The sequence below is a fragment of the Pinus tabuliformis genome, chromosome Q (genome assembly GCF_031772625.1).
Source record: "Pinus tabuliformis cultivar Carrire ecotype Pingquan chromosome Q, CPIR1, whole genome shotgun sequence".
NCBI lineage: Eukaryota > Viridiplantae > Streptophyta > Pinopsida > Pinales > Pinaceae > Pinus > Pinus tabuliformis.
The window spans coordinates 1,050,273,736-1,050,345,824 of record NC_142296.1 but is presented as its reverse complement, the minus strand read 5'-3'; the positions used below and the strand labels follow the sequence as shown (position 1 = coordinate 1,050,345,824).

The following is a 72,089-nucleotide window of genomic DNA, read 5'->3' as shown; positions in this document are numbered from 1 at the left end:
GTCACTGGTGGTCAAGCTAAAGGCTTCTGAATCCGATGTATGTTCCGACTTTGAGTCAGATCTGATAAGGGGAATGACAAAGGGAAGAAAATTATCAATGTAGAGCCTAATGCCACTATTACCACCACTAAGATCGAGAAGATTGAGCCTAAAGATCCTTAGGAGGGGGATGATCTATTCCACTCGTAGATGTTAGTGAAGGGTTCTCCACTACGGTTCATTGTCAATAGTGGAAGCCAAAAGAACCTTTTTTCAGCAGAGGCCTTGAAGCATTTGGGCCTACCGACCACACCACACCTGCACCCATACACCATCAGCTAGCTTCACCAAGGACAAGATCTCCATGTCAACTAGAAGTGTCACCTTTCGTACAACATCAAGCACTTTATAGATGAGGTATTTTGTGATGTTGCTCCTCTTGAAATTTGGGATGTATTATTATTCCAACAATACTTGTGGAAGTGTCATGTTATGTATGAGTCTAGGCCTCGCACTGTCATTATTACTTTAAGCAATAAGTTATATAGGATACCATAAGTAGCACTACCTATTGCCATCTATTTGATACCTATGAAGAAATGCAGTAAGATCATTTCCCAGACCCAGAAATTTGTCTTCCTTATGATTTCACCCTCAGGGAAATAATAAGATTGTGGCCACATCCGTGTCCTCTAGACAGGGTTCATTAGCATAAAAAAAGTAGATGGACAAGGTCGTGGAGGAGTACAAGGACATATTCACCTCAGCCACAGGGGTACTTGGCCCTGTCAGGTCAAGTAATCCATCGATATGACCTTGGAAACACCATTACGCAACATACCAATCTATTGATGCTATGTTATGGAGAACGATTAAATCAAGAGGCAGATTCAAGAGTTGTTGCAGAAAGGGCACATCAAGCTAAGTTCATCACCATGTGGGAGTCTGATTATGTTGGTACAGAAGAAGGATGAGACTTGGAGACTATGTATTGACTATTGGGCGTTGAATAACATCACTGTTAGGAATAGGTATCCAATCACATGGATTGATGACCTTCTAGAATAGCTCAAGGGGCCCAAATATTTTAGCAAGATTGACTTGAAGTCTAGCTATCACCAAGTACCAATCAAACCCTCTAATGTGTAGAAGACTACCTTCAAATCCAAGGAGGGCCTTTTCAAATGGTTAGTCATGCCTTTCAAGTTGACGAATGCCCCCGCAACCTTCATGAGGCTGATGGATGACATTTTGTAGTCCTTCACCAACTCATTCATGGTATTGTATTTGGTTAACATCCTGATATTCAACCAGAGTTGGGAAGAGCACCTTCACCATATTTGACAGGTCCTCCAAACCCTACTTCAACACAAATTTTGTGCCAATTTGGAGAAATTCACTTTTGGTATGACCTAGGTTAAATATATGGGGTACATCATTGATGAGTAGGGTGTGCATGTGAACCCATCCAAGATACAAGTTATTCGGGATTGGCCAACCCCAACTAGTCTAACAAACCTCTGCATTTTTCTAGGTCTTTCTAATTTCTACCACAGGTTCATGTTGGGTTTCTCTCATATCACTTGGCCTATGAGTTAAGTCACCAAGGGTAGAGCAAAAGAAAAGTTATTTTGGTCTGAATCCCAACAAAAGGAATTTTCTGAGTTGAAGCATCACCTCTACTCTACACCAGGGCTCACATTTCCATACCTACAACAACCATTTTAGATTGAGATAAATTCCTCCAATTATGATATTGGTTCAGTTCTTACTCAATAGGGGCATCCAATGGCATATCACAGTGAGACACTTTCAAACACAGTCCGAAAGTATCCCATCTATGAAAAGGATATGTATTCCATTTTGTAAGCCTATCGATAATGGAAGCATTAAATATGGGGAAGAAAATTATCATCCACATAGACCATCAACCCCTACATTTCATAGAGATGCAAGGAAATTTGTAGCATGATCACCATAAGAAGTGGTCAATATACCTACAAAAATTATATGTAAACAATAAGTATAAGAAGGGAACCACCAATAATGTTGCAAACTACCTCAACCAACTGTCAGTCATGGCACTGACCACTATGCTTGACTCTTGTTGACACGAGACTTCGAAATGCCCAAATATTTACAAGAGTGGTCCAAAATTTGACACCACATACTAGATGCTCCTATAAGGTAAGAAAGTTCCATATTTTCACCTCTAGAATGTGTTAGTATACCACTTGGGACACCTCTATGTACCTTCAAGTGAGCATGCCAAGATGATTTGGGAGGCGCACTACAGCCGAGTCTCTTTTAATTTTGGGGTAGAAAAGATAGTGGCAATATTGTAGAAGTATTTTTATTGACCAAACCTTCAATAGGATGTTGGGAAGTACATCAAATCTTGCACTTCCTGCACCATTTCCAAACCTAAAATCAAGAAGCAAGGCATGTATACTCCTCTGCCTACTCCTAACTAGCCTTGGGAATCCATCTCCATGGATTACATGTCAGGCCTTCCTTCTACCAAGTATGGAAATGAATTTGTTTTCTTGGTCGACAATAGATTCTCTAAGATAGCCATTCTGGCAGCCTGTAAGAAGAGTATGACAGCAGAGGCCACTGACAAAATATTCTTTGAACGAGTATGGATACACTTTGGGATCCCACATTCCATTTTCTCAAATTGGGAAAACCAGTTCCTAAGTGCATTATAGTCAAGTCTCTAGTCATTGTTGGATACCAATCTCACTAAGTCCACTTCCTTTCACCCCCAAACTGATGGCCAAACAGAGGTTGTCAACAGGATGATCGTGCACATCTTGTGCATGTACAACTTGAAGCACCAACACAGATGGGATGGGAGCCTCCCCTATGTCCAACACAAATACAACAGGGTTCTCCATAGCTCAACTGGCCACAACCCCTTTGAGGTGGGACCAAGATTCCAGCCACTATGTCCCATTGACGTTTCCATACCATTTGCAGCTACTCAGGTAGATTTGTCTCATGTCCAGTTTGAAGATGGGAGGGCTAACAACTTCATTAAGCACATTCAACACATCTACTAGTAAGTCCATGACATATTGGACAGAGAAAATGAAAAATACAAGTAGCATTATGATCAACATTGGGTGCCACACAAGTTCCAAGTGGGCAACAAAGTTTAGTTACATTTGCAGAAGGAGTGCCTCACTGGGCCCCACCGCAAAATTTTCCCGCTCCAATATGGGCCTTACACCATCACTAAAGTTGTAAGGGACAATGATTTCAAGCTCAATATTCCACCATTCCTTGGCCTACACTCAGTATTCAATGTGGACCGGTTTCGGCCATACTTTCCCTCATTATTGGACACATCTAATCAATGAACCTAAAAGAATAAAAGTAAAGGTGTGTTGATCCTAACATGATTAATAATATGAATAAATCCTATATAATTTAATTAGTATCACATATAATTGAATTGTAATAAAGTTAAAAAGGAGAAAAGGGTATGATTCTTTTCAATATATATATGTTTTTAAGGTATTTACAATTTAAAATGGTTAATAATTTCGATACGTCTTATTTTTAATATGATGTTATATGTTTAAGTTTTTTAGATCCCTTAAAATTTTAAAGATTCGTACTAATTTCATAAGTGTACAAATCCTATTAATTTTAATTATAAAATTTGGGTGTTATTTTTATGAGCTTATTAAGCTTTTAAGGATATTATATGATTTTTTTAAGTTGGCGAGTTTAATAAAAATATTGAATTTTTTTAATCATTTAAAAAAAAATTATGAATCAGTTTTTTTAAAACAATGAAATTTAACATTTAAATTTTTCCATAAATATATTACAATTCGTAAATATTATTACAATTCATAATATGCAATAAATTTCAAAGTAGAAATGAAAAAGGTATACTAATTCTTCACTATCTATGCTTCTAGTATCTACAAGAACTACAAGAAAAAGGTGAAGGATCAACCAAAAAATTTCCACTTACTTCCCCTAAAAGAATTTAGTCTTCCCTTTATTTTCATTAAATAAATAATTAGGAGAAGGACCCTCGTCCATACAATTTCTTCCGAGAAAAATAAAGAAGGATTCCCTTTATCTTCATTAAACAAATAGTTAGGAGAAGGACCCTCATCCATACAATTTCTTCAATGAAAAATATAGAAGGATGAGTTAACCATTCTCCATCTACATTTTTAATAGATGTTCTCTTACATAGGATATTTTTTCATAGAGATCATAAATAGAAAGAGTTTGTAATGTACCTCATTTACCCACCAAAACAAAAATCTTAATGTCATAAATATAGTCCCAACAGTAAAGTATTTTCTTGGAAAAGTATATTTCATGATGAAATTGGAATCTGACTTTATCCCTTTTTCCAACTCTCTAATGTGACTGTCACACATAGCATTTTGACAAGGAGTCCTATTAATACATGGATTCCTACTATTTTATATTTATTCATTGCATATTTATATCTACCTTCTTGGTTTGAGACACCACCACAGATAAATTCTATAATTCATTCCTCAATTTCTTTATGTTTTCTTATTCATGTGGCATTAGTCTTCACCTTGATGCATTTTGTATTTTGTACACGAGACCATGAAATATATCCTATACATTTATGCTACTCCCCATTACACTTGTTACAAGGCTTGGAATATGTGTGCACCCCTTCCAGGGTTGTAGTAGGTAATACTTATTTTATGTGATCATTAACTTGTAAGTATGTCAACTATGAATCCTTTTAACAAATGTGGATAAACCCCTAGTCTTATAAAACTTATTATTAACCCCTTCCATACATTACTAGGGTCCTAAAGTACTTAAAGTCTGGATAGCCATATGCTTCCTTCCACATGTTGACCAAACTATGTGCCAAAGCACACTCTTCACCTTGGAGTCATATTTGATAGTAATAATGCTTTGAGGTGATCCAATGGATGTGGTTTTGAGTTGACCTAACAACTAGGGTTTTGGGGTATTTTCCTCTAATCATTTGCATTTGACCTATTTCTCTTTGTCATCATGCAGGTTTATCTCTATAGATCTTTTAGACCATAATGATGTCAAGATGCAAATGTCCACTCCACTCTAAGAAATTGGGATATTTTTTTCTTACATTGCTAGGAGTGTTTCTCTGTCATGTGTCCCATCATACTAGATTTAAGAGGTAAAACCTTGCCCCATTCAGTGCTTCTTGGGATTTTGATTTTCATAATGTTTTTTTTCATTTCTCGTGGTACTACTTCTTAGCCATTTTTTCTTCTTTTCTCTGGTGCACAATTGTTATGGGTTAGTGTCATTAAAGCCTTTGGGTTCAACCCTTTCCACACTAGATTTGGAGTTCTGGTTTTAATGTTTGTATCTTCCTTATTTATGTTAAATTTTCTCATTCCATTGCTCTCCCCTTACAGGTATGGACTTGTATTTCCTCTTGTGGTTTTGGTATGATTCTTATAGGTAAATTTATTTTTCTCCGTATACCTTTACTTTCCTCGTAATTTAATTGCTTCCAGATTTTCCTCTTTCTGAAATAAAGGAATTTTCTTATTTACCCACTATTGGGACTTCACCCTCTTTAGGGTTTTCTCTGCATAATTACAATTTTTTGTTCTTCCTCTTGAAATTATGGATATAACTGGGTATCTACCATGTGGATATTGTCTTCACTAAAATATGCGTCACTATATATAATACTCTGGTTAATTTTCTCCTTTATATTGCCCATTTTTAATATAGAATCACCTATTGTTTAGTTTGGTACTTCCCTGCATTAGATGTATTATTTCTGGATGACATATCGGTATATATAATAATTGCTATAATTATTTCTCCTTACATGTTCTATAAAATATTTAGGAACTAAATCCCTCAGGAGTTTCAACCCATAATCCATAAGTAATATCTATTACATTGTTCATTAAATCCTCTTAATTTCCTACTAGGAATCTTTAATTAAAATTTCTCCTTTAATTTTCATAATTTAAAACTCAAACACTTATGGATTTTTCTAGATAAATTTGTATTTATATTTTAAAGGTCGGGACTTAATACCTAGCCTAGATGAGGATTATTCATAATTTGTCAAACTAGAGCTCTAAACCTTGTTAGGGTATTTTAGTCACTTAATCCAAGTTCTAGGCTTGCAAAGCCTTTTTATTTAGCCCTTACACATTTTTAATGGCAAAGGGTTTATCTCTTTTAATTATTTTTTATCTTTTCATTTCGAGACTCTGAAATTGTTTAAGAATTTAACCCTTTTCATGTCATTCTTTACAAGTGTTATCTTTGGATTCTTTAGCATTCATTTCACATGAGGTACCTCTTATTTACATAATAGTTTTATAAATAGTAACCATACTGTCTGGTTGTCATATTTCAAAAAATTTAAATAACCATTTTACTTTATTTCAATTATAGGTAAAACCTAATTTCAACAACTATTGTTGCTATCACTATTGGTCATAAGGATGACATCAAGTTTGACCTTTAGAACTCCTTTACATAGGTTGGATTTTCACACTAGATGATCTATTATTTAGTATTGTTTATAGTCTTCTTTATAAGATGGTCATTGGTGGTTTTGGACCACACTTACCAACTTTTGCATGAATTTTTGTATATTATACTTAAGATGCTTCCTCCCCCACCTCCTTTTGTGAGTGATGTTTTACTATTTGAGCATGGTTTTGAGTAGGATTAAAAGTCCTATAATGACATTCCTTCCTTCTACTATAACACTTTTGGGATGTAAATAAAAATAAAAAAAACTTCCATCAATTTTAATGGTTTGCAAGAAGAGGTGATTTATAGAATTCATTGGTTGTTAATGAGAGAATAAATACAAGATTGGTGTTGAAATGCCTTGGCTTTATCATAAATCCATTGGAATATTTCATTCAAAACTATAACTGGCTAACTTGCAAGATTAAAAACCAATTGTATTTTTGGTGTCTTTAGTGGATATCTGATGGTGGTCATTTAACACTTGCCATTTAGTATTTTAGAGGAAATTTCTATTTATTGACTACTCTTGGTGCATCGTGTTAAAGTTTTTCTTATACTTTAACATCATGTGAATAGGTAACTAGGGTGAGATTGGATTTCATTTAGTTCAGTGGGATATTCTTTCCAAACCCAAAGGAAGCAAAGGCTGGTGTTTAAAACAAGGAAGTTTTTGTTGGGTAGTTGTCAGTTCCCAGATGACTATTGAAATCATGTTGGGAGATATGTTGGGAAGTTGGCATTATCTGACAATTTTCAAGGGTGTTGCCATTAATATCAACTAGACTAGCATGGATGTTTGTGGTAGTAGATGTTGGCTTTGATGTCCACTAGCCTAGCTGCAGCTATGATGGTAACTAGAATAGCATTGATGTGCTTGACGTGTCAAGCTCAAGGGGAGTCCCCATGGTTTTTTAGGTCTCTTTTAGAGAATCATCATAGTAGCAGGCTTATTGGAGAAGCCATAATATGATCACTATGATTGTCGAGATACTCAAGATTTGGAGGCATTTCTGCATCAGGAGATTTACTCAGATAGTCCTGAAAATTGCATAGTTGGCTATGGCTTGGAAAAATATTTCCAAGGACATGTGGAAGTTTTCAAATGACACTCTGGATAGAAAGTTATGGTCAAAGAAATTTAGGACCTGAAGTCCTTAGGAGCACTCCCCAGAAACCCAAAATCCCAGAAGGTTGGAATCTCAAAAGGTTGGAGCCCGAAGGTTTATTTAAAAGGTGTTATGGGAATATATTGAGTTGGGGTCGTGAGAACAAATCCCAGAAAGTCAGAATCCTAGAGGGTTGGAATCCTTGAGGGGGGTCGGAAGGTCAGAACCCCATAACCTTTTATTAAATGAATTTCTTAAAAGTGTCAGGATTGAATGCTTCAAGCATTAGTTTGTAAGTAGGTCACTTTGGGCATAGAACCATTTACAAAGGAAATCACTTACAAAGCCAAGGTTCAAGGGACCCTTTCTTTCTCCTCTCATGGGATAGGTGGCAGCATATTATTGGTTGAAGATGACATCAACATGACATAATGCTAGACACATGCATGGGGGTTTCACTCAATGAACTTTTAACATAGGACGTGCATTCGTGGAATACTAAACAATACCCTTAATTTGAATACATGTTGGAAAATACCTCTAAAAATCACTTTATTTAACCCCCAACCAATATGACCCCAAAACACCTTCCCAATTAAAAAACCCTACTTTCACTAGATATTGTAGGTACCCATTTTTTCATTAACATTTTTTATACCCCTTTATATTTATATCCCTAGTATAGTAACATGGTTCCTCTCTTATGGCCCCACATGCATTCTAAAATGCACCTTTATTCTTTTGATATACATTGTAGATGCATATTAGTTCTCCCATAATGAAAAATTACTCAACCCACACTCAAGCACATCTCAATAATGATTTGTGGCATTTAATGGTCTAAGGCACACAAATATAAAAAATGTTTTAGGAATATTTTTTAGGTACATGTATAAAATGACATAAAAGTTTATCTATATGATGATGAAAAATCAATTGATGAATCTTTATGAATATATTTGCACCATATAAGGTGTTCGAGAACAACTCAAGATGTTTTTTGTGGATTATAAAGGCAATATGTCTAAGGCTCATGTTCCGACTAGTGCTTTGGGCTAGGAATGAAACTCATGAACTAGAATTATGAGATGGATAGGTCATGAATTCAGGCTATCGATAATCATGAATTCTAGTTCATGTGTTCATTTTATGTATGATTCCTTGAAAGGTGTGAATATACATTTCTTCTATGAGAAAAATCAAAATGTTGCAAGGTAACCATTTTCTTAACCAAGCAACTTAACCAAAAATGTGTGTGAAGGAGAAAAAGCTTTTCCACAAGTAACCTCCAAAATGGTTGCATGTGCAAAACAATCGATAGATTTTACCACCAAGTGATGGAGTTGTGATATGTATAGCATGATCATGGAAAGAAGCCTTATGGAGGAAGAAGAAAGGTTAGGTTTAGTTGTAGTATTTCAATGATATACAATACTTTAGATTAGAACATGGATCACAATTTCATAATCCAAACCATCTCTTTATGATAAACTATTTTGAAAACAAATAACTATTAGTTCACATCAATTAGAATGAAATAAATGGAGGTGCCAATGACTACATAGAGAAGCATCAAATATGCATTCATAGTCTATGTGTTTAGAATAGGGTGAAAAAGGGAGTTTGTGATGACAAACTACAAAGGTCTTAAAACAACTGTCAATATGGTCCCATATTTTAGTTTTGGTAGTAGACATAAACATTTATAATGACATGGTTATTATCTAATTGGTACATGTGAATATATATATATATATATATATATATATATATATATATATATATATATATATATATATATATATATATATATATATATGGGCTTTTTTTGATGGCGCTGCCAACACAAACAGCTGTGGTGGAGGATTTATCCTCCACATAAACGAACATCATCAGTTCAGAATCAAAGTCGGCCTAGGAGCTGGGACAAACAACTTCGCTGAGCTCATCACCCTTCGCCACCTTCTCCATTTTGCCCTGAGACACCATTGTGCTAATATCAACATATATGGGGATTCACAGCTCATCATTAGTTGGATAAATGGCAATGCATTTTGTCACATGCACTCACTCAGCACTATCTTACATGATGCACTTGATCTTAAATCAGCATTTAACCATATATCCATCTCTCACATTTACAGGGAGCATAATAGGAGTGCCGACAAGCTTTCGAAGGAGGCAGCGTTGATGGACAGAGGCACATGGGAAATCAAGGAAATCAACAATCTACAGGAGCAGATTTTTTACCACCGGCCTTATATAGATCGAGAGTACCCAACTCTGGATCAGCGTGCAGCATCTTAGCTGATATTTTATATTTAGTAGACAGCAATACAGACATAGACTGAAATTTTTTGTAATTATTTTGAAATTTTTGATGACAAAAACTCACTGATAGTACACTGACAGCATACCCTGCGTGGTAGTGCAATTTAAGAAGGAACTGAACATCATGTCAAAACTGACTCTCATGTAAAACTGATTATCAATGAAATATACTGATTTTTCCAGGGGAAAATATATATATATATATATATATATATATATATATATATATATATATATATATATATATATATATATATATATATATATATATATATATATATATATTTGGATTTTTCATGTAATTCACTTACCATGCTTGCTTTTATCTCTGACACACATATCAAGAAAAGTATGGTTTACAATCTATATTAGGTTTCTTATATGAACATAGAAAGAGATGGAGGTGAAAGAACAAATGCATACAACATCTAATGTAGGGAACAAGAAGTTTCTAAAGAATCTGTTATTAAATGGGCATATGTACAAAGAGTGGTTTTGGACATGTATATTCATAACCTAGAGAACAAGCCAAAAACTAGAAGTTTGTGATTACAAACTGCAAAAGTATTGAAATTGTTGTCAATCTAGTCCCACATTTTATTTTTGGCATTGGACAAATATAAACTTATTTAGTGACTTATCTATTGTCTAATTGGTTCTTATGAGAAAATCTTTTTGTTTGTCTTTTTCATGTCATTCACTTATTATGCATCAGTTACATAGACCATATTTATTGCAAAGGTAATTATGGTTTATAAGTTGTATTGCATACCTTATACATAAATGGAAGGAAAAATAGATGCAAGACCAAATGTGCACGACTTCTCATGTAGGAAACATGAAGCTTATGAAGAATTTGTTGTTGAATGGACATTTGTACAAAAAATGGTTTTGAACATTATTTTTATTGTTGCTCAGATAATATAAGTCAATGGGTTTATGTACTTACGCATAAAACTTTTTAATATTCGGCTCTCTTCAAATGTAGTTAAGAAATATTTGTTCTACATGCATACTTAGGGGCAAAGCATCTAAGTTATTAAACAAAATAGATAGATCATACACGTTATTGCACAATAACTAGCATGTTGGTGAAGCCTGTTTTAATTATTTATTGAATTAAAGGAAGTTTATGATCACCTGTTGAATTCCCTATGATTAAACTGAAGATTCTTCTTGCAATATCAATCATAGGATATTGTTGTATTCTCCTCTTTCTCCAAGATTTCTTACCCTAATACCATTCCATTCTCTTCTCTCTGAAATATGAAACAATAAGCCTAACAATGATAATGTTGTCTGCAATATTTTTCCTTTTTAAAGAGCTTGCAAGTTCTAAGAGAAAAGTGGGCTCTCAACTATTTAAACATAATACCATTTCCTTGCTAGGTGACTCTACTAATTATCATAATTTATATGGATGAGTACTTTTCTCTTAGGTTTACTAGTATGGAGATAATAAAACCGGCTTATATCTATCTTAACTCAGGATATACTAAGCACAAAGAGGGATCAAATCTCATTTCACTATAAAAAAGGGTTTTCATCTCAAGAGATTTGATCCCTCTCAACACTTGGTAGATCGAGAGTTAAAATGGATCTAGGCTAGTTTAATTATTAATTATAAATATAGTTATTAATTTTTTGTCTTATTTTATATATTTTTTTTAATTTAATTTAATTTTAGTTTTGTTTTATTTTGACTGAGTCAAAATGTTAAACATGACATTACATTACATCTATACCATACTCAACTAGAGAGAATATATCAACACAAAGAAAACATCACTTTCTAAATAAAGGGTTTTTCCTCTTAGTATTTTATCCCACTTAAATAATTAATATGGTGTTTCCAGGTAAGTCTTTAAGTAGCATCTGAGAAGTAAACTCTGAGTTTAGGAAGGATTTCTTTAATGTGTTGACTATAACGAGAAACAATAACTCCATAGTAAACAAAGTATCTCTTATAGAAAAAGTAAAGTAATGACTCATATCAGTGATTTTGGTTATAGTGGGTCCATCTAATGCTCTTTCACGTGTACCAATAGTGCTTACAGAGACAAAAACTATTTGTTGCACCACATAATATCACTAATGTTCATGTCATCATATTCCTTATGTTGTTGCCATGTTGGTTCACCATCACTAGTGTCACATGTATCCTTTAATCCTCAAACATCTTTTGGACATAAATAATGGTGACTCTCAATGAAAATGCAAGGAGATGACAGAAGTAAATGGACACAAATTCTAGCAGACTAGAGCAAATTGTCTTTTGAGACACTAGCAAAAGTGTGGATGCAGAAAGAGCATTACAAGAAGACTAAAAGCAACACATTCTTACTCAAAGATAATAATAGAGGAAATTGAGGGAAGCAAAGAGAACTACAAGGAGATAGAGACCATTGGTGGGAAATAGACCCATTTCGTTCCATTCAAAGAACCATGAGCAGCATAACCACAATTCAGTGATATGTTAGAGAACATTTATGAGTATAACAATTCCATATACATTGCATCATAGTAAAAACATGAAAATAAATGTACATTATGTACAGTATGATCAACTAGATGTACAATATTTTTTGGTGTCTTTCTAAAAATTACTAGATGTATGATCAATAACTAGATGTATGTACAATATTTTTTTGGGAAATAGACCCATTTCGTTCCATTCAAAGAACCATGAGCAACATAACCATAATTCAGTGATATGTTAGAGCACATTTATGAGTAGAACAATGCCATATACATTGCATCACAACAAAAACATGAAGAGAAATGCACATTATGTACAATATGATCAATTAGATATACAATATTTTTTCCCTCACTATTTTTGGGTGTCTTTCTAAAAATTATTGTGTGAAAAATTTAGAATATGCTTGCTTCTTGATGTCAACATTGATTTCAAAGCAAGTTTCACGTGAGAAAGCATAGTGAGAAAAATAAAATAGTGAGTAAAACATACACCTTATCGTGAACATAAACAAGCAGATGTATGGTTTGCTGAAATCCAAGTTTCAAGTTGATCTGTCTGCAAATCAAGATCGTGAAGCTAATTAAGCATTTGCATGATAATATTTATGAATATGTTTGCAGAAAATAAGAAAAGAAACCCATGAATCAGAATTCATGATTATCTACAATCTGGATTTGTATATATTTCTCTGAATGCTTGTTCACATTCTAACATGGCTTCACTAATCTCACTCTTCTAAGAGGTATAGCCACCTATAATATCCAATCCAATAAATCAAATATTAGTTATAGATCTTTGATTATTGAAGGAATTTATGTTTAAAAAAAATACTCAAGAAATGCAAGCTTCATAAAAAATATTTTTTGGAAACATGTAAAATATTTCTTTTGGAAACCTAGGAAAGGGCCACTGTAATACACCCAATAAAAAGAAAACATTAAAATAAAGTTGAATTCACAAACATTAGTCTGGAATTAATGTGATAATGTATGTATTACCTTGTAGTAGCTACAGGCATTCCTTCCTTGAGAAGATGTGAAGGAGAGTGGACAGTCACTGCAAAAGGTTACCTTTTCTATTGATATGAATAGTAGCCCTGCCATAGGGCCACTGCTGGTTGACAAGTAACAAGATGAAGTTTTCAAGAGCTTCTATGTTGGACCAACATTGAAGCTCAACTTAAACATTTTGTCAACTCCACCTTGAGCTACTATTTTGGTCCCCAAGCTCAAATTTCCCCATATTGTTTTAGACATGCTTCCCCCAAGCTTCATTGAACACAATGAAAAAGAAGATGCATTCTATGAGCAGTTTATATTGAAATTATATGAAATATCATTTTTTTTCCATATCAAAAGATTATGCAAAAAGAAAGGTTTAGAGACTTACTATGAACCCAAAAATTGTCAACTAGGACATTAGCATTTCTGCACCATCTATGCAAGCACTTTAAGAATGCATCGACCTTAGTTGTACACAACACAAACAAAGCCATAACTCAGTGAAGATCATTATCTCATAACCCTCCATACTAAAATTCTATAAATTCAATACACAATAAAAAATGATAACTGCTAGTGAAAAATGTTAATGCATATAAATAACATGTATATTTACCCCAGATAAAAAATGGGAATGTGAGCATCATGGTGATATTATGCTTGAGTTGCCTCTGATTCTTGCTACTTTGAAAATAGCTTTTCAAGCACATCATATAAATCATCCACCTCCCAGTTTACACAAGCTCGATCCTTGTTGGCATTATCTCCAACATATGTAGTACTGACATCTTCATAATCATGACCCTTTTTGTTTCCTACAACTCACAAATCCATGATGGAAGAAAACCCCAAAAAAGAGATGCTTACATAGAGGCATAGTAGAAGTAGAGAAGCAACAAATTCTACCTATTAGCATTAGTTTACAAGAAATAAATTTTAAGAAAACATGGCTTAGAACATAATCTGGTTTATATTATACAAATTAGAATTAAAACATATTCTATCAAATTTCGAAATGTTTCAATGTCTAGATTCAAGCAAAATATTTCCAAGTAAATTTTAACTGTATATATTAATCTTTCTTGTACTTAAAAATATTTCAATAGTATTTATAGAGACTAAGCTTCGCTATACAAGAGAATATATATCAACAAAGGGCACTGAAAGAAATAATTCTTGAAGTAAGATGTGTGGTTCCATCCTACATTTCACATGAGAGAAAGTAATAAAAATATTGCAATATCACACCATATAAGATGATATTCCTATCTTCAAACAAATTTAGTAAATCCCACTCTAAAGTTTCCATAATCAAACATTGTGTGGTACATGCCCATGAAAATATCCCCAAGAATCCTGCAACGTGATAAATAAACTAAGAAACATACTTTTGAAAAGTTTGAATTGAAATTGGAACCATGTTCTAAAAATGTCCTTGACATATCATAAACAATATAGAACCAGTTGTGTAACATACCATATAGGACTCAACGGTAGATGGACATCCAAAACCATAAAACTACTTACACACTGTGCTATAGAACCTTCACCAACTTTAAGAATGTATTGCAACCAAAATAAGAATAGCATAAAAACCAATTATTTTCCAACACTACCACTAGAGTAGCATCAAAGCCATTAGTTATAAATATATTCTCCTTTTTGAATGGAAAGGAGAAATTACATATTTACTTATGATATTCAAGAGAAATCTAGCTTTACATTCAAGATTCAAGGGTGCAGAAAATATCCAAAATAGCACATAGTATTTATGTATATACATCAATCACACCAAGGAAAAGGTTTTGTTATTGTTTATTAAAGGAAATAGTGGTCTTGAGATGAGACAACTCCAAAGCTATACTATAAAGTGAAGAAAAATGACATGGAAAATATAGAAGTGCATGGTAATTCAATTGGTCAGATAACCCAAATCTTTCCAGATGGGAACAACAAAAAAGAAAAGGTTTAATATTCTTTGACATGGTTATCATTTCAAAAGGCAAGGCTCATTTTTTTATTCCTAAGTTAGTGAATGGATTTCTAAGTTTGAATTATAGTAGGAAGTCATTCTAGTCACAAATGAAAATACAAATGGCCCCTTAGGCAATATATTTTGCTTTAGAGGGAGAGATGGAGCAGGTGGTCGAAGATTATTATTTTACCAACTTACAATCACAAAAAGAGAGAATTGACATTTGAAATTATAAACTTATGTGTTCATCTCAAAAGAATGTATCAAATGAACAATATCACAATATTCAAAATTCGAAAGATGAGCTATAATATATATACAAAATCACAACTAGTGGAAACTTTTGCAGTTGTTGGTAGTTGTGAAAAAGAGACATGTCATATTATGATAATACCCATAAAACACAACCCAAAAAATGTGAAGCTTGGTATTTCATTGGAAGATTTCAATTGTTTACCATGATTTTTGGATACGCTTATTTATAATTCAAGAAAGTTCAATGTGAATTTAGGAATCAAAGTATAAAACCAAAAACAAAAGCTAAAATTAAGCTCTCTTAAAAAAGAATGCCATAATTATAACTTTTTTTACTACAAGATTTAGATGCACAATTCTAACATAGATGCATTTCTTCAACATTTTCCTACAATGCATGAGTCCTAACGAACTACTTTTTTACAATGACAAACTATAGATGATAGAAAATACCTGAATACTGCAGAGTGAGTCATTCATACAACAAAAAGGATTTTTCTATTTGGGAATGAACTGAACCTTATCTAGTGTGAGACTACACGTTTTATTTCTAATTGAAAATGAAACAATTGGCATGCTTGATATTTGATCAAAATCAACAATTGATTCTCCATTAGGACTCGACAATTGTTCATAGAGCTAAACATTACATTCAAGAATCATAAGCACTGGTATAAAATGACATCTACTAAAACAAATCTCAACATCCGTGCAAAATAAAAATATTCATCACAAAGGATGAGTAACTCTCATTACTTGATTTAAATAGGCCATAATTTGCTTCTTAGTCTAGTTCCGAGTAGTTTGGTTATGCACCCACACAAATTCCATCTGTCAAGAAGTGCACATACCATCACTAATTCTAGAGAATGTATCTTTTTCATGGGTTTCTTCTAAGACACTAGATATTCTTGTGTTGCAGAGAACAACAATTTTCAACTTCATAAATAAATCTTAATAAGGGGGATTTAAATGCACATAATTCCAAAAAATTATTGATGACTACATAGTTGGACTGTATACAATAATTTCAACAAAAACAAAATAAAAAGAATCTCACCTAACATCTCTTGCACCATCATAAGAGCACAAGCCAATCTATGAGCAAATATTTTGAGGATTTTTCTGTAAACAATGCAATTCATTTTAGGTGATGGCAGGAGAAATTCTTTAGTTAGCTGAGGTCTCCAAAATAAATCCATAAATTCTTTACTCAGCCGAGGTCTCCAAAAGAAATCCAACCTACCTAATGGCATATATCCACTTGCCTTCAGGCCAAAAGCATTTATATTTAAAGTGAAATCTTACATGTGACATTTTCTTAGAATAATTCTTGTATCCTTTGATAAATCAAAGATGGATCTGTGCCATCAAGAACTCCATAATCACATCCCCATATTTTGATACTATTATTTTCATTCATGGGTGAAAATACTCGAGGCACCGATAACATTATTGATTTGTGTTATAATGACCTGCATGTGAGACAATTTACAAAAACTCTTCTCAACCAAATTTTCAAAGATTATAGAAAAATATAATCAACAATGTTAATGAAATAATATTCACGAACATGAACACCCAGACTACTTTCACATCACAGTTATAGAATATTAGGAAGTTAAGTACAAATCAAAACACAATCCATAAACCATAGAATATGGGGCAAAATTTTATCAAAACAACACATAAGAGAAACAAATGATGTAAAGAGCCTACCTTGTATATAAAATTACAAAAATAGATAGAAATACTTGGCTTAAATAATGTAATAATCATATATAAAAATTCCTGGAACTCAAACATGAGAAAATTCTTGAAATCAGTTTTAACTATTTATCTTTCATACTACAAAGATACTACATCAACTAAGCATTATTAAGCATTAACTTGTCACTTATGAATGCACAAGCAACATAAAATGTGCCACAACTCTGTGAATTTTATAATATTTTTGGTGCACACACATAGATGAGCCCACTAACTTGTATATAACAACTTAAAAAGATCAAATTTTTGTAGGATTTACCAATAGCCAACTAGCAAAGAAGTTCCAAAATTTGTAATTGCAACACAGCGTCTAACACAAAAACCTGTAGTTATATGTTCATAAAATTCCATCAATATTTTCATAAGTTTCCATAAGAAGTGATCATTTAATCTATTGAATAAGATGAAGCACTTCATGCACACTTGTTGATTGATTTCCAATGACGATGTCTCCCATATAAAACTAAAATAAATAACAACATCAAGTTAGAAGAGTAGAATAACCCCATAATGTACCTACCAGTAATTACAATGCATACCAAGAAGATGACATGCATGTAGTTAACCTTAACTATAGTCAATATTAAACATGGAAGAATTACATGATTCTATAACATACATGTCAGTAAACCTTTCAAGTAACTAGTGAACATTGATGTTCACCCTTGAAGTGTTTAGGATCTACACCGCCAAAGGCTATCTCTCCTCCAACGACCTCATCCACATTCTTGTTCATCCAAAATGAAAAGACTGGTTCTTTGACAAGGCCTTGGTTGTTATACCCGTTCCAAGAAGAAAGAGTGTTTCATCTAATATCTATATATATATATATATATATATATATATATATATATATATATATCTATATATATATATATATATATATATATATATATATATATATATATATATATATATATATATATATATTGCAGAGTAAATTTCCCTAGATTGTTAGAGAAACAAATGCTATCCTTCAGAAGCCAACAAAAGGACTCAATATTGACTAATTATATAAGATATGCCTGGTACTTGTGAAATGTTAGCTTTATAAAAATAATAGTATATTCCATAGATAAGGCTTCTTTGTGCTATCTACTAGTTCAACTTTGATTGTCTCTATATATATAGCCAACATGGGAGGGCCTTGAAAATATTAATGAAGAAAGCAATCTAGGATAAAAAATTCCACTTTGGTGTTGAAGACAATTGGAGATCTGAACCCTTTTGGGGAGGATCTCGAAAGGTTTAAGTGGAACCATCCCAAATGATCCAAAACCTGGTCAGTGAGGAAATAAGCCACATATTACAACGAAGAAAAATAATCATCAGTGGTTCTCTCTGGTTGAGAAACAAAGAACAAGATTGGGACCTCAAAAATAAGTAAGGAAATATAGGATGGTAGAGGGGCTACACAGAGGACACATCACAATGCACCACTTCGCTACATATCTCAATAGATATTAATCATGATGCAACAAAGTGGAGTTCCAGTCATGACAAAAGAGGATCCAATTGGTGTAAGAAGTAGCTCAATTGTGGGGGTTCAAATCCAATGCGAGGGATTTGTCAAGACATCATGATTCAAGGGAATGGGGCTTCTCATGACAAATGTGGACATGTAATGGGTTGTATAAGATATAATGACTGGAATTGCAAAAGAAAATATTCATAACACAAAGAGATAGGAGAAATATATTGATTATGTCTCGACCCCCAAGCAGGAAATTTTGTTTGATACTTGGAATTGGGACACTGTTTGGAGATGATAACTAATGTCAAAAATTACATGCAATGTGGCTTTCGTTCCCAATACAATAGACTGCGGAAAGTTTCCATGGTGGAAAGGAGTCATAAACCCTTATTCTCCCACACACTTCATCAAAGTGATGTCTGTAGATTCACTTCATGACTAAGTACATACTTTTCTAATATTAGCATCAACGATCTTAACAGCGATGGGAAACAAATCATTCCTCCAACATAGATTTAAAGTCAATTTCAGAGAGTTCCATGTCACCGATTGGAAAATTAGGCCCATAAATGACCATTTATTTTTTAATTTTCTTTTTGTTCCTACTGTCAAATTCATAGCACAAAGCGACTACTGATATTTGAGCTTTAGATTTATATTTTACATGGACAACAGGAATCTAGCTCCTACTAATTTTCACACAAAAAAAGTTGCTAGAACTTGTTTACTCAGAGAAAAATCCAATACATTTGAAAGCCTTAGTTAGGTTTTGAAATTGTGAAGTTATGGACAGTTTTAAAAATGGGAAGCTTCTTCAGTTCCATTTGAGTCAGGTCATATGAAGTAGTTTAAAGTCCCCATTGTACATCTGTCCAAACTATTCCTATATAGTAATGAAAGTTTCCTTCATTTTAAAAAAATTCCAAGCAAAGGAAAAGAAAAAAATTACACATTTTGGAAGGTGAACCTAAGCTAGTTCATGATTTCACTTAAAGAAGATACTCACTTGACTGGAAAACTTTTTCAACTGCAATTTCTTGAAATCCAAGCACAAGGAAACCATTAAAATTGGGTAGTAAGAATGTTAGACTTGGATCACATGTTGTCTCAGTAAAAACCTATGCTAGAAAATGACAATATAACTTTCAAAATACTCTGGTGACAAAAAAACAAAGCTTAAATTGTTGGATATTTTTGAAATAAGAAAATTTCCAACCTAGTATTTCACAATAAGGTCCCCTACTATGACATCATCTTGAGACAAATATCCAGAGATTGCACCACTTCCATACTGAATATCATAGGATTTTCCTTCACAACCAATAAAAAACTCGGATCAATTACAATCTAAAATGACAATCTGAGATGACAATCCCCCTCGAAATGCATTATGCAAAAGAAAAATGAGAAAGATAAAGTCTTAAAAAGTTCACATGATCTTAACATCTCTTAGTCGTAAAAGGAAAATGCACCACAACAAAACTCATAAAGTTTGGATTTTAGTTAAAAAGTGTGAAAGGGTTCAAAAAGATGGGAAGTGGCATGAACAGAGTAGCTACAGCATATTACACTAGAGAAAGGATGTGTTAATGGATAAAACTAAGTGTATGACTAGCAGGTCAATCGGAAAACACACTACAGTTTCGTACAAAGAAGGACAAGCAACTTAATGATTGGATCTTAAAGAGAAATATTTGTGGCAAGGTCAGAGAGTTTCAATAAAAGAAGACTAAGTGGGAAAATAGTAGAATATAATCATTAAGCATGCATCCACAAGAAGTCAATAAATGGAATATACAACAACATATAATTATGAAAATGAAAACTTTAACATATTAATGCATGCAGGAATAAAGATGACAATGAAGAGTAAGAACATACAATCAAAAAGGGGTTTTTCCCACACTAGTCTCCTTAAGGATATTTTCAAAACACCAAACCAGATGATTATAAATGAGGGATAGGTTACTACTTCTTGACTCATCTACATGTAAATGATAAACTTCTAGATGATTGTTAACTTCTCAACTCTCCCACAAAATATGACATAAATATCAAGATGACTCGATTAAAAAATTTATTTCAAAATGTGGGGAAGTGGTATTCATTACAATGGGTAACCTCATAATGCATAACATATTAAAACACATTACAGTCTAAACTGCAATGAAACTTAGTAGTGAAGCCCAACATTAGGAAATGTCTCTAACAATGGGATGTAAGATAAGTCATAAATGTTTGTTGCAAACACACCTTAGAATTCTCTCGTTGCCACAAATCCACATAGAGGTGATATGATGCCTAGATCATGCCCCAGTCTCAAGATTCTTCCACAGAACTCCTTTGAGAAGGTTACATAGGTTATGACACTACTCTTTAATCATCCCATGTTGCCCCAAACAGATCCTAGCTACCCATACCGGACCTCAGGAGGGTTTAGCGACCATAAAAGACAAACTAGTTTCTCTCAACATAACTCTAATTTGACCCTTAGTGTGAGATTTTACCATCAAATGTCCCTATGAGGTAGCTATTTCCATAATATGACTAATTCTAGCCATTCGCTATCATAGAAGGATGAATTAACCTCAGACCAAACCTCAAGAGAGTACATTGTTGAGGATTTAACCCTACAGAAATTGAGTTTATTTAACCCTACAACAATTGAGTTGCCACAAGAAGGTTCTCAAGATGGGCCGCTACATCAAATATGAGCACAAAAACCCTTGCCTAGTCTCCCTGAATCTCAGCCCAATCTTGTTGTCCCAGAAGACATTTGGATGATAATTTGATGCCAAACAGAAGCCAAATACTCTTGCTTCCACACCACAAATAGATGAATGCTTCCTCACTGATTGTCTCAGGAAGTAACAAATATTTTAGAGATATTACCTCCAAGAAGAATGCAAGACCAACAAGAAAAAGGAAGATACCCATTCCCCCAGCTGAGATCTGTAGAATTGAAACAATCTCATGTGAATTACTATGACTGAATTCAAGTCATACAAAAAATGTCATGGTGGCCAAAGAAATACATCCTTGGCAGCAGCAGATAACGTACCATGAGGAGGAGCCGTCTTCCAGCTTTGTCCATCAACCATGCAGTGAAAGCAGTCATGACAACCTGTATAACAACCATCAAGTTAAAACCTAAAGGCTTATCACAAAAATGTTGATTAGATACTGAAAAAATTATATTTGAAATCATGTAAGTAACAAATCAGCAAACAAGAACACCTGAATAGCACCAAGTCCAAGATTAGCAACTTTGCTTGATGAAACTCCTACGAGATTTAAGACAAATGTTGAAATCATTACCCATTGGAATAGGGGATTTCTGTTCCATGTCTTTTCTCCTCTGTATAAATACATATCTCAAATCTGCAAACCCTATTAAACACCATAATATTGAAAAATCCATCTGAACTCTTATAGATGGGGATCTGTTTCATGAGAAAAGTTGGTGATTTTCTCCAATATACTAACATTATTTTGCATTGATTGGGGTACATCTTCAGTTTGCATTGGAAACTTCTTTGAGACTTTTTTAATGTCCAAATTGAAAATATTAGGCCCTAAGATTAATAGTTCCTTAAGTAAAATATTAGACCCTAAGAGTTGATTTATTGACTCAAACATTGACAAAATTATAGGAAATTTTAGCCAAAATTGTTATAGGTTCCTTTTGCACAAGTAATTCTATTCTAGGAGGAGGAGCATATCTCAAGGAGAGGCACTCGAATTTATTCTAGGTCTTACTAATTTCACCATGTATTGTAGAACTGAATTTCGCCTTTTGCTACAAAACCTAATTTCATTGTTTGTTGCAAAACCTGATTTCATTTTTTTCTGCAGAACCTAATTTCACCCTTTTATTACAAAATTGAATTTCACTATTTGCTGCAGAACCATATTTCACCAATTACCATACAACTAGATTTCACCATTATTGCAAAATCAGGTGAAGTCCACTTCATTGATTGCTATAGATCTAGTTTCATAATTTGTTGTAAACCATTCTTGCTATGGATCCTATTTGATATGGCTAATCAGTTCATGTTTTAGTAGCTACAAATCCAATTTTTTAGTAGCTATGGATCCAATTTTTCCCTTGTATTTCTAATTTGGAAGGCCAAATGGTGTCATCCTTACCAATTGAACATTGTGTACATGGTTGATGTTATTATTTTGAGACATTGTTCACTTGCTACTTCCCCGAGACAATGCTTGTTATTACTCACTATTACTCTAGGATAGTGATTTCTATTACTCTTATTTTTTTGCTACTAAACGTTACTACTCTTCATGATGGGAGGCATTGTAGTGAGGTATCAACCCATAATCCTAGCCCAATTGCAAAACAATTTGGAGGTATACCAATTTTTTTCAATGCAAGCTAGATAACATATTTTAAGTAGTTGCAAGGGTTTGATTCCTCTATTACTCTTGATATTTCACAAAGTTTCTATTTTTTCTTAGTCATTACGCACAAGATTCATGTGAAAGTGATTGAAGAACTCGTTTCTAGATTAACTGGTTTACCATAAACATGGAAAGGTAGTTCCATAGAAAGGTTACATTGTATGATGGTTGGATTAACTTCTTGGTGGGTTATGAAATAGTTGAGAATGGGAAAAAAGGTGTGAAGCATATTTCCCTATGCCACCTGTTGTCGCTTTTTCTAGCACCTGTAGCATAAGTGCTTCAGGAGATATGAAAGCTTCCTAGAGATAGCCTCTAGGTTGATTGTAGAATAGTGCATAGGACATCATAAAGAGAGGAGTGTTTTGTAATATTATCAATGGGGCTTTATGTTGCACTCCAATTGTCACGTAGTTTGAAAATATAACAAAGGGGGGTTGGTTCAATAGGCCTTCATCAAGGTAAACTCAAGCCAATACATGGATCCCAATGCTTAGGGGGTAAATCGGGCCAATATCAAAGAGAAATGTCTCGTTATGGTGGCCGACACACAACAGGTAGTTTTAATATTGGTCGTAGTAATATGAAGAGGAGGAAAGAAAGGAGAGAATTCAGTGCATATGGTTGGTTACAATACAAAATCCTAAGCAATAATGTTCTAATAGAAATATGGAGAGGGAGGAGATGAAAGAGCAGAAAGCGTGGAGCACAAATTAATGTCTTATGCTCTATGCCTCATGGATACATTTATCACTAAACAACATAAGCAAATATATGCTCATACAGGTACTGCATATTATAAACTAATACAAGTAATTTTTTCTTATACACAAGTATTATTCACTATTTAGTAGCCTAGATACATCCATGAATCAGAGAGAAACCAATAGCTTCATTACACTATTTTGAAGAAAGAAAAGCATACATGAAGTTCGATATACGAAGAAGGAAACATACTGCGCGTTGTCATGATTGGAATCGCCAAAGAGTTTCATTAATACTCAAAATGAGTCCCATCCACTAGTCTATTACATTTAGCAATATACATCTCAAGTCCCTCATGAACACGAAAATAGAACCAAAAGTGGAATCACATAATTTGGACCCCTCGGGTGCAGAATTCTGTAACCTATTCCAAGTGTTTCTTCCTCCATTTTATAAGGAGAGGGAGAGCTTTTTAAAATGGTTACAAAATATCTGGGCCTAAGCTCCGGCTGTCTATTACACTAGTTGTCTCGGTGTGTGATATCTTTTCCATCAAAATGATTCTAAAGGATTTGATTCATTTCTTGAAAATACATAGAAATACAGAATAAAAAAAAAAGGAAATATGAATGATGGTGAGGAAAATATCTCCCTGTCGTCCCTGTTACAACCTCTACTTAGGTTATGTCTCTGATTCAATGTGCCTCTCTTGTTTCTTGGCTAGTTTCGTTCATTTGCACCTTAAGTGTCTGATTTCCCCCACTCTATGGAGCTAGAAGAGATTAATTGTGGTTACCTACCATAGAAAGGAAGTGGAGGTTGACCTAGCTATCCTTCCTTAATATGACTGAGTGGAGCTCCATGCTGAGCCATTAAGACTTCCTGAGTTCCCATATATCCATTAGATATCTCGGATTCCTACCCATTACATATTTAAAGGTCCTGTACTACGCTATCGGAATGTAACATGCCTCATAAAACAACCACAATTTAATATCAAGGATTATGACTGTCACAATATTTACACACAATAATCTCTATGAAACAATGAACTCTGATCCCTTTAGGTCCCTTTCTCTTTGATCCCTCTTAGTACTTCTTCATCATATGCTTGGGGTCTATGACCGGGTGCTTATCCCTAAGGTACTAGGGCCCTTTTTTCTATCGAGGGGGACTTTTTCCTTTGTAAATATATTAATGCCCAATTCCTTTGAGTTTCTCTAGCGACCTTGCAATAGCCCAATATATCAAAGGTTTCTAGTTAGGCCTTTTACATTGGAGCTGCGATGTGCTTGCAATATCCAATTGCGATAGCCCTTTAGTGCTCGGTCTCCAACTCTGCCTTATGCCACCTATCCTCACCGCTTTGGGCCCATGGTATCAGGATATCGCAATTGGCGATTTCCTAACATTGCGTAATGTTGCACCATCTAGAACTTGCGATCACCGATATGCGGGATCACCCTCGGTTCTTAGCCCCTTGCCTTTCCTCCTTTAATATTTTTACAATTGTGAGCAAACCCCCATATTGGAGCTCCCTTATTGGCCAATTCCACTTGAGGATCTAAATTTTGTACACAAAACTTCACTTCACCAATCGTCGAACACATATCACATTTTTTGCTTAACCCTTGGTTCTATGGTTCTTTATATGACTGTGGGCCAGCCCTTGTGTAAAAGCCCCTTTATCAGTGAATTGAAATCGAAGGTTTCACTAGGAGAAACAATTCTCATCATTCGATCACCAATCGTCGATGTGACATCTTCGTATGCCACATGTCACCTTGTGAGTGGTTACACGTGTTTCCCTATTTTGGCCCCTTATGATCCCTCAAAACATTGAATTTTCCTGCCATGTTTCTACCATACGACCACACCATGCTAATGTCAGTTGCCCCATGTCCCTTATCAAAACCAACCATGTGGTGCCAAGTGTCATGTATCAGATCCAATGATGTTCAGCCACGTGGCCCCCTCGAGGAGAGAGAAAAGGTCAACCCTCTTCTTGTTTTGTGACTGATTTCCTTTGTTAAATATTTCAAGGCATTCTTAGCACTTTAACATTATTAGCGTTTTCCATATTTTAACTTTCTCTGATTTGCAGCAATTTCATGTCATAACATTCTCCGATATGTGATTTCCGATATACTATGTGCCATATGCCCCGAACACCAATATGACCATGTAGCTCTAATCGCCGATCTCCGGTATCACTGATATTCTATGATAATGCGATAAACCCAAGGCCTTGGACCTCTAATATCCGATTTTTGATGTCAATGATCAGAGATCCCTGATATTCTTTGATCTCCACTAGCACTGCTTAAAAAAAATCTGATATGTAGGATCCGAGGTTTTCTCCTTGTCTTTTGGTTTTTCAAGGGTAACTTCAATTTGCTCTAACTTTTGATTCCGGAGTCGATTTGAGGAGTTCAATATACCATTGTAAAGCTAATTCTGATCACTATCCATTGGAGGAGTTTCGATTTAGCTTTGAGGTATTTTGTGGCTTGGAATATGGCTGAAATCTCTTCTGTTCTTTTATACTTTAGATAGCTGAAAACAAATTTTCCAGTGAGTGACAACACCAACCATGGCCAATTGTAGCATATTTTGCGAAAAAATATTTAACCTATGAAGAATGACATAGGTTGTTGTTAGCTATCATTTTAAATTTTCTCACACCTACATCTCCAACAGCTAATCGATATTCCCTACTTTTTGTTGAAGATTCCATAGTTGGCAACACAAAACATCAGAGATATGAGAAATATTGACTTAAGTGTCGCTCTTCACAAGACGGTTAAACTATTGATTTTGGATGCCTCAACCAAGAAAAATAAGTCATGGGAAGCTTTCTTATAAAGAGCTTCTCAAATTCAAAGAGCATATATGGTTGAAGTAAAGGAACAAAAAGAAGAAGTAGTAGATGAACAACAACAAGAAGAGGCACAAGAACAATAAGAGGAAGAAGGTGTTGAGAAACATCAGCATATTTTTGATCAACCTAAGAAAGAAGTACAACCCTCAAATTCTATTTATATTAAAAAGGATGTTAAACCACTAGTGAATTCCCTCCAAGAGAAGAAATTCAACCATGCTCTATTGTTGAAGAAGTCCCTATTGATATAGGAGTGATTTCATCCACAAGAAAAAGAGAAAGATCCACAAAAGTTGGGATTTTAGTTAAAATTCCAAAGAAAAAGATGACAAGATTCAATGGTGTAGCAAATGTGGCAGGTCCTTAGGACAATATTGCTATGCTACAAAAAATCTAGCACTAGTAAGTTGTATTGCTACTACACAAGAATCGTTCACAAGGGTTTCTTCTATTCAATCCAACAATATGGTCTACAAGGGAGAAGAAATGAATGTTGTTAAACAAGAACCAACATAAGAAAATCTTACTATTGTTAAACAAAAAATAATAGTAGGGGAAATTGTTATAGAAACTTCTCATGAGACATCGAGTACTACCCCACAAGAAGTTTTTGTAAAACAAGTTGATATGAAAGTAGTAGTTGTTTTAAAATTAGTTTCACCTATTAAAGAATAAGTTGTTTTAGAATCAGTTTCACCTATTGAAGAATAAGTTGCTACAAATGCATCAAGAATATTCAAAGACTGACTACTGAAATTCCTTTACAAAACTTTACAAAAAAAAGAATTTTTTTCCATAGAAACTTTTGAAGACATTGCTATGGAACTAGTAAAAAAAGTAAAGAAAAGGATGTTGATACTCTTACAAGGTAAATATTTATGAAACCTTCCTATTATAATTTTGAAAGGCAAAATTATATGTTGAGGAAGGAAAATAAGGAGTCAAGACAAAAATTGAAGGTCCTTAGGAAAAAATTAAAGGAGAAAAATATCATAAAGGGATGTTCATTCTTGCCTAAGTTCTTGATAAATATTCTTGGTCACCTTTCGTGACCCATAAAAGTGACCCTATAAGAGGAAGGATTGATACAAAGGAAATACCCAAACCTATTTCTATGGAATCAATATCTAAACATGTTTCCATGGTGTCACCTCTACAACTTGCAATTGATGAGTTCATTACTGATACTCCTAAAATATTCATACAAATCAATGGATCTACCAAAAAACTTATTGGATCTACTATATAGCTTATTAGATCTCATATTTAATGTATTGTTACAACCGATACTAAATTGATAGATGATATTACTATTAGTATATAATTATACTATTGGGTCCGCTATTATAGAAGAAATAATTTATTGTTGAATAGGAGTTACTCATAGAATCAACTATTGATGATTAGGTAGAACATGTCATAGAAGATAATAAGATTTCTATTAGGGTTCAAGTAGAAGAACAATGATATATCCATCTCCCTAATTAATATAGGGAAATCCAAGAACAATTTCAAACCTGTTATAATCTCAACTTCCTTGAGCCACCACAATTTTTCTCCTGCTGCCAGACTACATTGCTTCTATTGGTGAATCTGAGCTACAAAACAATTTCATATTTCAGTAAATATCATCATCATGCAGGAGAATTAGTTCTCCAAGGTAGTATTTTGTTTCGTTAAAGAAGGGGTCTTCACTTAGGAGGAAAATTCATATTTTTCTAAGAAAATATATTGTATTTTAAATGGAATATTTTGTGAAAGTGAATCATAAGTCTAGAAGGCTTAAGCTAGGTGTGAATTAGGATTTAGTTGAGAAAATGAACGGTTTTAGAATATTTAGGAGTCAGAATAGGATCTGACCAAAAATTCATTCAATTGGGTTAGGTTTATATGATTTCTAAATATTTGATAAAAAGAGAGAAATGATTAAAATGATTTCAAGTTAATGTAGAATGTGGATAAGGAGGTGTTGTAGCGGCTACAACCACCCTCCAAAATTTTGGCCTACACCCAATTACAGAGCCTCCCTTAAGAGTTTCACTTGATGACTATGCACACTCGGCTTCACTCTATGAGCCCGTGTGAGTCTTTGCATCCACCGTGATTGTTCATTTCATCCAAGTTTTTGCATGTTGGTATAAAATTTATACTTGCAACCATGTTCTGGTCATGCTCAAGGTCTTCGCTTCGTGTGTACATGTTGTGTTCGCTATGAAAGCATCTGTCACACTCACACATGGAGTCACACTCACTGTCGCACAATCATTTTCACGGTTGATCAATGATCAATCACAAGTGTCGCGCATATTGCTCACACCGTTGGTCAGTCGTGTTGAGCATGTGTGTCTAGATGGTTTGGGTCGTCTTGTCGTCAAGTCATGTTGGTGTGTGTTTGCAAGATCACATGTGCATCTTTCACTCATTCACACACTTAGTCGTTTTTCTGAAGTTTCAACGACCGGACTCCCCTCTGACACCCAGACCATCACCCCGCCATCGAATTGATCGACTGTCATCGAGGACAGCGCAGAAGCATCAAGTAATTCATTTCAAGTTGTGCTTCCGGTAAGCATATCAATCAGCCTTTAAGTTGGTCGATCGGAGGATTTGACCTGGTAGCCACCCTGAGACTCATTCCCCTCAAAATTTGCGTAGAAGCTACACACCTTACCCACTCTGTTGGCTAGGAAAATTGCGTAGATAGGCCAAACAGACACCCAGTGCCCGTCATTGTCTCCATCATAAAATTGTGCAGTTTTTCCAGCCAGTCCTCCCAAGAGCCGACTTGATGCTCATCCATAAAATTGCACGGTTTTCATGAGTAGGCCCTCTGCTACCCAGCAGTTCACTCAACTCATAATTTCCACAGAGATGATCAGCAAGCTATCCTCCCAGCGTTAGTACAGTTTCTCTCGCCAACAACAGACTGCTAGTTCCCTCTAGGAATTGTGCAGATTCTGCTGCCAAGCACCTAGTCAGTTGACTGCCAGTTCCCCTTGGGAATTTCGTATTTTCTGCTACCAATGACCCGGCCAGATGACTGCAAGTTCCATTTGGGAATTCTGTAGTTTTTGTTGTTAGGTTCCCTGCCAGTTCCTCTAAAACACTGTGCAATTTCTGCCTACTGATCCTCCATGCAGCCCGACCTGTTCCTCCAGAAAATTGCCCAAATTTCGCTATCAAGCCCCAACTACTCACTTTTTCTGAAAAACGCACAAATTTTATCTGCCTTTCCTTCTTGCAACTCGTACTATCCCTCCAAAAATTTGCGTAGTTTTGCCTTCCGACCGAGCCAGACCTCGTGAACAGTCACTGTCGACTCAGATTGGCCATCTTCATCAGCCAGTGACTCTTGCATAGTTTTCATCAGCAATGCCCAAAGCCAACATCCCACATTGCAACCTTGTCGCTTCTCCCTGTCACCTGCATCCGAAATGATCATGTGTCATGGTAGACTAGGGGGTTTTTGGATTTGATGTTGTCTTGTCATGAGTGACTGTAGGTACAAGTATAGTAATAAACATGGCGTGACGACGAATGAGATGAACTAAGGGAGAACATGTAGAAGGACAGGTCCACCAACGGACGAACGAACGATGCATTCAAAGGGATGTGCTTGTGAATGGATGATCATGCAAAGATGTGTTCACGGATGGACAAATGGGAAAACATGCAAGATGTGCTCATGAACAGATGAATAGAAGAACATGCACCTTTCGCAAGCAGACGAACCTGTCAAACCTTCCAACATACAAGTAAGGAGCAATGTACCAAAGAAACATCAAGTGAACCAATGACCATTGAAGACTCTGCACACCTTGCCATGCGGAGGTGAAGTTGTGACACACCATAAAGACACCCATCACCCAGCAATACTGCAGCTTGACATGCACTCTAGTAGCAGCATGAATGTACCAACACTGTCATGTCGAGTCATGTCATGAGTCATGTCGCCCACACCTCTACTATTGGCCATGTTTCCAAACAATGTAATATAATGTGGAAGTCCAAGAGACCCACTTGTTGTACAAAGAGTCATGTAAAGTAAAAAATTCATGGAAGTCAAATAGTCATGAGGGTAGTCGAACGATCACAAGGTTCAGTTTCTCCCTTGGCTATAAATACCCCCTCATTTGTACATGGAAAAGAATTTTTCACCTCATCTCCTTCTACACAACCAAGAGAGTATGTAATATTTTCTTTTAGGAGTAAGTAGTGGCTCCAACGCCCCACGTACGGGGTTAGTGATGTATGGTGTAATGATGTGTCTTGGAACTTTCGCTTAATTCAGAAGCCTGCTAATAGACCAACAATTTTTCACACATGTATTGTAAGTGTTGTAAGACTAATCTTGAACACTTGTAATGCATGTTGCTTTAACATTTGTTGAACACTTGAGCTATTTCACTTGTTGTAATACATAGGATGTTAATGAAAATGTTTTGTATATGTTGTTAACGTTGTCTCGCTCGTGGTGGCTACCCCCCGGACATTAGAAAAACCTTTCACACAAAAATTGTTGTAACGACCATTGCACTCGTGTAGAATCATCCACTGAGTGTTGTACATGTTATCTTACCTTGTGTGTTGTGACTGCTGCATCCATGTGGACTGCTCCTCTGGAAGTTGTGCATGTCCTATTATGTGTGTGTTCCTAGCTAAGTTGGGACTTCATCCCAACCAACTTGGGACTCACTCCCACCCTCTCCCTCTATAGTGAAAGAACCAATGACACAAGTAACACTAGCAATCACCAGGCATGAAAACCTCACTTGTCAGAAGACAAAGCAGACCACTTTCCTTTGCTGACAAGTAAGAGTTGAGGTAAATCTTTAAGATAATGGAAACTGGGACATCGTACCAGATGGGACTCCTACACCAAATGGTGTGAGGTCTAGTTGGGACTTCATACCGAGGAGATCCCCTGATGTTGGTGGATCCAACACCATCAACATTTTGGCACTAGAAGGAGGGCCAGATGACAAGATGAGCCCATACATTTGGGTTGAATCTCTTACCCAATGAATAATACACAATTCATGCTCCCAGGGTGTTTCTCTCACTTCTCCCTTAATCAATTATCAATCCCCAATGAGCTTCTCGGTCACTTGTCCTTGTTAGAGCTTGACGGTGAGGACAGAATGTCTATAACCGAGCACATTTATGATTTTTTTCATTTTTGTGAATCTCATTAAATCGATAGTATTGAGCTTGTTTGCATACTCTTCTTCCTCACCCTTGAAGGTCATGCTAATCAATGATTTCATACCCTGCCACCTGCTTCCATCCATTCCCTTCTCACTTTCCTCAAGGAGCTCCATCAAGCCTTCAATGAGTGTGACCACCAAGATGTATATGAAAGAATCTCTCATTTAAGAATGAAGCGTCACGAATCAGTTGAGGAATTTTCTACCCACTTCCTTCACCCTGTCACAAAGTTCATGTCTCCCGAAATGGTGAACTTCCTGATTTCCCTTCTTCCTCAACTCTTGTGGATCATGAGACACCTCATGTATCGAGGAGGGTCCCCCCTTGCAACGGTTGCAAAGCTGAGAAATTTGCGCAACATGTTCCCAATCGATATGCTCAGCTATCTCCTGCCCCAACGAAGGAAATTCCAGAATGGTTAGGAAAGCCTATGGTGAAAACTCATCCCTCCATTCCGCAAGAGGAAATCACCATTCCTAACCCAAGTCTTGAGTCTAATCTACATATCTACCATCCTCCATCATAATCAAGCCATGACTTCTTACACCATGACTCACTTGAGTGATCTACTTCATAAGCTAGTTGCGTGCACTCTCATGATTCTCGAGCTGCTAGCTCAAGTTGCAGTCATCTGCAAAGCAGTCTCATAATAGAAGCAGAGGAGCAGAAAGGTGAAGACACAATCAATTCCTCTCAAAACATTGAGCTTCCATTCTTGATCGATCCACGATCTGCAAATCTTGGTGAAACATCGTGCACAATCAATTCTTTTGATTAAAATCCAGTCTTAGGCTGTCATCACTCCCACACTTCTGTATGTCGTGATGAACACCCAAGCACATCATATGATCTATTTTCATCTCATGTACACTCTAACTTAGATCTGGAATGCGTACCGGTCAAAGCAGACATCCAAATTGAATATTCCTCTGCACCTCACTTGCCTATGTGTCCTATCATTCACAGCACATCAACATGCACCGAAGACACTCCAGATTCTCTTTCTTATTCATCTTCTGAGTTATCTCCTCGATTGACACAAGGAAATGAGGTTTTCCATGATGAAAATAGTCTCAACACAAAGGAATCTTTCCACACATCATCATCTTGTGTGTTGCATGAAGACAACTCGTCAAGTTGGCTTGTTGAACATTTTGATGAAGCCTACAACAGAGATGGTTGTCATCCTAAGAGAAGTTTTGAAATCAGTAACAACAACCATCCTCAAGCCATGCATGATCTGGTTCACATCCCCAAGTGCAATTTTTCAATTCTAGAAAGTTCTAGGACATGCCATGGAGTCGAGGCACTTCAACGTCCGTTGATGGTTATGTCAGGACCTCGTGACTCTGGTAAGCCTGTCAAACCAAATCAGATCTCATTTCTCATGCACAATCTATCTATCTGCATGGTTGCACTCAATGTGGATCCTTGTGTAAATAATATTTACTATTTGAGGTATGATATTTCAAAATTTTATATTTTCACTAATGATCAAATCTACGAGTCCATTAAAACATGTCAGTCTTCATGCACCTCTCTTACATCCAAATTGGGTTGGGAGTGTCTGTCCCTCATCCAATCATGGGATAGTGAAGTTGATCATCTCAATTACTATCTCTATCTAGAACCACACTTATGAAATGTTCTATCTCGTAATCATATCCTTGGTCTTTTTACAAACTTTGCATGTCAAATCTGCCCACTCATCACACCAATAATCTCCCTGTGTGATGACAAGCACACAACCTATCACACAAATCAATTTACTCTCATTTCGCCACACCCCAACTCATTTCACACATTCACAGTGCTGGCATCCTATCTATGTTTCTGTGATGACCATGATGCCTGCGCACTTTTTCACCAGTTGCAGGTGGGTGTTCTACCATGCCTATCATACAATGAACTTGTTTCCCTCATTCAAAGTGCTTGCATGATTGTTCAAAAGGATTCTATGTTCATGTCAAATTGGGAATCTGGCATCTCGACCGACTGGTCTGATTTCTCTTCTATCTTGGGTGGCTGTCATGCAGTTTATCATTGTCCCAAGAATACATCCAATGATAATCACTTTGTGGACTATGATCTTCACCATGTAACATCTTTCTTCTTAGACTTCTGTTAAGCAAGTAAGGCACTTCGGCCTATACTAATGGCTATGGCAGGCCCTCACTGTCTTGACATGACTAATGAGGATGACCATATCTATCTATTCGTATCAAATTCCCACCATGATCCCCTCTCTTGAATTAGGAATCTATCTTCTCAAAGATCACAAGTCTTTCAAAACAACCATCATGAATTTTATGATCCAATCATTGAATGGCTAGAACAGTCTTACTTGGCGAGTCATGTTGCAGGTAACAAGCTCCAGTCCTTCCTCGCACTCGCTGAGAAACTTGATGCAGAACAACACACACTTGCAAGAGGCCTTCGAGGTTTGTTGAAAAATGGTAGTCACAGAAGAGGTAAGCATGTGTGTTGGGTGCTTGTGACACATTTTTCGGCCCATAGGCAAGACCTTCTCTCTAGTGTGCAAGTTTTTCAAGTTTTTTCATTTTTTGTTGCACACTATCTTTTATCTGTTTTAATCTTGGTGACTGCAGGTTGAGTATGCCTATAGTGGTTTCGTTGGAAATTTCATTTCACGTAACCCCCACCATTTAACATTGGAGTAGGAGTAATGTTTGTTTTTTCGCTTGTCTTTTCTTTCTGGTTTGCATGTTTGTTTGCTTGTTGACTTGGTTGCTTTGCTTGCTTGTTGTTGTTTTCACTTTGTTTTCTTTGCTTACTAGTTTGTTTTCAATTGTTTGGTTTGATTAATACCTTACTATTTTTGTTTCCAGAAATAAGTGTTTCCAACTACTATGTTCTGGCTTTTGAATAGAGTATGTGATTGAAATTTGAAGAGACTTGTGACACTGCAGCACTTGGCCAGTCTCGTGTTTGTCTTCTCTATGCTTGGTTGTAACCTTCAACCGATGAAGTCTTGATGGAAAATAAAAACAGTCTGCAAGGGAAGTTTTGGTCCAACCATGAACCTGTGTCCACACTGGGAAGCCCCATGCTTGTACTCAACCTTCTGCTCCGTGTGTTTAAGCTCATCCAACTAGTAGAAACAGAGGAAAATTATAAATGAGAAAACCTATGTCAGATGTCTTACATGATTCTCTGAAGGAACAACCTCTTTTTATCTCAATAAGTCGGGATCCCTCATTCGCCCTAAAAATAAATAAGTGCCTATGCACAGTCCTGTTGAAAAATACAAAGGCGAAAGAAGAGAAAGGCTTCTTGCGCAGAGAGGTAAAGCATGCAACTCCACCGGGGTACTCACCAGGCTCGCTAGCAGAGAAGCAATGTGTGTGTTCCTGTGTGACTCCGTTGAGGTACTGTCTAGGCCTACTCGTAATGGAACAACACCAGAAATGAAAACTTATACTCTGAAAATTTTCAACTCGCGAGCTAAACTACCCTTCCCGGATTCAAAACACTGTGATCAAGCTGAACTTTTGATTGTGTTTGACTGAGTTGGAAAAAGGTGAACCATGTATTTCCATGGGGTAAGTGGGGAAGCCGAAGTAACCCACAATGATTCAATACTCCCCGAGAGACCAAGGCCCTACGCTATCAATGAACCAAAACAAAGAAGCTGGACTTCTACTAGTGTGTTGCTAAGTGTTGTAGTGGCTACAACCACCCTCCAAAATTTTTGCCTGCACCCAGTTTCGGAGCCTCCCATGAGAGTTTCACTTGATAACTATACACACTCAGGTTCACTCTGTGAGCCCATGTGATTCTTTGCATCCACCTATCTTGTTCATTTCATCCAAGTTTTTTCATGTTGATATCAAAGTCATGATTGCGACCATGTTCTAGTCATGCTCAAGGTCTTCGCTTCGTGTGTACATGTTGTGTTCTCTATGAAAGCATCTACCGCACTCACACATAGAGTCACACTCACTGTCACACAAGCGTTGTCATGGTCGATCAATGATCAGTCACAAGTTTCACGCTTGTCGCTCACACCGTCGGTCAATCATGTTGAGCATATGTGTCTGGATGGTTTGGGTAGTCTCATCGTCAAGTCATCTTGGTGTGTGTTTGCAAGATCACATGCACATCTTTCACTCATTCACACACTTATTCATTTTGCTAAAGTTTTGACAACCAAACTCCCCTCTGATACCCATATCATCACCCCACCATCGACTTGATTGATTGTCACCCAGAACAATGCAGAAGCATCAAGCAACTCATTTCAAGCTGTGCTACCCACAAGCATATCAATCAGCCTTCAAGTTGGTCGATTGGAGGATTTGACCTAGCAGCCACCCCGGGACTCATTCCCCTCAAAATTTGTGCAGAAGCTACAAACCTTGCCCACCCCGTTGGATGGGAAAATTGAGCAGACAAGTGGGACAGACACCTAGTGCTTGACCCAGACTCCCTCAGAAAATTGCGCAGTGTTTCCAGTCAGTCCTCCCGACATTCGACTGACTACTCATACAGAAAATTTCTCAATTTTCATGAGCAAGCCCTCTGCTGCCCAGCAGTCCACTCAGCTCAGAAATTTTGTAGAGATGATCAACAGGCTGACCTCCCAACCTAAGTGCATTTTCCCTTGCCAGAAACTTCCAGCAGTAGACTGCCAGTTCCCTCTAGTAATTTTGTAGTTTCTGCTGCCAAGCACCCTGTTAGCTAACTACCAGTTCCCATTGGGAATTGTGCAGTTTCTACTACTGGTGACCCAGTCAACTGACTTCTAGTTTCCCTTGGGAATTGCATAGTTCTTGCTACAAGGCTCCTAGCCAGTTCCTCCAAAAAACTGTGCAATTTCTGCCTGCTGATCCTCCATGCAACCCAGCTTGTTCCCCCAGAAAATTGTGCAAATTTTGTTGTCAAGCCCTGACTACCCGCTCGTTCCAGAAAATGCACAGAATTTGTCTGCCTTTCCTTCCTGCAACCCATACCGTCCCTCCCAAAATTTGTGCCATTTTTCCTTCCGGCAGAGCTAGACCTCGCAAATAGTCACTGTCAACTCAGATGGCCCATCTCCATCACCTAGTGACTCTTGCACAGTTTTCATCAACAGTACCCAGAGCCATCATCCCACCTCACAACCATGCTACTTCTCTCGATCACCTGCATATGAAATGATCATGTGTCATGGTAGACTAAGGGGTTTTTGGCTTTGATGTTGTCTCGTCATGAGTGACTGCAGGTATAGGTATACTAACAAACATGGCACGATGACGAACGGGATGAATGAAGGCAGCACATGTAGAAGGAAATTTCCACCAATGGACGAACAAACAATGCGTGTGAAGGTATGTGCTCACAAATGGATGATCATGCAAAGATGTTTTCACAGGACAGGAAAACATGCAAGATGTGCTCACAGATGGACAAATTGCACCTTTCACAAGCAGACGAACCTGTCAAGCCTTCCATCATACAAGTAAGGAGAAATGTGCCAAAGCAACATCAATCAAACCAATGAGCATCGAAGACTCTATGCACCTTGCCATGCGGAGGTGAAGTTGTGACACACCATGGAGACATCCATCACCCAACTCGACATGCACTCCAGCAGTAGCATGAATATACCAACACTATCATGTCGAGTCATGTCATGAGTCTTGTCGCCCACATCTCTACTATGGGCCATGTTGTCAAACAATGTAATGTAATGTGGAAGTCCAGTAGACCCACTTGTTGTACAAAGAGTCATGTAAAGTTCAAAAGTCATGGAAGTCAAACAGTCATGAGGGTAGTCGAATGGACACAAGGGTCAGTTTCACCCTTGGCTATAAATACCCCCTCATTTGTACATGGAAAGACTTTTTCACCTTAGCTCCTCCCACATAGCCAAGAGAGTCTATAATTTTTTCTTTGAGGAGTAAGTAGTGGCTCCAATGCCCCACCCACAAGGTTAGTGATGTATGGTGTAACGATGTGCCTTGGAACTTTCGCTTAATTCAAAAGCCTACTAATAGGCCAGCACATTTTCACACATGTATTGCAACTATTGTAAGGCTAATATTGAACACTTGTAATGCATGTTTCTTTAATGTGTGTTGAACACTTGAACTATTTCACTTGTTTTAATACATAATTTGTTAATGAAAATGTGTTGTATATGTTTTTAACACTGTCTCACCCATGGTTGATACCCCCACGGACATCAGACAAACCTTTCACATAAAACTTCTTGTAACCACTGTTGCACTCGTGCAACTCATCCGCTGAGTGTTGTATGTGTTATCTTACCTTGTGTGTTGTGATTGCCACATCTGTGTGGACTGCTCCTCTGGAAGTTGTGCACGTCCTATTGTGTTGTGTGTTCTTAGCCGAGTTGGGACTTCATCCCAACCAATTTGGGAATCACTCCCACCCTCTCCCTCTACATTGAAAGAACCATTGACACAAGTAACACTAGCAATCACCAGCCTCATGAACCTCACTTCTCGGAAGACAAAGTAGACCACTCTCCTGTGCTGACAAGTAAGAGTTGAGGCAAATCTTTAAGATAATGGCAACTGGGCCTATTGGTACGATATGTAGTGGATAGTGAGATTGTTTGGTTGTATGGTTGATTCCATCAGTTAGTAGAGGTAGCTTCATCCTAGTCGATGGGGATGATGGAGTTCTCTCTAACCCATTGATGTAATAAAGGCAGGGAAAGACAAAAGTAGGCAGGCATGGCATACCTCTAGAGGACACATCATGGTAAGGTTTACCCCCAAAACTTGAAAGACTAGAAGGTTGTGATGGAGCTATTTGTTGGGTTCATATGATGTGGTAGTAGGGTGCATACAAATCCCAATATGAATTACCTAGTAGCCAAAGCCAATGGCATTTTTAGATGCATGTTTTAATAAAGCAAATGACCTATTGTTTATCTGGGTTCATATACATAATTTCCATTGGAAAAAAGAAATCTAATTTGGGCTTGCTTTATCTCGCAGATTCATACCAGATGGGACTCCTACACCAAATGATCTGAGGTCTAGTTGGGACTTCATACTGGGGAGATCCCCTGATTTTGGTAGGTCCAGCACCATCAACATGAAGAATGGCGAATCCAATGAAGATCGGGCCATCAAGAAGTAAGAGTCATAATTTTTTTATGTATGTACATATTTTCAAATGAATGGAATTTCATATTTTATTGTGTGTAACTATCTGTGTGATCCTATTGGAAAATTACAGGAATTAAATGTGAATTTAGTTCTAAATGTGTGAATGTGCAAGGGATTCTATGAGTCTATGAGCATATCTCATTAATGAGAAGATTTAACATATGTGTATGTGCAATCTAGAGTTAATGATCTATTGTATTGACCCTCCATTGGAGGTGGTCGATTTTGTGTAAGACATTGAGTGATTGAGGATTCAGATTAAATGAGGAAACGATGAAGGGAATGATGTTCATATGAACTTCATAGCGAGTTGAAAAATAGAGAATTTGTACCTGTAAATCAATGAGTGAACTTTTGATATGAAAATCTTGTAAGATTGATGGAATGGTATAAATATTGATCAAAGTGGAGAAAGGAATTGATAGATGAAATGGGAATGTGTTTCATCTCTGGTTCAAACTCTGAATTACAATCACAAACCTTAATTAGCAGTTACAACAAGGAGAAACAAGATCCATTGGATGGTGGAGATTTGTTTCAATGCGTTGATGATTTTTATTGAATAATTACATAGTAGAATTGAATCAATCCAAAGATCAAGTTGTTTTGATTCCAATTGTTGTTGAATAGAGGCTGGGTGGAACAAGTCATTGATGTAGGCTTTGTGAATTCCTTTATATTCTACACATTTTAACTAGTAGTTATGAAATATCTTATTGTAATGCATTGGAAAGGAATCTGGGACTTGTGTTCACACAACACTTTATGGTAAACCAATTTTCATACAAGCCATGATTCACGTGGCTAATGGAATGAGCAATTTATTATAAGTTGAACAGTCAAATAGTGATGCAACTACAAATCACAGCATTGGTATAGCCACATCTGAGTTGGCAGATATTTAGAAAACTACAGTAATGGTCCACCTTTAAATGGGTTAAATGATTGATGTAAAATCATGTGCATCAAATATCCAAGGGTAGAGAAATCAGAGACAAATCAAGATTCAAATTTTGAATGAAAGGAGGATTGTATCTTAGCCTAACATCAACCAGAGTGGAATTGAACAAAGAGAGTGAGAGAGATCAATGGTGATGTTGTATTGTAGAGACTTACAAAGGTGATTGAAGTTGAAGTAGAGTGTATGTGTGGCTAAGGGTTGCATCACCTCACTGCCCTATTCAGGGATTCTCCTCCATACTTCAAATATAACCAGGCTCGGTGGTTGCAATTTATTCCACATTTATAGTTAGAGTCAATATCCAACCTCTAGACACCTTGAAACCCTAATCACTTCTCAATTTTAATAACTCATGCTTCAAGAAACTAGGGTCCAATTATCCCAAAACTCAACATTACATACTTGTATTGAATTAACTGATTCAATGGAAAATGGATAGGCAGGGGTTAACTATCGTTCATAAGTCGAGATGACTATAGTCATTGTATGTAGAATTTTTTTGTAGCATTTTCTTGTCTAAAGGATCCAATTCATTGACCAACCACCAAAATTCCACCAAGGATCAAAGCTTACGAACTAGCAGCTACCAAGTCATAATCCAACACACAAGGCACCGAGATGAGCACAAGGAGCATTATATCTTTGCAAAATGCATCCGAAGGCCTTATGGGAAAATTGCATTATAATAAATATATTATTCTGTTGTGTGCAAATGTGGGATAAATATTTTTGGGTGCAATTTCAAATTAATGCAGACTCCCTTGAATGTCTTCTATTCCGAAAGATTATTAAGCCTTATGGAATGTATATCAAATGTTAAATCTTGTGTGTTAATCCAAGCCATGCTAAGTGTCGAGGAAATTCCTTGACTTCAGTGTCATTCCAGTTGTAGCTTCATATAGATCCTTTCAAATGCCACATGTCAAAGCATTAATGTATTGATAATCAAATTGAGGACACAGAGTGTTAAATGTCGAACAAGATATGCAGTGCTAAAGGCTTATCGATTCCACTAGTAGATCAACATGTTGGGAATTAATCTATATTTGAAGGGAATCAAAAATTAGTCCCAGGAAGTCATTTAGAAAAGTGCATATTTGAAGGAAATGAATCATGACTCATTAAGAGAAAAGGAAGAGCATTTTTGGGCAGTGGCACCCACTAAATAAACATCATTCTTTTTGCCAATATCTTAGTGAAGCACGGTATTGGTAATGGTCAACCAACTGTAGGGGATCATTATGTTCCTTTACCACTACTTTCAATTGGATAGTTTCATCGTATTGGTTTAAAACACCTGCAGTTTTCAAAGGCGAGTGTTGGCTCGTGAAAATTGATGGCTCAGATTTAATTGTGCACCCCTTAGCCTATTTGAGTTTAATGAATTAATGAAATGGGGGTGCGCAATTAGTTTTTGTAGAAAATCCATTTTGAATATGTGAAATGTATATGTAAACATCAGACCCCCCTCCTAAACAAACAGATACGACAGGTACACTCCTCCCCCCGCCTCCCAAAAAACACTTCTAGTTTCAGTGACAACGCAAGGTTTAGATTGCTAGACAAGGCAATGGGTGGCCGTAAGTTTTCTAGGTGGCTATTTCGCTGTCATGGTTCCTTCCATTAAATTATATATATAAATGATGATGTGTTTAATTAATGGAGGGAGATTAGTTTTCATGCATTCTGTAATTCCTAAGCATGGGATTTGTGCCTTACTAGTGACATTCGCAACACATTCATAACATTTATGGTTGGGTTGCAAATGTACCAAAGGATTTATATGTGAAACTTCTATCTTTTCCTTCTGAATAATGGGAAAGAGGCATTTCGAAACTAGAGGAGATTTGAGCAAGGAGAAAATGTCATCGAAAGGAAATTTGTAAGCAAACATTAAAGCAGAAAACAAATTTCATCAATACACCTACTGAAGTTGAGGGTTATTTCTGTCTCTAAAATGTGATATGATCTGTAGAAATAAAAGGTTGCATTGACATGCTGAGAAGAAAATTCTTGTTTTGGAGAAAGAACTTGAGGAGTATTTGATGTTATTGTTGATCATAAGAGTACAGTTACTTTGAAAAATACCACATGTGGAAAAGCGTTTAGCAAATATAGTGGAGAATAAATACTTAGTAATTGAAATCACTTTAATCGAAATTTAATTCATTATTGAGATATTTTTTTCTTCGATTGCTATTGCTCATGAAAAAGTGTCTAGTTGTTAGGAAGTTACATGATTCCAAAAGGAACTGTGGAAGCTTCATGCATGGTCATTGTAACACCAACAACGTAATGTCCATTGTAAAGGAGGGAAATGTGGGAGAAACTGAAGATATGTGTATTAAGCCTTTGAAATTTATGCTCAAAGGTCAGATGTTAATGAATTTACAATTTTTTTTTTGGGAGCTAACATTGATTAAAAAGGTATATTATATCACAAAGCTTCAAATTTTTATAAAAGTGAGCAATGTTAAGAAGATGTAGTATTGGAGTCTTGTTGATGTCAATGTAGAAGGGACAAAACAATCTGTATTACATCTATTTTGGCACAAATTTCTCTATGTCAGCTGAAGGAATTATGCATTTGCAAACTATTGAGTTCGCAATAACTATAGTTGAGGGTTTTTGCACATATATTCAATAAATATGGCCATAAAAATAGTGGACAAACTACAATATTCTAGGAAGTTCACTCCATATTTTCAAGGGCAAGATGGAAGTTAGTGAGTAGGTGACAATAATATTTTTATGTAACCATGCCAAGGATGCAAGGAATTCATTCTTCTCAATGAGAATGACAACACCAAGCCTTTTCTAACTGTTGACAAATGTTTCGAATGGAGTTAATGAAGAAAACCCTCTGGTGTCAAAAAGTTGTTTCCATGGGATTTCCGATTGAGCAATCAGCCAATTCAAAATGATCAAAATCATTGTCAAATTGGACACTCTCTATTATCTCTACAATTTTTAATCATAAAGAAAAATTTGATGATGAGAAATAAGAAGACTCGTGGATAAAAGAAGCAACAAAATTTTGGATTCAAATATTGGTCGAGAACTTATAGCAACACTTTCCAATTTCATATAGTTATTTTTGGTGTGATCTTCAACATGTTTACACAAATTATTGAGGAGCTATTTAACTACACTATTTACTAGAAGTTTTCAACAACATGTTATTGTTGTTTTGTTCATGAAAGAAGCAATCAAAAATAGGGTTGGTTGTGGTATCATCAAAAACAAAAATGTCAAAGAAGGTTATTACTTTGAAGCTGGAAAAGAGACACACATGTTAAAAGATCAAAAGCGGGTTGGATTGGGGGAGAATTCAAGCATTGTTGTTGTGTAATCAAATTATTCTTCATTATGTTGACTATGGTCACCAAATCAATATCCAAAGTTATCTTCTCGTTAATACAAGCCTTTCTACAGAGTTCTCATGTAACACCCCTCACTCGTCCAAATTAAATGTCCTTACCCTAACTTAAGTAGGAGGGCATGGCTAATAAATAAAAGGTTCGGTAACATGAAATTATATAAGGCAAAAAAGTGACATGCAACATGGATGTTTTTATGTGACAAATGGAATGATATTTATTTGTTCCCCCATTATGAAACAAGTTGCATAATGTTAAAATTTCCATTCCAAGCCTTCTAGCTATATATATTAGCTACCCTAAGATGAGAAGGGACTATCATTACCATGATGAAGATATGATTTCTTTCTAAGGTTGTCCATTGTGTATTACTATCATGAGTTATGTAATGAAGGGTATGAATTATTTCGTTATTTCATTAAGGGTATTCTCATTAATAAGGTCACAATTACCAACATGATGGCCTCCCTTGAAGGAGAGCACTTATTATTAATCTGAATAATTCATTAAGTTTTTAAATTTAGATAGGGGACTTTAAACATTAAATAAACCTAAGTCTAGTATATGAGGTGTGATATAAGGATTTAAGAAAAAAGGTTCATATAGTCGAAAAACTAAAAAGAAGTGGAGCGGAAGGTGTAGGCAAGCATAGAGTTAATACAACTTAAGAGTGTAGACATAGGAATGATAATCTTACATGATGGAAGACAATTTTTTCCCCACACTTAGCTAACTCTAGAACAGGCCTAGAACAAGGGAAGATGGCATGTGGGGAGAGCAAGGAAGGGCAAATGGCAGGAAATGGATTGATCAAGGAAACCAAATTAGTCAATACCTTGTTGGGTTGTGTTATATTCTTTCGACGTAGTTAACAGGGGGTTTGAGGGGCACCCGTAACCCCACTTTATGGGGTCCGGGGCAGCGCCCTGGAAAATTTTGGTTTTGGACCCTATGTTAGGTTGGGTGGACCCACCTATGGTTTTGTGCATGATTTTCACACATCTTTTTTTGGATGCGATGGTTTTCAGTCCATGGTATTGGACGCGATGGTTTTCGGTCCATGGTATTGGATGCTTCGGCATGTATAAATATGTATTATAACATTGAAAGGAACATAATGAAAAATCAAGCTGGTAGTCCTGGTTTTGGGATCCAGGGGAAAATCTCTGTGTATATGTGTTTTACTTGTTCTGCTCTCGCATTATTTATTTTATTTTTTTTAGAATTTTTATGTAGGTAATTTCTATACGGGGTTAAAACCTACATACCTAACTAACTAGAAGTAGGGGGTGACTAGTAGAAAAGGAAGGAATTGGGACCAAGAGGGGAAAGGGGAAAAAATGAGAGAAATAAAGTAGGGGAGGATAGAGAACGAGAAGAGGAAGTTGTATTGAATCAACATCAGAAGAGGATAAGACATGGAATTCACTACAAGGGAAGGGAGGCACCATCTTAGAGGCATGTCATTGGCATCAAAACAATAGCAGGGGAGCCTACAACACTAGATGTTAGTCATGAGGAACATTTCTTAGTCTTAAGAATTGATTATTGTTTTTTTTACCTTACCTAGTTAATGTATGAACACTAGATGTGTAGACATGTATTGTGATCAAAACATGCTAGAGAGTGTGCTTCCTCTAGGCATCACTGTAGTTGCATTAACATAGATATATAACTTATCCATTCAATATTGACACCTTTTACACCTAGTTTGGTTAAGAATACACCTCTTGTTGCACTCTGATTCTCTAGGAACACATTTCAAAATCACATTTGAAAAATAACCCTTTATAGTTTTAGTCAGGGGACATTCTTCATAGTCGCAAATTTTATAGCAACAACTACCATATTTGCCAAATGAAGGTGTTATATGTGTCTTTCCTGGTAACAATGGTACCTATCGACTCCCTTCGCCTTTTCTCTTTGCTTCATTTTGGATTTTTGCTTTTGTTTTAGGAAGAAGGAGTTTCTTGAAGAAATTAAAGGGAAATAACTCTCACATTTTACTGACAAGAATAAAGTCCATATGGGATAGAATACCAGAGATACAATATTGTCTTAAGAAATGGGAAGTTGGTAGTTTCCTTAGCTAGCTTCTTTTTGTGTATCATTTGGAGTCATTAATACCATGGATACCTCTTATTATTCATAGCACTACTTTGTATTCATTATTTGATCCTAATAATGAACTTACTCACTGAATGGTACATGAATTACTGAGAGTGGAGATGATCTCTGGAGCCCCTCAGTGATAAGAGGGTGGCGGCATCTGGATTCCTTGGGCCAAGCTTCTTGTTGAAGGTTCAGGTTATTAGGCTATGTGTTCCAAACATTGGGTGGAGTTTTCGAACCATTTTAGGGTGGAGGAAAACACTTGGATACCCTAAATAAGCAAGGGTGTGGAATTTCATCTCTGAAGTCCCTCTTGAGTTACATGATGGAATAAGTTGTTGTGTAAACTTTGCAAAAGATGGCAAGAAAATTAAGTCTTTCAAGTTGAAACTATAGTCCTTGGTTGTGGCATCTATAGCATAGTATCGAGCGTATGAATTCCCTTGTGATATGATTTTCACATATACTATGCAGTGAGAAATGCTTGATTACAATAACTAATAAAATACCATCCTTACTCTGTGTTGGGTTGTGTTATATTCTTACGACGACTAGCCCACGTAGTTAACCAGGGGGTTATAAGGGGGGCTGAGCCCCACCTTCGTTGCGTCGATTGCGTAGCGGGAGGAGTCCCAGGGGGTTTGAGGGGTGTAGGTAACCCAAATCTATGGGGTCTGGGGCAGCGCCCCAGAAAATTTTGGTTTTGGACCCCATGTTAGGTTGGGCAGACCTACCTATCGTTTTCTGCATGATTTTTGCACATGGTTTTGGACGTGATGGTTTTTGGTCCATGGTTTTGGACGTAATGGTTTTCGGTCCATGGTATTGGATGCTTCGGCATGTATAAATATGTATTGTAACATTGAAAGAAACAATAATGAAAAATCAAGCTGGTAGTCCCGGTTTTGGGATCTAGGTGAAAATCTCTGTGTATATGTGTTTTATGTGTTATGCTCTCGCATTGTTTATTTTCGATGTTTTAGAATTCATATGTAGGTAATTTCTGTACGGGGTTAAAACCTACATTTGGTATCAGAGCTATTTTGGCTTCAAGGGGACACCTTTGTTGTTGAGGGGTTTCACTCGGGCCTGTGGTAGACCCTATTCAGTGGGAGATCTGCGGGATCAATTTTGGTAGTGAAAGAAGATGGTGAGAAGTGGAAAGATAGAGATCGAGAAATTTAATGGTTAGAGTTTTGAGTTGTGGAAACTCATGATGGAGGATCTGTTGGTGGATAAAGATCAGTGGATTGCGGTAGATCCAGGTACTAAACCAATGGGAGTGTCTGATGAAGAATGGAAGAAGTTGGTTCAGAAGGAAAAGAGCACAATATGATTGTGTGTCTTAGATTTAGTATTGTTGAATGTATCAGGGGAAGCTACAACGAAGGCTTTGTGGGACAAGTTAGGGACTTTGTACCAATCTATGTCTCTAGTGAATAAACTGTTCCTACAGAAAAAGCTATATAACCTGAGGATGAAAGATGGAGACTCAGTGACATAGCATCTGAATGCATTTAATACTATGGTAAGTTAGTTATCATCTGTTGATATCAAAATTTCATATGAATATAAGTGCATTAGTTTGTTTTGTTCTCTACTATATTCGTGGGATAGTCTAGTTATTGCAATAGGTAGCAATGCAACTACTTTGCAGTTTGATGAAATAGTCTCATCCTTGCTGACGGAGGAGATGAGACGGAAAAATATGGAGAGCCAGAATGGTGATGCCTTGTATGTACGAGGACAGTCCCAGAACATAAACAAAAATAAGTCATCAAGTGGGAGATCTAAATCTATAGGGACATCTAAATCTCTAGGAAAACCTATAAAGGTGGTGTGCTGGAAATGCCGAAAGGAATGGCACTACAAAAGGGACTCTAAATATAAAGCTCCTGAAAAAGGAAATGGATTTGATGATGCTCCCTCTGCAGAGGTGAAAACCACCTCAAGTGAAGGTGGGGATGTGTACTTGGCTTCTTCAAGTACACATATATATCATGAGGCATGGTTTGTTGACTCAAGTGCATCCTTTCACTTCACTCCCCATAGAGAGTGGTTCTGCAAGTATGAGAAATAAAATGGTGGTGATGTCTTCTTAGGGGATGATAGGAATGCTAGAATCGTTGGTCGTGGAAAAGTAAAGTTGAAGTTGCAAGGTGGAAGGGTTAGAACACTTCCGGGTGTTGTACATATTCCTGCATTGGCTAGAAATTTGATTTCTATAAGCAAGCTGGATGATATAGGTGTAAAAATAGTGTTTGAGAAGGATACCTACAAGATGGTTTGGGGAGCACTGGTATTGATGCAGGGAGTTTGGATTGGAACTCTGTAAAAGCTGCAAGGTAGCACTGTTTTTGATGGGTGTAAAAGTTCTGTGGTTCCTGAAAGTGGAGAAGAAAATCTAGTGGTCTCTAGAGAGAAGACCATGTTGTGGCATCAAAGGCTTGGACATATTGGAGAGAAGGGTCTTCGAATACTTCATGGTAAAGGTATGGTAGAAGGTATGAGTAATCGCTCTCTGGATTTTGATTTCTGTGAAAATTTTGTATATGGGAAGCAGAATCGGGTGAGTTTCCCCTCTGGTGGTAAGAGGGTGAAACAGATATTAGAGCTTATGCACAGTGATGTGTTTGGACCTGTGAAGGTTCCATCATTGGGTAAGTTTATGTACTATATATCATTTATAGATGACTTATCAAGGAATACATGGATATATTTCCTTAAGAAGAAATCTAAAGTCTTTGACAGGTTTAAAGAATTTAAGGCTTTGGTGGAAAACTAGACAGAGAAGAAGATAAAGGTGTCGAGGATAGATAACGGTGGAGAGTTTTCTAGTAAGAAATTTGAATAATTCTGTCAAAAGTGTGGTATAGCATGGCAGAAGACTACTCCATATACACATCAGGAAAATGGAGTTGCAGAAAGAATGAACAAGACATTGATGGAAAGGGCAAAAAGCATGCTCAGTGGTGCCAGGTTAGGACAGGAATTCTGGGCAGAGGCGGTGGAGACAACATGTTACTTGGTCAATAGATCACCTTCATCAGTGTTGGAGGATAAGACTCCACAAGAGGTATGGACTGGTAAGAAACCCTCTCTTTCACATCTGAGGGTATTTGGATGTGATGCATATGTACATGTTCCAAAGGGGAAATGAACCAAGTTGGATAGTAAATCTGAAAAGTGCATCTTTATTGGGTATAAGGATGGTTTAAAGGGTTATAAGCTTTGGAACCCAGTAATAAGGAAGGTTTTGTACAGCCGAGATGTGGTGTTTAGAGAGGTGAAAGATGTTATTAAACATGAAGTCCAACCAAAGGAACCTGAGAAGATAGAGTTTGACCTAAAGGAGGAAGAATCAGACTCTACAGTAGAGGAGGAATTAGAAGATGAAGAGCCACAAACTCTGGGTGTGAGAAGATCAGTTCGAGAAAGAAGGCACCCAAAAAGGTACAGTCCATCTAATTTTTGTTCAAATTTTGCTTTATCTATTACTGATGATGATCCCAGAACTGTGAAGGAAGCTGTAGATTCAGAGGATGGAAAACTCTAGACAGAGGCCATGGTTGATGAAATGGCATCTTTGAACAAAAACGAGGCTTGGAATCTGGTGGAGTTGTCGGCTGGAAGGAAACCCATTGGCAGAAAATGGGTGTTCAAGAAGAAGACAAATGCATAAGGAAAGGTGGAGAAATATAAAGCTTGGTTGGTAGAAAAAGGTTATTCCTAGGTGTCGGGAATTGATTTTGGTGATATTTTTTTCCCTTGTTGCCATCGTAACTTCTATTACATTAATTTTATCTGTTGTTGTTGCTTTTGATTTTGAGGTAGAATAGATGGATGTGAAGGCAACATTTCTTCACGGGGATCTGGAAGAGGAGATCTACATGAAGCAACCTAAAGGCTTTGCGGTGAAGGGTAAGAAAGAACTGGTATGCAAGTTAAAGAAGTCTATGTATGGGTTAAAGCAGTCACCAAGGATGTGGTATCAGAAATCTGATACATTTATATGGGGACTTGGTTTCACCAAAAGCAAAGCAGATCACTGTGTGTATTTTAAATTAAGTGGTGACCGTGTTATTTATCTAGTCTTGTATGTGGATGATATGTTGTTGGTTGGAAATGACAAAGAAATTATCTAGGATTTGAAGAACCATTTTTCCTCCAAATTCGACATGAAAGATCTTGGTGTTGCAAACTATATTTTGGGCATGGAAATTAAAAGAGATCGGACAAAGAGGAAGCTCTAGTTAAACTAGAGGAAGTATGTCGAGACAATATTGCAGAGGTTTAATATGCAAGATAGTAAACCGATGAAGGTTCCTATTCCTGTAGGTGTAAAGTTATCTGCTGAACAGTGTCCCAAGACACAAGAAGAGGAAGAGGACATGTCCCATGTTCCATATGTAAGTGCGGTCAATAGCCTGATGTATGCGATGGTCTGTACTAGACTAGACGTTGCACATGCAATGGGAGTATTGAGCATGTTTATGTCAAAACTAGGGAAGGAGCACTGGACAACAATGAAGTGGGTTTTCATGTATTTACATGGCACTAGTGATTATGGTTTGTGCTACCAAGGAAGACTAGGATTAGACAGAGTGTTGGATATTCATGGCTTTGTTGATGCAGACTGGGCTGCAGATCTGGATCAGAGAAGATCTACAAGTGGGTATGTGTTTAACCTATTTGGAGGTGCAGTCAATTGGCTGAGTAAGAAACAATCTGTAGTGGCACTATCAACTACAGAGGCAGAATACATGGCAGCCACTCATGCAAGTAAGGAACCAGTTTGGTTGCAGAGATTGTGTTCAAATATGGGGTTAGTACAGGGAGCTATAAGGATAGACTGTGACAGCCAAAGTGCAATTTTTTTGGCAAAGAACCCCGCATATCATTAAAAGACAAAGCACATTGATGTTCAATATCACTTTGTGAGGGATATGATAGAAGACAAAAAGGTGTTTCTAGTAAAGGTGGACACTTTGAAGAATACTGCAGATGCATTGACAAAACATGTGAGCTCTGAGAAGTTCTCTTGGTGTAGAGAAACAATGGGCATTGCAGGGCTAGATAAGTGACTAAGCTCTCTTGTGGCTCCTTGTGGAAAGAAAACAAGATGTGGGAGAATGTTGGGTTGTGTTATATTCTTTCCAAGACTATCCCACGTAGTTAATGGGGGGGTTAGAAGGGGGTTGGAGCCCCCCCTTCATTGCGCCAATTGCGTAGAGGGGGGAGTCATAGGGGGTTTGAGGGGTGCATGTAACCCCACTTATGGGGTCTGGGGCAGAGCCCCAGAAAATTTTGGTTTTGGACCCTATGTTAGGTTGGGTGGACCTACCTATGGTTTTGTGTATGATTTTCACACATGGTTTTGGACGTGATGGTTTTCGGTCCATGGTTTTTGACACGATGGTTTTCGGTCCATGGGATTGGATGATTTGACATGTATAAATATGTATTGTAACATTGAAAGAAACAATAATGAAAAATCAAGTTGGTAGTCCCGGTTTGGGATCTAGGGGAAACTCTCTGTGTATATGTGTTTTATGTGTTATGCTCTTGCATTGTTTATTTTCTGTGTTTTAGAATTCATATTGTTATCACTCAGGTTGTTCCCTTTGACTCCTAAGGGAATACGGCCGAGGTAACCACTGACAAATCTTTTGGCCACAGGTCCTAGCCTACCTGTAACCAGAGAGGGCTCTCTCTTTCTGATTTAACTTTGTTTTGATGAGGTTTTAGGCTAGCTATGATGTACAAGGTTTTGTTTTGAATTTGTTGGATGATGATATCGGTCAGAACAGGTATGTTTTTGTAGGATGATCTAGGCCATTGGGCATGGAGTCCATGATATTTAATTGTTTGAAATGTCTACCTTGAAAAAACAGTGATGCTACAGAGCTAGACAGGAGTCTGTGGAACAATTTTTCGAATCTGTGATATGATGGTATGAAATCAGGGAGTGAAAGGCAACTAAGGATCTTTCAATAAACTGATATGGGGAATGGTGGAAACATTACATAGGAGCATTTAAGAATTCCTGAATAACGTTTATGTTGATAGAACAAATACAAACATGAGCAACTAAGAATTCATGTTTATGATTAATTCTGAAGAAAACACATTTAAACAACAGAGATTGAATACAAGGTGTAATCAAACATTTCTTGTACCATTCTTTTTCTCAGTTGCTAGACTAGCGAAGCATATATATGAATTAAGTAGACATAAAGAGACAAAACATAGTTGAGGATAACTTATTTTTTCATTAGACACCACAGGAATTCTGTAACAGCACGCAGAGCATCGTTTGGTCATCAAACAATCAAGAGATAGTGAACTTTCCACCCTTTGCATTAGATCTTCTGAAAGTATACAATATAGTGTCTCAGAGAGAAAATCACCAACCCAAAATACATTGTGAGGGGACGTATATATACAAAATTTAGATACAAAAATATCTAGCTGCTGAATTAATGGCTCATAAATACTGTGCCAACTCCTGAAGAATTACAGCTGAGAGAGTAAATGCTGAACTAACTGCATAGTGCATTAGCTGTCCAAAATTTGTCAGAAATTTTGACTTTGTGACTCCTTGAGTCGCCTGGAGCCGTGTTTCCCAACCTTGCGCGTTTTCTTTGCCTTAGCTTGTTGTCGCAATTGTCATGCTGAGTCACTCATTTTACCCACCTTGCCTGCTGTCCTGATACTACTTTTTTTTAACTTTAGTTGACCTGAAGCTGATTAGGACAAATTAAACTGATATTATTGAGGCAGAATTTGCAACATTGCTTGCCACCAATCTTCCTTGGGCAGTTGGTGTCTTCTTATTTTTATCAAGGTTTCATCTTCCTTTGCATACCTGTAAAAATTTGGTGGGACCTCAAATAAGTGGTTAATCTCATGCTCAATGTAGAATAGCTTTTCAAGTTTGTCATAAAGGCTCTGCCCTGATGGAGGTCCTGTTTCCTCAGAGGTGCTGGTGGATGCTGTGATCTGATTTTCAATAAAATTTGTCATCCTAGTGGCATATTGCTCACGGGTGAGCAGTCTTCCTGTGCTAGTCAATAGGCTGGGAAATCCTTTATTTTGCAATGGTCCCATTCTAAGCTTGTAGTCATCCACCTCAGTCTACATTTCCTGACATTTTCTTTCCACAGTCTGTACAAAATTCCTGAGGGTCAGCACTTTTTTAACTGTTAGAACAACATCTGTTTTGTTGTTGATGTTCAGGGCTGCCAACTCCTCCCTAGTGTGATTATTGAGAAAATGTATCATCCTGTTGGCTTGCTCAGGCTTATTCCCTAGTGCTGCTCTGGCCTTCTGGCTTTCAGCTTGTGCTTGGCCTATTAATTCCATCTGCTCATGCACTGTTTTGATTGACTTCCACTGTCTGGTAATGTAGTGGTCAATCCAGGCCCACAAAATCTTTTTTATTTCTGCCAGAGTATTTTCTAATTTTAGTTCCTTCTCTAAGGCCTTTATTTTGTCCTTTAGGGCCTTGATCTCTCTGGTCTGCTCTGCTATTGTCATTTTAGATTTATCATACTTAGTTTCTAGCTCTGCCAATTTCTCTTTGGCTTGCTTGATTTATGTAGCCTGCAGTTCCAGTTCTTTGATAGCTTTGGTCAAATCATCCAGGCTTATGTTAGCCTCAAGAGCTGTTGTTGTTGCTGTTGCCGCATCTGTTGTTGTTGTAGTCGTTGCCGGGGTCGCTGCTGCCTCTGTAGTTGCTGCAGTAGTTGGGGCAATTTGAGAAGGCTGGGAGGTTGATTCTCCCTGTTTGTCTTGGAGTGCTTTTTCTAGCTCCCCTTCCAGATCAATCACTCTTTGGTTCAGCTGCATCATTAGATCCAATTAATCCTTAGCTTCCTTTTCTTTCTGCAATTCTCCTGTTCGAGGGTACTCAGTAGGAAGCAATTTTAGTCTCTTCTTTAATGCAGCGATGTCATCATCCTTCGTCTTCATAAGGGCCCTCACACCCTTAGGATCCTTAGGATCATGTCCTAAGTCCACAATAATGTCCTCTAGTGTTTTGATTATGTTGTCTTTGGCCGTGGAGGACATTCTCTCTAAGTCCAACTAAGTATTGGTGTTCTTTAGAGATTCCTTTAATTCATGGGCCATTGTGGCCCTGTCTACCAATGTGGCATAGACCATTTCCCCTGTTTGCTTATGCAGTTCTATCTGATCCATGGGGTGGATGTCCTTTGCCATGACTTCTAACTTTGTTTTAACAAAATTTGCAGCCGAGTGAGGCTGCAATATTTTGGGCTTAAAATGGCTGAGGATTATCTTTTCCTCTTGAATATCATATGCTGCCATTAGCCTTTCTTGTTTAGTCGGTGTTGCCTTGAGAAATTGTTTATATAACTGCACTCTTAGCAGCTCATTCTGTGCCTTAATTTCTTCGAAGGTGGCCTTGGTACTGGATGGCTTCTTGCTCTGCTGTGTGGAGAAGGATACCTCCATGCCATGTTGTCTTTCCTGCTCTTGTTGAAAAGAGCTTGTGGCTGTCTGCTGGCTATCCTCTCTTGCTTTCCTTGGGCTCTCAAGAATCTCTTCACTGATTTCTTCTATGACCGGAGAATCAACCCTTTGCCTTTTGGCTTCAGGTTGCTGAGTGGATCCACTAGCAGGTGTGGACTCCTCTCGGTCCCGTTTCTTTCCTCTTTCCTCATGTGCAGGGGTCTGTAAAGTAGGCACTACTGGTGCCTCTGTCTCTGTTTGTGGCGGAGGAGTCTGTTCTTGCTGCTGCCCAATTGAGGAGGCAGGCTTTTCTGTGACTACTTCTTTTTCGACACCCATTATTCCCTTGCCCTTTTCTGTAGTTGTTGCTGATGTAGATGGTCCCTGGGTGGCTGGTACGGTTGCAGCAGTGGATGTACATTCTCTAATTGGATGTGGTTGTTTGAAAGTTACCTGCTGCACAGAATCTAAGTCAAGAGTTTTTTCTAAATCCTTGACATTTCTTTCCACTATTTATTCTTGAGTTAGTTCCTCAACTAATGTGCCTTACAACCATTCATCGTGGTTGGCATACTGCTCAATTTGTGGATATTTACAGTGATCATACCCTAGCAGCCTGTATTTGACTCTTCTAGCACTGATGAAGCCTTCGGGGTCATAAGGGACCCACCAGAAGCTTCTCTTTAGTTTGTATTTATCTCTGAGAATTTGATCAACCTCTTGCCAACCTTCTTTCTTATTCATGATAAAGGGGCCCATATGGTCTTTGAATTTGAGGTGGGCTTTCTTCTTGGCACTATGAAAGTGGGTAAGGTCAGATCTAATGAGTTGCCTATAGTATTCCAATGCGAACAATCTCATCGGTACATATCTTGGGAGCCTATATGGACAGAGCTCACAGCCATAGATTCTGATGACTGTATGGTTTTGATATAGGTACCAATCACCTATTTTATAGTTCTTGGATAGCTGCAAAGTTTTCTAGATTTCAAATGACAATCTGGGAGGAGGGGATCTCATCAATAGGCAAGAGACCGGGTAAACAAATTGGTCAATAAACTCACAGTAAGAATATGGTGAATCTTGAACTTGGTGAAAAACTGATGACCAGAAGATAACAAACCTCTTCTCTCCCCTAGAATCCAGTTTCTTGATGGGGCATTGAAAGACTTCAGACTGATAATACATGAACAAGTGGTAGATATATGATGAATATTTGAACACACCCTCCCTATCAACTTTCAAGAGCTGGTCATGTATTTTGTTGGCTATAAACTTGGCAAAGTTATATTTATAAGCAGGAGGCTGGCCTGGGCTATAAGAAGCTAATAATACCAGCACTGTCTCATCAATGTGCTCACTGGTTTTGTAGCCCAGCACATAGGAGATCATATCAACCAGGAGCTTGCCTACATCATTGAAATGGACATACAAGAAAGGAGGTGGCCCTGTAGGTTGGCGGTCTGCCCTCATGAACGTCTTGGTGACCTTCTCAATGTCAGCAGTGGAAAGTTTGGCGCCTGCATCCAGTAAATAGTTCATGGAGAAGGGAAACAGCAGCTGAGTCTGCTTGAAATTGTGCATTTGGTTGATGGAGTCAGTATTGATGTGGAAAAGTATGCTCCCAGATGGAGACTTGACAGTTCTCTGAGTTGGATCATAATTCTCAGCACATAGGCGGATGATTTCTGGAAAAATATTAACAGATGGGAGGAAATAGTAAGCCAGATTGGACTCCCATATCCCATATGTGTCATTGTTGCTCACATAGCTATCTCTCAATTGGCGGAAGGTCTGTAGATGGTTCCTGTCACCCACAAGGTCTTGGATGAGGTAATCTCTGTCAGCAAGAGGCATGGCTTCAAGCTCCTTGTTTGGTGGATTCATAGGAGTGACACTGAGAGTTGATGGTGTAGCCATTTGTAAAATTTTCAGGTCTTGACTATAGAGTGTAGCTTCTTAGTGTAACAATCTGAATATGATAGCTTATGAGGCTTTAGAAGTGAGGTGGCAGAATGAATGCAGCTGGGGCCAAATTTGCCTTTTGGAAGGAGCAACTTGAAGGAGTTGACTGAACTCTGGTTTCTTCTGGTGAATTCTCAGGATTTATGGACAGTGAGGGCAAATTGCAGAGGAGAGCAGGATTACAACCTGGTGTAATGAAGTCTTTAAATTAAACACTCGGCAAAAGGGAACAATGCCGGGCAGTTGGGGGAATAAGTCAAAAATTAAGCCCAAGAACGACTGTGCAACGGTGAAATTTGAACAGAGGGTGCTTTAGATATTTTTAGGCTAATCATTAACTGGTCCACACCATTAATTTAGAAGTTCTTAGGCAATTCAGTGGAGAAAATTGTAGACAATGGGAAGAACATGGGCGAACGAGTTGGTTTTGGCAAATACCTGGTTTAGCCAATGCCGAGGGTCGCCGAATTGATGGGATGACAGAGAATGCTATTGAATTGATGGGAGGCAGTGTCCGTAGCAGGCGAATTTGAAATCCGGAGGTTGTTGGAGGCTATCAGCAGAACAACGCGGCCGAGTTTGTATTTGTGAAAATGACAAGAAACGGTCATTTTTTGCCCTTTTAACCATCAATTTGGCACATTAGCGCTTTTGGCGCATTAGCGCTTTTGGCGCTTTCCCGCGATTACGTCAGCATGACGTCATCAGCGGGCCCCGGGTACAGATGGTGACATGGATGCTGACTGGGATGCTAGCTTGGCGGGACACGGTGGCGGAATGCGGGAGTGGCAGGACAGAGTGGCGGGGGACGTGGAATAGTGGCGGGGGCCCGGGCATGACGTGGTGCTGACGGGATGCTGACGTAACGGGCGCGGCGGTTTGCGGGAGGCGGTTTCTGGTTTCCCCGCACTGCCTTTGGGGGAAGGTGGTTTCGGGGGGGAGGGCTCCGAACACCGCGGGCTACCGCCACGTGGCGGGGGTACGGCGGCAATACTGCCCATCCCCCGGACGTTAAATGGCGGCACGTCTGTAGCCCATATCGCCCGCCCACCATTAGATCAAGCCCGGCGGGAGATCAATGGCTGGCGGGGCACGGCAGTGTGGGGCGCAAGTTTGGAAACGGGACCCGCCAGAATTAATTTAATATTTTAATGGTGCGGGCCCATAACTTTGGTCAGGTGGGTTTTTGGTTTTACTTTTATGTATGCGCGGGTACCACAATACATAATGAAACTGCCCTTTAACCATTATACCAAAACATTTGGGTTTTAACTTTGAGGGGGGTATTATTTTACAAGGGTTTAAGGTGAATTGTGGTTTAGGAATAGGCTATCAATTTAACCAGAGCTTAGATTAATTCCGGGGTAAGGACTAGGAAGGGTTGACTATAGTCCCAGATGGACTAATGTCTCCCATGACATGTTATTTAGCTATAATGCTAAAAGGGGGGGATATTTAATATATATTTTTTGGGAATTTTCTATAATATTTTGTAAGAAATAGGGGTGGGGAGTGCTTAGGGGGCTATATAATAGGGTTAGGAGTTAATATGGGTATGTGGTGCAGTGGGAAAATAGAGATGGATGGAGTGTGAAGTGATGAATTTACACAAGAAATGTGGCTTCCTTTTGAAAAGGAAGGTGACAACTTGCAATGGTTTTTTCAAAGGAGAAGTGCAGGGAGGACTGTTTAGGTTGGTGCTAAAGTCCTCAAGGGAATGTTAGTAAGAAATCTTTTGAAGGGAAATAAGGGAAGTTAGTCATGCTTTGATAGTTTGCCATATAGGCCATTGTTCTTGCTTTTGTCTTATTGGTGAGATCATATATGATCTTCCATATGCCATGTGGCTAGACTTTGTTTCTGCAACCTCCAACTGCCTACCCTAGCTAATAGACCTAACATTTTTTCTTCTTTTTGATGGGTGCACTTAGCCTTGAAAGCCCTGATAATCCTCTTTTCTTTTTGCTGCCCTCTTATCTAAGTCTACCCTTATGTCTTCCAAGGGCCCAGATTAAGAAATTGGGCTCCTCCCTTTTTCTATCCAACTAATCATTTGTCAAGCTTGAGCTGTTTGAACAGGTATTCATTCTCTAGTCTAAAACAGACAATTTAAAACATGGCATGGCCCAGCTTGAACTGTTGGGTCACCCATCAAGATAGTAGTGGCATTTTGGTTGGCCACTTTCCTGGTCTTTCTTTCGGGTTCATTTCAATTATTTTTTCTGACCAATTCATATTCTTGCCTTTTGATTATTTTTCTAAGGCATACCCTCTTTACATTTTTTAACTGTCTGTTTCTCTCTCAAAAGATGGAACCTTTGTATCACCAAAGATGAAAATTTTTGGCACTTCCACTGCCAATCATGAAAAACGTAATCCTATTGGTATAGGAGACTAACAGTGGCTCCACTTGGGGATGACTTTTCCAGATGAAAAGTCAAGAACAGCAGGTCAGACTGCCTTATTTTTTCAATCTTGCTGCAGCCTGAATTCTTCTCCTCTTTTGTTTAGAAATCACTCATCTGAGTCTTCAGAAACTTGTATAAGATGTCCTGGCAGCTGATTTGCTGTGAAATTACAGCCCTGTTTTTTCTTGTTTCTCTTAGTGTTCCTCATCACCTTGGTAGTTCCTAAGAACTTTCTCTTGTTTTTCAGTGATGGGATCAAAATATGTATCCAAAATGGTGCAGCGCCTTGGTCCTTCTCAAAATCAAGTTCATTTGGACCTTTATCTCTCTGCTGTAAATAAACATACTAAAAATATAAATATTTATGTACAATGTGTGGTTCTGTAGTGTTTGCTCAATGGTGGTCAAAATAATGCTTGAGCATCCTCCCGTTGACTGGGCCTTCTTCAGTATTTAAGCCATCCAAACTCTTTAGAAAATAGGTGTTATTACCTTGCACAGCATAAATGACATATGGTCCCTTCCACAAGGAATAAAATTTACCATGTTTTCCTTTGTCCTCCTTCCTGGAATCCCATCTCAGCACTTTGCTCCCTATGAAGAAGTCTTCAGCTTTGGTTATTTTGTCAAATATTTTCTTGAGCTTGTCCTGCAAAACCTGGGTTCTGTGATAGACTTCCTCTCTTGTTTGCTGTAGGTGAATTGTCTGATTGATCCTTCTTTGAATGTGATTTGGTTCAACTTGTGCCTCCTGTAGTAACTTCATTACAGGGACCCCTAAGGATGAAGGAAATCTTGCTTCCATTCCATAAACTAGTTCATATGGGCTTGTGCCAATGGATCTCTTGGTGGTTAGCCTGTCTGCCCATAGTGCATTTACCGGTTTTTTATGCCAATTCTTTTTATTTTCCTCCAAAACTTTCTTGATGATGTTGATGAGGCTTTTATTGGAAGACTTAGCTAGGCCATTACCCTGTGGATAGTAGGTTGTGGAATGTCCCAAGGTGATATGATATTTATGGCAAAAGTTGATCATTTTTTTGGACTTGAAAGCAGCAGCATTGTCTGTGATAATTTTATCTGGACAGCCAAACCTGGACAAGATGTTGGTTTCTATAAATTGTATAATGATGGAGTCATTGGCTTGCCTACAAGGGATAGCTTCTATCCATTTGGTAAAATAGTCTGCAGCAGTCAGAATCCACTATGCTGGCCAGAGGATGAAGGGTGGATTTCACCAATGAAGTCTAAACCCCATTGTTGGAATGGTCTCTCAGTTGAGATAGGCTTGAGTGGTAAAGGCAATAGTTTTCTTTTGCCCTCAAAAATTTGGCATTTGTGACAAGAGACTACAAATTTTCTCACATCAGTAAACAGGGAAGGCCAGTAAAACCCTGCCCTCAGGATTTTATCAGCTGTAGATTTCCAGTATAGGTGTCCTCCACAGTCACCTGCATGAAATTCCTTGAGGAAATTGTTAGTTTCATCATATGTTAAGCATTTGAGTATGATTCCCTCATGATTTCTCCAAAACAAAACGTTATCTATGATGCAAAATTTTGATGCTTTCATTTTTAAGAACCTTTTCTTGGTTCTGGACAACCTTGGAGGAGCTTGCAGGTTTAGCAATACAAAACATATATTAGTATACCAGGGAGATTGTATAAAGGCTTGGTTGATCTGTGGAGTCGCCATCTCCTGTTCGTTGTCCAGTTCATTAATGTCAAGGGCTTGGAAATTGGTTTCAGTCATCAGCTTGGCTAGACCTTGTCCTTTTATAAGTTTGGTAGGCTTGATTTCAATGTCATATTCTAAGATGTTGGCAATCCATTTGCCCCTTTTGCCTTCAATTCCTTCTTGGGTCAATATGTCCTTAACCACTGCATTAGGGACATAGGCAATTATATGAGAGTACAAAATATAGATTCTAAAGTCTTTGATGGCTTTTACCAATGCATAGGCTTGCTTTTCCATAATCTGATATTTCAAGGGAGCATCTCTAAGGGCTCTACTAAAGAATGCAATGGGTTTTTCACAGCCCTGGTCATCTTTCTGTAATAGGACTGCAGCAATTGTATGCTCAGATGCAAAGGAGAAAATGATGAAGTCTCTATCAAACCTAGGACTTGTTAGGACTAGTGTGTTTGTCAATGCTCTTTTGATATCCTCAAAGGCTTGCCTGGCTTCCATGGTCCATTTGACCTTGGAATTCTTCTTCAACATATTATTTAACAGTCTTATTAGCTCGGCCAGATTAGGGATGAATCTTCTCAAGAAATTAATCTTACCTAAAAAACTTGTAGTTCTTTGATATTTCTTGGATGGGGAACCTGAAGGATAGCTTGAATTCTGTCTGGATCAATCCTAATACCATCTTTTGAGATTATGTGCCCTAAAAGTTTACCTTCCTCCAGGCCGAACAATGATTTCTTTGGATTCAAAGATATGCCATATTTTCTACAAATTAAGAAAACCTGCCTTAGGTGCTCTATGTGTTCTTGGCCTGATTTAGAAAAGGCAGTAAGATCATCCAAGTAGATCACCAGAAAGTCATGGATTTCTTTGGCAAAGGCTATATCCATTGCTCTTTGGAATGTGGCCCCTACATTCTTAAGTCCAAAAGGCATTTTGACATATTTGAAAGTCCCCCAAGGGGTTGTAAATGTAGTTTTGTCTTGATTATCAGGGTGTACTAAAATCTGATTGAATCCAGAGAATCCATCTAATAATGAGATCCTAGAGGATCCCACTACCCTTTGCAAGATATGATCCATTTTTGGTAAGGGGTAATGGTCTTTGAGAGAGACTTTGTTCAAATTCCTGAGGCCAACACAGAGTCTGATCTCTCCCGTCTTTTTCCTAGTAGGAACTAGGTTTGAAATCCATTCTGAGAACCTGATTGGAGCAATGATTCCTGCTTCATACATACGTTTCACTTCTTTTTCAATGAGGGGAAGGAGCACTGGGTTCACTCTCCTAAGCTTTTGTTTGAAAGGTTTTTGGTTTTCCTTTAAAGGTATGGTGTGCTGAATGACTGAAGTGTCATATGACTTTAGGTCCTCATAACTCCAGGCAAAAATATCTTGGAACTCTCTAAACAATTCAATGTATTTTGACCTTTGATCAGCTAGTAATGCCTTAGATAATTTTATCATTTTGGGATTTTCTATAGTTCCAATGTTACAATCTTCAATTTCAGCATTCAGTGGTTGCATTTTTTGTTTTCTTGAGATATCATTTGAATCAAACAGATCCTCCAAAGGGGTTAAACCTGTGGGCAAAAAATTATCCTTTAACTCAATTACCTCAGCTTCTGTTTCAGCTATTTCATCTACATCTATTTGCTTCAATTCTTGTATATTTTCGTTGTTAAAGGTGGTAGGATTCAAAATCAAATTTGTTGTTTGAGCTGATATATTTTTCTTGGCTGTGTGAGCCTGCGGTTGGTCATCCATAGTGCTATTATCAATGTTGATGCTTGAAAATTCTTCTTTTAGAGTGAGGAAGTTGTTTATTTGTGTGTCACTCTCAAAGAGTTGCCAGTTTTTGATGTTGTCCGGGACTGCAAGTCTGTGTTTGATTTCAGCAGTGAAAGTGTGATTGGGTTTGAAAGGTAGCTTTCAAGTGCTGGCAAACATTGCCAAGCTATGAGCATGTAAATTGAGCTCTCTAGAAATTTTAGTTAACTGAGATTCTGAGAAGGTGTCAAGTACTTGGATGGCTGCTCCTTTATAAGCTCTTAACCTTAGATCATTTGTGATAAAGTTTCCTTTCATCTGTTGTATGATCAAATCTGAATCTCCTAAGATTGAAATTGTGGTTGCACCTATATTTTTTATGAGTTTGAGACCTAACAAAAGGGCCTCATACTCAGCCATATTGTTCGTGCATCGAAAGTTTAACCTATATGCATGACCTTCAGCTCAGTCATTCTGCATATTGTGGATCCAGACTCCTGCTCCAGCTCCTAACTTGTTTACAGAGCCATCAAATTCTAAGTACCATAAGGTTTCATGATCAAGATTTGGATTGAGCTTTTTAGAAAGTTGGATCATGTGTAGATTGGTTTCTTGCAATTCACTTGATACATCATGCTCCTTTGTTATGTCAACTGTATCAAAAGTCTTTTGGTCTAGAGAGGCAATTTGTTCATTCAACCCCTCTGTCTGTGCTGCCACTAATAGTTTAGAATAAGCTTTGCTGCACATGTCAGCATTATATAGAATAAATGAATCCATGTCAGAGTGTATTGAATAGATTGGGAAGTTTTGGGGCTTCTCTTGACTGCTCACCACATATTTCATTAGTGTTTCACGATACAATCTCTTTGGCTGTCCAAAGACTAAAATGGTGGTGTATGACATGTCTAATTGCAAAGATCCTTGGAGTTTGGCCCCCCAAGATCTGGATAAGAGCATACCATACTTAGGAGGTATGTCAGCGACCACTACATCCATCAAAATTGTTTTGGTTGGGTATTGGACCAGGGAGACACACAAATCTTTAATTAGGCCTAGACACCTGACTTGACTTGAATCAAATGAGAATAGATCTTTATAAGGTCTTGTGATGTCTAGGTATAGTTTTTCCATTATAGACTTGGGCATTAAATTGTGTGAGGCCCCGGAATCAAACATTGTATTGTGTAAAACCTTGTCATGGATGTTTAAACTAACATAGAAGGGTGGAACCCCTCCATTTGCTGTTTTTCCATTCACCTCAGGACCAAATAGTAACTCAGGTTGATCATCAAGAACATTCACAGCATCCTTATTGTCTGATATTTGGAGTGAGCTATTAATATGTTGTCTGTAGAGTTGATGCTTGGCCAATTCGGAGAAAGGGACAACTATTTTTAGCTTGCTTATTTTTGTTTCTAAGTTAAAGGGCTTTTCCATTTGAGTCTTGGCATTGAGTGCAACAGATTTTTCCTTTTCAGCTGGGTTTTCAGTAATCCTTTCTTCATGATTGGTATGATTTTGAGTGAAATTGGTACCAAATTTATTTTCAGGGATGGTGTTTGAACTTGCTTTTGAAGGATGGGATGGGGCTGAGTGGTTTTCAGAGGGTTGTTGGTCTGATATATCCTCCACGGTGACTTGTGCGGGATGGGGTTTTGTTTTATCAGCAGATTCTGGGAGAACAGTTTTATCCTTAGTCTTTTTTGGCTGATTACTGTCCTTTGGTTTAAGAGGTTCAGGTACATCTATAGTTCTACTCCTTAGTTTATACTGTTTATGCACCTCATATACTGCTGCATCATAACCTTCCCTAAAATCAAATGATTCTCCTGACTTGGTTTGAAATTGATTGCAATTATAAACCTCTTGATCTTCTTGTGTTAAAAAGACCTGATGTTCACTGTCTAGACCCATTAGGTTGATGTGAGGATCCTCGGTTGGTTCGCTAGATGTTGAAGCCTCGGCATAATTTTCTTGAAATGGAGGTCTAATATGTTGGTCAGGATCAGTCCTTCCAACATTTGGATTTTGATTCTTCCTAAAATTAGGGTTTCTAGCAGTACTTGGTTGTCCTTCCCATGATGATTTTCTTTCTATGGTTTCTACCCTGTCCCCAAGTCTGTCCATGCCTTTGATGATTGCATCTAGCTTTTGCTCAAATGCTGAGGGTTCTTCCTTAAAAGTGGTTCTCCTTTCAGCTCTTGCCCTATTTCTTTTGGCAATCAGATTAGCCTCTACACTTACAGCTATGTTTTGCATGTCTGCCAGGGTCGCAGGGGCTCTTTCCCTTAGTTGATATGCCATATCAGCATCAAACCCATCCGGGAATTTGATTAAGGCTAAATCAGGTGGAGGCCTAAGATTTTGAGGAATGGCATCATAAACATTGTTAAATCTGGCACAATAATCTAGGACAGTCTCTTGTGGGCCTCTCCTTATAGTGTCATACTCAGATAAAATATGTAGAGGGTCCTTTTTCTTTTCCCATCTGTTCAGGAAGGATTGATAAAGAGCAGCCGAGTTGGGTATGGAATTTGCAGCAAGTGCTCTGAACCAAGTTCTTACTTCACCTGTTAAGCTTTGGACAAAAATTTTCATTCTCACATCATCATCGTCTATTTCATAGTTTTCAAAGTAATCTTGCATTTTCTTGGTATGCTGTAAGGCAGTATATGTACTGGTTCCATCAAAATAAGTGATCTTACTTTGGTAGTCTTGAGGCATAGCCCCAGGATTACCAGGTAGCTGAAGGGGGGCATAACGATTTTCCATGTTTACAGGGATCAGTCGGACAACAGGTAGAAGGGGAACAACTGGAACAACAGGGGTAACAATAGCAGTTTGTGTATTGGATTGAGGTGTGAAGAGTGTGTTTTGAGAAGTGGATGAGGAAGTGGGAGAACACGGGGCTATGTGAGGATGAACTGATGGTTTTACAAGGGTTGGGATGTAACTTTTCTGAATTGCCTCAGGGCTAGAGTCAACAAATTCTTCTTGCTCCTTTTGCTTCCTAAGAATCTTAGGAATCAAATTAGGATTATCGAAAATAGTTGAAGGATTTGGGTCAGGATCTGACCTGGTATGCCTAGCTCTCTTTTTAGGAGCCAACTCCCGAATTTGTTTTGGGATTTTTTGAGAATATTTTCAGAATTTTTATCAAGGAACTGCTCAGATTTTGGAACCGCTATCCAAAGCAGACAGCAGTTGAAAAATTCGTTCTGTCCTCAGTGGAGTCGCCAATTATGTTATCACTCAGGTTGTTCCCTTTGACTCCTAAGGGAATACGGCCGAGGTAACCACTGACCAATCTTTTGGCCACAGGTCCTAGCCTACCTGTAACCAGAGAGGGCTCTCTCTTTCTGATTTAACTTTGTTTTGATGAGGTTTTAGGCTAGCTATGATGTACAAGGTTTTGTTTTGAATTTGTTGGATGATGATATCAGTCAGAACATGTATGTTTTTGCAGGATGATCTAGGCCATTGGGCATGGAGTCCATAATATTTAATTGTTTGAAATGTCTGCCTTGAAAAAACAGTGATGCTACAGAGCCAGACAGGAGTCTGTGGAACAATTTTTCGAATCTTTGATACGATGGTATGAAATCAGGGAGTGAAAGGCAACTAAGGATCTTTCAATAAACTGATATGGGGAATGGTGGAAACATTACTTAGGATCATTTAATAATTCCTGAATAACGTTTATGTTGATAGAACGAATACAAACATGAGCAACTAAGAATTCATGTTTATGATTAATTCTGAAGAAAACACATTTAAACAACAGAGATTGAATACAGGGTGTAATCAAACATTTCCCGTACCATTCTTTTTCTTAGTTGCTAGACTAGCGAAACATATATATGAATTAAGTAGACATAAAGAGACAAAACATAGTTGAGGATAACTTATTGTTCCATTAGACACCACAGGAATTCTGTAACAGCACGCAGAGCATCATTTGGTCATCAAATAGTCAAGAGATAGTGAACTTTCCAGCCTTTGCATTAGATCATCTAAAAGTATACAATATAGTGTCTCAGAGAGAAAATCACCAACCCCAAATACGTTGTGAGGGGAAGTATATATACAAAATTTAGATACAAAAATATCTAGCTGCTGAATTAATGGCTCATAAATAATGTGCCAACTCCTGAAGAATTACAACTGAGAGAGTAAATGCTGAAATAACTGCTTAGTGCATTAGCTATCCAAAATTTGTCAGAAAGTTTGACTTTGTGACTCCTTGAGTCGGCTGGAGCCGTGTTGCCCAAACTTGCATGTTTCCTTTGCCTTGGCTTGCTGTCGCAATTGTCATGCTGAGTCACTCATTTTACCCACCTTGCCTGCTGTCCTGATACTGCCTTTTTTAACTTTAGCTGACCTGAAGCTGATTAGGACATATTAAACTGATATTATTGAGGCAGAATTTGCAACATTGCTTGCCACCAATCTTCCTTGGGCAGCTGGTGTCTTCGTATTTTTATCAAGGTTTCATCTGCCTCTGTATACCTGTAAAAATTTGGTGGGACCTCAAATAAGTGGTTAATCTCATGCTCAATGTAGAATAGATTTTCAATTTTGTCATAAAGGCTCTGCCCTGATGGAGGTCCTGTTTCCTCAGAGGTGCTGGTGGATGTTGTGATCTGATTTTCAATAAAATTTGTCATCCTAGTGGCATATTGCTCATGGGTGAGCAGTCTTCCTGTGCTAGTCAATAGGCTGGGCAATCCTTTATTTTGCAATGCTCCCATTCTAAGCTTGTAGTCATCCACCTCAGTTTGCATTTCCTGACATTTTCTTTCCACAGTCTGTACAAAATTCCTGAGGGTCAGCACTTTTTTAACTGTTAGAACAACATCTATTCTATTGCTGATGTTCAGGGCTGCCAACTCCTCCCTAGTGTGATTATTGAGAAAATGTATCATCCTGTTGGCTTGCTCAGGCTTATTCCCTAGTGTTGCTCTGGCCTTCTGGCTTTCAGCTTGTGCTTGGCCTATTAATTCCATCTGCTCATGCACTGTTTTGATTGACTTCCACTGTCTGGTAATGGAGTGGTCAATCCGGGCCCACAAAATCTTTTTTATTTCTTCCAGAGTATTTTCTAATTTTAGTTCCTTCTCTAAGGCCTTTATTTTGTCCTTTAGGGCCTTGATCTCTCTGGTCTGCTCTGCTATTGTCATTTTAGATTTATCATACTTAGTTTCCAGCTCTGCCAATTTCTCTTTGGATTGTTTGATTTCTGTAGCCTGCAGTTCTAGTTCTTTGACAGCTTTGGTCAAATAATCCAGGCTTATGTTAGCCTCAGGAGCTGTTGTTGTTGCTGCTGCCGCATCTGTTGTTGTTGTATTCGTTGCCGGGGTCGCTGCTGCCTCTGTAGTTGTTGCAGTAGTTGGGGAAGTTTGAGGAGGCTGGGAGGTTGATTCTCCCTGTTTGTCTTGGAGTGCTTTTTCTAGCTCCCCTTCCAGATCAATCACTCTTTGGTTCAACTGCATCATTAGATCCAATGGATCCTCAGCTTCCTTTTCTTTCTGCAATTCTCCTGTTTGAGGGTGCTCATTAGGAAGAAATTTTATTCTCTTCTTTAATGCAGCGATGTCATCATCCTTCTTCTTCATAAGGGCCCTCACACCCTTAGGATCCTTAGGATCATGTCCTAAGTCCACAATAATGTCCTCCAGTGTTTTGATTCTGTTGTCTTTGGCCGTGGAGGACATTCTCTCTAAGTCCAGCTGAGTATTGGTGTTCTTTAGAGATTCTTTTAATTCATGGGCCATTGTGGCCCTGTCTACCAATGTGGCATAGACCATTTCCCCTGTTTGCTTATGCAGTTCTATCTGATCCATGGGGTGGATGTCTTTTGCCATGACTTCTAACTTTGTTTTAACAAAATCTGCAGCTGAGTGAGGCTGCGGTATTTTGGGCTTAAAATGGCTGAGGATTATCTTTTCCTCTTGAATATCATATGCTGCCATTAGCCTTTCTTGTTTAGCCGGTGTTGCCTTGAGAAATTGTTTATATAACTGCACTCTTAGCAGCTCATTTTGTGCCTTAATTTCTTTGAAGGTGGCCTTGGTACTGGATGGCTTCTTGCTCTGCTGTGTGGAGGAGGATACCTCCATGCCATGTTGTCTTTCCTGCTCTTGTTGAAAAGAGCTTGTGGCTGTCTGTTGGCTATCCTCTCTTTCTTTCCTTGGGCTCTCAAGGATCTCTTCACTGATTTCTTCTATGACCGGAGAATCAACCCTTTGCCTTTTGGCTTCGGGTTGCTGAGTGGATCCACTAGCAGGTGTGGACTCCTCTCGGTCCCGTTTCTTACCTCTTTCCTCATGTGAAGGGGTCTGTAAAGCAGGCACTACTGGTGCCTCTGTCTCTGTTTGGGGCGGAGGAGTCTGTTCTTGCTGCTGCCCAATTGAGGAGGCAGGATTTTCTGTGACTACTTCTTTTTCTACACCCATTATTCCCTTGCCCTTTTCTGTAGTTGTTGCTAATGTAGATGGTCCCTGGGTGGCTGGTACGATTGCAGCAGTGGATGTACCTTCTCCAATTGGATGTGGCTGTTTGAAAGTTACCTGCTGCACAGAATCTAAGTCAAGAGTTTTTTCTAAATCCTTGACATTTCTTTCCATTATTTCTTCTTGAGTTAGTTCCTCAACTAATGTGCCTTGCAACCATTCATCTTGGTTGGAATACTACTCAATTTGTGGATATTTACAGTGATCATACCCTAGCAGCCTGTATTTGACTCTTCTAGCACTGATGAAGCCTTCGGGGTCATAAGGGACCCACCAGAAGCTTCTCTTTAGTTTGTATTTATCTCTGAGAATTTGATCAGCCTCTTGCCAACCTTCTTTCTTATTCATGATAAAGGGGCCCATATGGTCTTTGAACTTGAGGTGGGCTTTCTTCTTGGCACTATGAAAGTGGGTAAGGTCAGAGCTAATGAGTTGCCTATAGTATTCCAAGGCGAACAATCTCATCGGTACATATCTTGGGAGCCTATATGGACAGAGCTCACAGCCATAGATTCTGATGACTGTATGGTTTTGATATAGGTACCAATCACCTATTTTATAGTTCTTGGACAGCTGCAAAGTTTTTTGGATTTCAAATGACAATCTGGGAGGAGGGGATCTCATCAATAGGCAAGAGACCGGGTAAAAAAATTGGTCAATAAACTCACAGTAAGAATATGGTGAATCTTGAACTTGGTGGAAAACTGATGACCAGAAGATAACAGACCTCTTCTCTCCCCTAGAATCCAGTTTCTTGATGGGGCATTGAAAGACTTCAGACTGATAATACATGAACAAGTGGTAGATATATGATGAATATTTGAACACACCCTCCCTATCAACTTTCAAGAGCTGGTCATGTATTTTGTTGGCTATAAACTTGGCAAAGTTATATTTATAAGCAGGAGGCTGGCCTGGGCTATAAGAAGCTAATAATACCAGCACTGTATCATCAATGTGCTCACTGGTTTTGTAGCCCAACACATAGGAGATCATATCAACCAGGAGCTTGCCTACATCAGTGAAATGGACATACAAGAAAGGAGGTGGCCCTGTAGGTTGGCGGTCTGCCCTCATGAATGTCTTGGTGACCTTCTCAATGTCAGCAGTGGAAAGTTTGGCGCCTGCATCCAGCAAATAGTTCATGGAGAAGGGAAACAGCAGCTGAGTCTGCTTGAAATTGAGCATTTGGTTGATGGAGTCAGGATTGATGTGGAAAAGTATGCTCCCAGATGGAGACTTGACAGTTCTCTGAGTTGGATCATAATTCTCAGCACATAGGCGGATGATTTCTGGAAAAATATTAACAGATGGGAGGAAATAGTAAGGTAGATTGGACTCCCATATCCCATATGTGTCATTGTTGCTCACATAGCTGTCTCTCAATTGGCGGAAGGTCTGTAGATGGTTCCTGTCACCCACAAGGTCTTGGATGAGGTAATCTCTGTCAGCAAGAGGCATGGCTTCAAGATCCTTGTTTGGTGGATTCATAGGAGTGACACTTAGAGTTGATGGTATAGCCATTTTTAAAACTTTCAGGTCTTGACTATAGAGTGTAGCTTCTTAGTGTAACAATCTGAATATGATAGCTTATGAGGCTTTAGAAGTCAGCTGGCAGAATGAATGTAGGTGGGGCCAAATTTACCTTTTGGAAGGAGCAACTTGAAGGAGTTGACTGAACTCTGGTTTCTTCTGGTGAATTCTCAGGATTTATGGACAGTGAGGGCAAATTGCAGAGGAGAGCAGGATTACAACCTGGTGTAATGAAGTCTTTAAATTAAACACTCGGCAAAAGGGAACAATGCCGGACAGTTGGGGGAATAAGTCAAAAATTAAGCTCAAGAACGACTGTGCAATGGTGAAATTTGAACATAGGGTGCTTTAGATCTTTTTAGGCTAATCATTAACTAGTCCACACCATTAATTTAGAAGTTCTTAGGCAATTCAGTGGAGAAAATTGTAGACAATGGGAAGAACACGGGCGAACGAGTTGGTTTTGGCAAATACCTGGTTTAGCCAATGCCGAGGGTCGCCGAATTGATGGGAAGACGGAGAATGTCGTTGAATTGATGGGAGGCAGCGTCCGCAGCAGGCGAATTTGAAATCCGGAGGTCGTTGGAGGCTATCAGCAGAACAACGTGACCGAGTTTGTATTTGTGAAAATGACAAGAAATGGTCATTTTTGGCCTTTTTAACCATAAATTTGGCGCATTAGCGCTTTTGGCGCTTTCCCGCGATGACGTCAGCATGACGTCATCAGCGAGCCCCGGGTACGGATGGTGACGTGGATGCTGACTGGGATGCCAACTTGGCGGGACACGGTGGCAGAATGCGGGAGTGGCAGGACAGAGTGGCGGGGGACGTGGAACAGTGGCGGGGGCCCGGGCATGACGTGGTGCTGACGTAACGGGCGCGGCAGTTTGCGGGAGGTGGTTTCCGGTTTCCCCCCACCGCCTTTGGGGGAAGGTGGTTTCGGGGGGGAGGGCTTCGAACACCGCGGGCTGCCACCACATGGTGGGGGTATGGCGGCAATACCGCCCATCCCTCGGACATTAAACGGAGGCACGTCTGTAGCCCATATCGCCCGCCCACCGTTAGATCAAGCCCGGCGGGAGATCAATGGCTGGCGGGGCACGGCAGTGTGGGGTGCAAGTTTGGAAACGGGACCTACCAGAATTAATTTAATATTGTAATGGCGCAGGCCCATAACTTTGGTCGGGTGGGTTTTTGGTTTTACTTTTATGTATGCGCGGGTGCCGCAATACATAATGAAACTGCCCTTTAACCATTATACCAAAACATTTGGGTTTTAACTTTGAGGGGGGTATTATTTTACAAGGGTTTAAGGTGAACTGTGGTTTATGAATAGGCTATCAATTTAACGAGAGGTTAGATTAATTCCGGGGTAAGGACTAGGAAGGGTTGACTATAGTCCCAGATGGACTAATGTCTCCCATGACATGTTATTTAGCTATAATTCTAAAAGGGTGGATATTTAATATATATTTTTTGGGAATTTTCTATAATCTTTTGTAAGAAATAGGGGTGGGGAGTGCTTAGGGGGCTATATAATAGGGTTAGGAGTTAATATGGGTATGTGGTGCAGTGGGAAACTAGAGATGGATGGAGTGTGAAGTGATGACTTTACAAAAGAAATGTGGCTTCCTTTTGAAAAGGAAGGTGACAACTTGCAATGGTTTTTACAAAGGAGAAGTGCAGGGAGGACTGTTTAGGCTGGTCCTAAAGTCCTTAAGGGAATGTTAGTAAGAAATTTTTTGAAGGGAAATAAGGGAAGTTAGTCATGCTTTGATAGTTTTCCATATAGGCCATTGTTCTTGCTTTTGTCTTATTGGTGAGATCATATATGATCTTCCATATGCCATGTGGCTAGACTTTGTTTCTGCAACCTCCAACTGCCTACCCTGGCTAATAGACCTAACATTTTTTCTTCTTTTTGATGGGTGCACTTAGCCTTGCAAACCCTGATAATCCTCTTTTCTTTTTGTTGCCCTCCTATCTAAGTCTACCCTTATGTCTTCCAAGGGCCCAGATTAAGCAATTG

The 72,089-nt window shown here is 38.0% G+C and overlaps 2 pseudogenes; both read right to left on the bottom strand.

Annotated features, from left to right (window-relative positions):
* Nucleotides 1–13,019: 13,019 nt before the first annotated feature.
* On the bottom strand, nt 13,020–14,128 carry LOC149223106 (GEM-like protein 5; annotated as a pseudogene).
* Nucleotides 14,129–14,689: 561 nt separating this feature from the next.
* Nucleotides 14,690–68,470, bottom strand: LOC149223105 (aspartic proteinase A2-like; annotated as a pseudogene).
* Nucleotides 68,471–72,089: the final 3,619 nt, after the last annotated feature.